This window comes from Phoenix dactylifera, chromosome 8 (genome assembly GCF_009389715.1).
Source record: "Phoenix dactylifera cultivar Barhee BC4 chromosome 8, palm_55x_up_171113_PBpolish2nd_filt_p, whole genome shotgun sequence".
NCBI lineage: Eukaryota > Viridiplantae > Streptophyta > Magnoliopsida > Arecales > Arecaceae > Phoenix > Phoenix dactylifera.
In genome coordinates, this window is record NC_052399.1 from 3,149,055 (window position 1) to 3,216,042 (window position 66,988).

At 46.3% G+C, this 66,988-nt stretch overlaps 4 protein-coding genes and 2 long non-coding RNA genes across 6 annotated transcripts in view; all 6 read left to right on the top strand.

The window, feature by feature from the left end:
• LOC120111463 (ethylene-responsive transcription factor ERF107-like) overlaps positions 1 to 5,687 on the top strand; it is an 8,737-nt gene extending 3,050 nt beyond the window's left edge. The window contains exon 2 of the mRNA XM_039128511.1: positions 5,679 to 5,687. Within this exon, the coding sequence (XP_038984439.1) occupies positions 5,679 to 5,687 (9 nt within the window). The remainder of the gene's footprint in view (positions 1 to 5,678) is intronic.
• A 1,869-nt stretch (positions 5,688 to 7,556) lies between these two features.
• On the top strand, positions 7,557 to 8,555 carry LOC103709736. The gene is made up of 3 exons (XR_001879614.3): positions 7,557 to 8,157; positions 8,295 to 8,356; positions 8,496 to 8,555. It is a non-coding gene; the product is annotated as an uncharacterized LOC103709736 (long non-coding RNA).
• Positions 8,556 to 12,859: 4,304 nt separating this feature from the next.
• On the top strand, positions 12,860 to 17,328 carry LOC108511404. The gene is made up of 2 exons (XR_005512685.1): positions 12,860 to 14,051; positions 16,001 to 17,328. It is a non-coding gene; the product is annotated as an uncharacterized LOC108511404 (long non-coding RNA).
• A 20,614-nt stretch (positions 17,329 to 37,942) lies between these two features.
• Positions 37,943 to 40,986, top strand: LOC103709787 (leucine-rich repeat extensin-like protein 4). Its single transcript, XM_039128664.1, is given in 11 exon segments — positions 37,943 to 38,840; positions 38,843 to 38,944; positions 38,947 to 39,032; positions 39,034 to 39,057; positions 39,059 to 39,187; positions 39,189 to 39,251; positions 39,253 to 39,469; positions 39,472 to 39,998; positions 40,001 to 40,075; positions 40,077 to 40,178; positions 40,180 to 40,986. Coding segments are annotated over 11 exon segments (2,550 nt in total). The 5' UTR covers positions 37,943 to 38,248; the 3' UTR covers positions 40,813 to 40,986.
• Positions 40,987 to 51,647: 10,661 nt separating this feature from the next.
• On the top strand, positions 51,648 to 53,331 carry LOC103709734 (nuclear pore complex protein NUP50A). Its single transcript, XM_039128666.1, is given in 4 exon segments — positions 51,648 to 51,712; positions 51,714 to 51,789; positions 51,792 to 51,857; positions 51,860 to 53,331. Coding segments are annotated over 4 exon segments (375 nt in total). The 5' UTR covers positions 51,648 to 51,655; the 3' UTR covers positions 52,036 to 53,331.
• Positions 52,202 to 53,337, top strand: LOC120111515 (nuclear pore complex protein NUP50A-like). The gene is given in 5 exon segments (XM_039128665.1): positions 52,202 to 52,359; positions 52,362 to 52,504; positions 52,507 to 52,819; positions 52,822 to 52,907; positions 52,909 to 53,337. Coding segments are annotated over 5 exon segments (825 nt in total). The 5' UTR covers positions 52,202 to 52,229; the 3' UTR covers positions 53,062 to 53,337.
• The last annotated feature ends 13,651 nt before the right edge of the window (positions 53,338 to 66,988 follow it).

The following is a 66,988-nucleotide window of genomic DNA, read 5'->3' on the forward strand; positions in this document are numbered from 1 at the left end:
GGGTAACGGTCCTAGTCCTCATAAGCTTTGATTGTCAAAAAAAAACAGTCCATAGAAAAATGTATTTTTAGCTTTGATCTTTGAAATATAGCCGATAGAAAAATAAATTTTTCAAAGAAAGCATGAGAGACCTATGCATATTTTAATTTTTCTAGACCTAATTTCTAAGGATGTACCATTCAAAAATAGAACCTAAAATTGGCAAATTGACGGGGGTCAAACCTCAATTCACATGGTCGCCACAAAGTCAAAATTATTAACATAAAGTATTTTACCCTAGATAAATTATTATACATATTTATTGGTGAACAAAAATGTCCGGAAACAATTCTATAAGTCTTGCAATGCTTTCCCTATTCAAATATGAAATATTAAGTGTAGAACTACAATGATATCTAAAGCTATCACATGGAGCCATAACAACCTCATGTAGAGCGTGTGCCCAGGCAAGTTTTTACAACAATAACTGAAGAAGTTTGTGCCCAACCTCTTATTTGGTTCGCATGAAACATTTTTTCTCATAGAAATATAATTTCTCAAAAGTAGATTCTTGAAAAGAGGATATCTGGAAAAACACTTTTGGCATATTTGGTTGACCATGAAAAAGTGACAAATTTTCAGAGTACTTATGTTTGGTTGACCATCCACTTTTCTAGAAAAGTTATGTGTAATTCCTATACTATCCTTAATAAAATTAGGTCTTTAATGCTTTGGATTAAATAAGGATCCTTTGATGCTAAAAGGTTTTTTTGGGAAAAAAATAAAATGTTTCTATTTTCGGATCACGGAAAAATAATTTTTCTATATTTCTCATGAAAAAGACTTTTTCATGAAACATGAGAATCATATTTTTATTGGAATACAATTTTTTTATTTTTTTTTTCTTTGAAACTCCAACCAGCATCTCTTTACTTTTTTTTATTGATCATACTTTTTTTTTTTTTTTCACGAACCAAATGGCCCAACGAGCCTAAATGCATTAAGCTCAAATTATAAGCCCGCTCAGGAGAACGTCCATCGGCTCCATTCCACGGAACGCCAATCAGAAAAGATACCGTCAACGTTTCCTTTTAGTTTACGCCCAGACGCAAATGACAAGTAGCGGAACAAAAGGATCGAGAAAAAGAGGAAGCGAATAAACGGAGCAAAAGAAAGAGGATAAAAAGGAAAGAAAAAAAATGAGAGGAGAGGCAGGAGAAGAGGACGGGAAGAAACCGGATTCTTTGGTACGCGGCGAGTGGCGAGCGCCGACAGACGCATCGATATGTTTGAGGGGTGCTTGGAATCTCTCAATGGCAGCCGTTGGTCCAGCCATCAGCTGCTGCAATCATTGCAATTATTCCGGGAACCGGACCCGGTGGTCCACCGCCATTCATTCCATAGGATGGTTCTCCTTATCCTGGGCCCACCACCGCCTCACCACAGCCATCGGATCGGAATCTTCCACACGTGATTGGTGTCAGGGCTTGGACTCACCGGGAACGTTTCAGGAGTCGTCAGATTGCAAGATTTCCACCCATCAGAATTCATGGTCCATGGAGATCGCGTAATTCTTCCATCGTCGAGGAGAGTTAATTAGGTGCTGAAAGATTAATTCGAACATTTTATCATACAGTGATAGTGCGTTCTGATTTGGATCGGACTACGCGGAGAGGTTGACACTGGTCCAAGAAAGGTCTCGAGGAGGACGTCAGAGATGGTCGTGGAGATCTTCCCTGCAACAAAAGATGACAGATCGATCTAATTGAGGCTGTCATTGGGACATAGGTTAGGTTATGTTGTTAATACTTTATAAGACATGGCTGGTCTTGCTTTCAGAAAATTGAATCCAGGTTGGTTAGATTGGTAAGTTAGATATGCCCCCCCTCCCCCCTTTTTTTTTGGACGGCTGGAAAAAGGGTACCATTTCTAACCGTCCACATGGGCTTCGCGAGTCAAAGCACATGCTACTGAGAAAGATGGAATCACTAACAATAAAGAAACATATGGTTACTATATACCAGTAAAAATTTGAAAGGGGGGATAAGTGAAAGAGATTAAAGCAGAGGTCGAACATCGAACCTGGAGAAGATGAAAGTGAGAGAGGCAAGTTCTCCCAAACAAAAGATCCATTCTTGCCTTAAAAAAAGAAAAAGGAAAAGAAAAAGTTCTCTAAAGTCAAAAAATGCAAGGTCTTGTTCAACAAGTTTTGCCGAGCTTTGGATCATTTTCTCTTCTTCTTGAGCAAACCAAAAGAAGGTCCAGCCCAATCAGATCTTATTGGATGGTCTAACCAGCAGGATGAGGGTGAGTGAGGTCATCAGAGTTGTGAAAACGGCAATTTATATAGCTCTAATTTAAGTACATTTTGCCAAATCAAGAAAAAGCAACAAAAATAGGAGTTGGAGAATGTCCCCTATCAATAAACATAAAAACTCTCTGAAATATTGGGCAACGAAGGAAGCGACCCAATCAGCTGCATTGTTCGTCTTTCTGGACACGTGTGCTACCTGAATGAACTTCACTCAACTCCTCACCAATCCCACTTTCTTTCACTTGAAAATAAGAGTAAAGTCATAATGACCGGATTTCAGAGGCAAAATTCTCACCCTGGTCCTCCTTCAAGACCGGATTCCATGCCGGTTCTTGACCATTGGGGGAAACGGCGTGGGGAGCATATCGTTCTCGGTTTTTGAGGTTGGCAAGTCCGGCCTGGTCTTGTTTTAATTGAGCGCACAGATGGGTCCGGAAACAACCCCATTCTTCTTTCGTAGCTTGTCAATCATCACAATCCCGAAGGCAGAAGCCGGTGCCGGCGGATATTCCCTTGGATATCCGCGCTAATGGGGCGTTGCACCTTCGCCTTTTCGCTGCAATTTCTCGCGCTGCCATCATACGGCAATTGAGTCAACTTTAGGTGAAGCTTCAGAGATTTTTGGGCACCCTTGAGCCTATCGATTGTAAGCCGATAGCATTTTCAGCTCATGTGGTCTTTTCGTTAGTGGCCATAGCACTTGGCAAGTGCTTCGCTTACTGAAATGCAAGAGAGCCGGGGCATGTGTTTTACGGGCCCACCAACAAGGATATTCACCAAGCCACTTTTGGGCCCACTAGATCCTGATCCCAGGAAAACATGCACGCTCGGGGGCAGTCACGGTTCCCATGTAACCATGGGAAACGCAGTAGAATTGTTCAAAAAAATCATCCTAAATCCTGGCGAGTGTAGCAGTGCAAGCAAACGGAGTTGGCCATTAAAAGCTCGGGCTTGGCCCGTTATCAGCTTGGTTGAGTTTGAGAGCTTGGCTTGCAAACAAGCTTTGTTCAAAATTAGTTGAAAAGCTAGGCTCGATTCAACTAAAACTTGGATCAGAGCTTAGTCAAACCAAGTTCAAACAAGTTATATTAAGCTCAACCCGAGTTCGAGCTAAGCTCCAACAACTTGTTTATAAGACAAGTCGAACCTGAGTAGCCTACTACTTTGCTCAGCTTGGCTCATTTATATCTTTAAACTTGTGTAAAAGATACGTGCAGCGGATAATATAAATTTGGACCTAGTCAGGCCGAGTCAAATAGCAAGAGACCAGGTGACACTTATTTTTTGTGTACCGTGCTCCTGTGTCAAACCGAGTACTATCCTGAACAAAAATGACATGCCAACATGTCCTCCCGTGCTAACATAAAGCGCATGTAACCATTGAGACCACCTGTTCCACTTGCTTGTTCGTTTATTTTTCGTTTCTTTGGGTAATTCACTCTAGCTTTTTTTTTTTGTGGTGAAAATTCCCTTTTGCTCTTCAACGTTTGTTTCAATTGCATTGGGAGCTAGCCTCACAACGTGCAATCATGGAAGAGGGTAGGCGTTGATGGGACTGAATTTGGGTACTGAAAGGAATACCTGTGTTGACTTAGGCACCATATGAGAGACGTACAAAGGTGACAGATAGAACGAAGAGAGCGCTGTTGTTATCTCTTTTTTAAGTTGGAAGAGATCGAATCTATTGGTATCTCTTGACAGGCACCGGCTTCCTCTTTGTGTTTATCTTCTCATCCCTCCAGGGCCGACCTTCTTCAGTGGGAGAACTTCTCGGCCTCATAATTTTGATGGGAGTGAGAAGGAAAGCTTATCTCCACTCCTGGCCTTTCTTCGTGCTGCACTTTTTGGAAAGATGACTTAATTATTATCACTTCCGGAGCTTTCAAAAGAAAGAAATGATTGGGGTGATGTCTGATAAGTGGTAACCAACCAAAACTCACTGTCTAATGCAGGCAAGTGGCCTACAAATATATATATATATATATATATATATATATATATATATATATATATATATATATATATATATATATATATATATATATTACAGCCGCACCTTAGAAAAAAAATGTTATTTTATTCTTTTTATGATGTAAATGGAGGTGTTACCATCAGGTATTTAACCATCAGTTATAAAGTATGTCATATGTACATAGGAAAATTACATACAGATTGTACAGTTTCATGGGGTGTGGTTGGACCATTCATTTGGTCTTTCCAGCCCCCTCGAATGTCGGAATCTCTGTCTCAGTGGCCTGGTTCTTTTCTCACCGGCATGTATTGCTCCGATCTCGACGACTCGTACGTGTTCTTTTCTTTTATCGGATCGAGTCTGCATGCAGTAGATCGTCAGTTCTCCCTGTTATTTCTTCCTTTCTCCGAGGTTCTTCTTTCCCTGGTTTCCTGTCTTTCTGGTTTAAAGAGCTCCACTAAATCGGTAGTGTTGGTTAATTTGGACTTTGGTTCCAGCATGCGAAGTCCACCAGGTGAGCTGCAAGGAGCAGCATGCATTCATGTTTCCAGAATTTTGAGCGGCGAGTTTCTTTTTCTTTTTTTTTTGCTAAAGAGTTTCCTTCATAGTGGAAGATCCTGCCGTTTGTTTCGAAGGACAGTGCTCCAAAGGACAGTGCTAACCAGGCAGTCCCATGCCAACTTTGAGAGTACGTCCAGCTTTTGCGTGATGTGTCGCAGGATAATCCGGAAGCAGGAGGCAGCACTAAATTTTCTTTCATTATTCTCTAATCTGTTCCAGTTTTAACTTAAAAAAATATAATTTTAAAGAAATAAATATACCAGCTTTATTCTTGAAATTTTAGATATTTTAAAAACATTAAAACTCTCATCTTCTCCAGACGCTTCACTCAGAAGAGCCAGATATGCCGCACCATATCAATTTTTCTGATAGAGCCTATAAATAGACTCCTCCGGAGTAATCAAATTGAATTTAATCTCTTTCCCGAGAATTTCTTTCACTTGCAAAGTTTTGTTATTTTTCAACTTTCTATTTTTTATATTTTTTATTTTCTAGACTCGATCCAAGACAATTTTTTTAATCTTCTAAATTTATTTTAATAAATTATTTTTATAATATTATTATATAATAACAATATAGTAATTTTTAGGTAATAGTTTCCCACACAATCAACCTGTGAGTCCTGTACTAAAGGATTTATCCGTCGATAGGAGCTGAGGCAGGGCCGCATTTCAATCAGATCACAAAATTTAGCGAAATGCCTTTGCCTCCAATTGTTGATGTGGTGTAATCATTATGCATCTTATCATAAAGGAAAATCATCCATTATTAGCTTTTGTAAAGGAAAATTAAAAAAAGGGGCAGTGGTGGCAAAATTGTATCTTATTTGTGAGCTGTTGTTTTAATTTTCAGTTTGAGTAGTGGTTCGACCAATAGGTCAATCAAAATCCATCGATGACAAAACAATAATATAATAAACATATTAAATGTTAATTATTTATGTAAAAAAAAATTAAAATACATATTTAAACTACTACGTACTACTACTCTCCAATCTCCATAATCACATGACATTACAACAAATTACTTAGTTAACCACACCAATCAAGCATAATTTATGTAGAAGATGATTATGAAGCAATTATACAATGAATCTAATAAGATTTGTAATTCAATTAATTGTATTTCGAAATCAAGAAGATTAGTACGTGTCTTGGAGCAAAAACTTATCTAGTATCCTACTCTTTTAAGATCAACTTCACTCTCCAAAACTAAGTAAAATCTGTAGCACGAGAAAATCTATTAAGTATTAAATTTTTATTACCAAATTATCACGAATCATCTTGTACTAAATAGTATTCACCCAAATTCCACCACGCTGCCCAACTTATGATCTCTTTCAACTTACTAAGCGTTTTTGAGTGTTTGATGTTGGTGAACCAATCAAGACATCATGCCCTTATGCATGTTTATGGTGCCGGTAGAATAATACATTTTCTTACATTTTATAAATTTGCCATGAGAGGCATCTCCGTTCTTGACCTTCTACTTCCTTCTCTTTTCTGCCCCTTATAATATGACGGGGCAAAGCGAGGAGGCCAGGCAAAACAACGGAAGGCATGCATTCTGTGATGCTGAAACCGAGTTGTTTGCCCTATTACCGACGAGAGCCACCACCAAATCCTATTAAAGATTCTACGTGTATTATTATTCCAACTATCTTAAAAACCTCCAGGGATGCAGTGGATCCATACTTCAGAACCAAAGTCACCCTACGCAAGGAGTCAATTTCCGTGCTAATTCCTGTTCCAATTATCACCTTCTTTGTTTTCTTGATTTGGGTTTCCTTAAAGGGCATTTGGCATGGGCGGGGTGACAACACCAAGAAGGCTAATATAGATTATATGGATGGAGGCGACAAAATTATCATATTTGGTTGCATCGTGATAATCTTACAGGATCATGATCCTAAATTACCTCTCTTTCTCCAATTATCACTCAAGCTGGTGATGAGAAATTCATCTTTGAGGACGGATATTCAAGATTACCTTAACAATGAACTTGGACTAAAATTTAGGGATAAAAATATTTCTCATTCTAACAAAAAAAAATTAGTGTACCAATATACCTTTAATATATTATGTCAATATATTTATTATATTAATTTTACATATAGAGTATTGATGATATATATTATGGATTATAATATTATTAATCATTTTATTATCATATTATCTAAATTTATAATAAAATATATTATTATACTTTATATTTATATTATGAAATTACTTAATATATTACTTTTATTTGTCATATTTTTTAATCAAAATAAATATTAATACCGAAATAATAATTATTACAAGTATAAATTAAAATATTAATTCTATAATAATAACTAATATATTTTTATAGGATTAATAATTTATAAAATCAATAAATATATTTTTATTGGATGTATCAAGAATAGTTTTAGTATTATATGGTTAGTGATTTTGAATTCCAATTGAATGCTAAACAAGTTGATGGTGGGTACTTACATATGTCTAATCATTGAAATATAGTATACTAAGTATAGTGATTTTAGATCATTGAGGATCGAATTACTCTAAAACAAAATCTTTTCCGTTTTAAGAAACACCAGGGCCGTTGCAACTCAAATAGTTGACATTGGGGTAATTTCTCCGATGTTAAGATAGATTCTATATTTGTTTCATTCTTTATTACCATTATATATATTATTATGTTGAGGTAAATTTTATTTTATTTCGCTTCTCGAGTCACTTCCAAAGTTTGAAAAATTATAATGTATGGTCGATCATTCAGATGAGCACGAACGAACGGAAGCAAGCAATAATTTCTTTCGAAACCCCCCGCCTCCCCGCCACGCAGCATTATTACTCGTACCTCATCGTTGTCGTCGGGATTCTTTGGAGGGAAGGATCATCGGATCGGGGCTCGTCTCCCGTCATCGCCGTGCTCGGCCCTCCCAAACCCTATATTTCTAGGGTTTCGGCTTCTTGATCTGCGGGTTTCTCCACTGCCAAGTTTTCAAGCGCCGCCAGGCGGTTTCAAACGGAAACATGGCAGGCTTTGCCGATCTTTCTCTGTTCATTCGCTGTTCTCAGTCGTGGTGGCGGCAGATCTGGCGCAAGGTTTCTTTGATTCGAAATTAGCAGCTCCGTAGATGCTTTTCTTTCATCGAATCCCCCGTGATCACACCAAGATTTGTTGCATTCTTGATGCGCGATTCGATTGATGAGTTTTAGTCCGTAGGATTTTGAATTTTCTCGAGAATTGTTTTTTTTTCCGGGGCAGCTGACGGAATTTTCTTTCTTTTTTCTTATCTTTGTGTTTGCGGCGATACTTGCAGCCTCTTAGACTAGAAATCAAGGTACTCCTCTCTGATGCTAGTTAAAATTTCGTTGGCTATTGCTTGGATATTATGTTTTCTTTGTTCTTTGCGTTCAAATATCTCTAATTCTTTAATTCTTTTTATGTCCAATTTGCTTCCAATGATCTCTGGATCAGAGTAAACTTGCGCGAATGTCAGAAAGAGTAAAATCCGTAGATCTACATCCAACAGAGCCATGGTAATCCGATTATTGATTTGATCTTTTAAATATATTTCAAACCTACCTTCATTTGTCTTTGCTAACATTCAAGGACCGAGATTCTGCATGTCTTCAATGTATGTGGATATATAATCGTGCATTGATCTTCTTGCTGCAGGATTTTGATGAATCTTTATTCTGGAAGTGTCTGCATCTGGAACTACCAATCACAGGCACGCAACTGATGCTCAATAAGTTCTCTAAAACCATGACATTCTGAACTATGTTTTACTTTAGAAAGAACATCCTTTCAACTTTTGAATAAACATATGTTTGATACTGAAAGTAATTTCTGGAATAAATATGTTACAGGAAAAGTGAGATACTCTTTGACATATCGCTAATTGAACCTTACATTTTCGTACCTGTGAAAAAACAATCACTGTCATCATTATGATGGAAATCCATGCTAATTGCCTAAATAAATTGTTTTAATTAGATAAAATGCCATAGTAGTTAGGTATAAGTTGTTTTTTTCATTTGTATCACAGAAAAAGAATTGCTTTTGGTGATAGTCAACTTGATGTCTCTCATCATAAACCATCTTTGAACGGTCAAGAAATTGGATTCATCTCAGTTATTGAGCAAGAGTAGTGCATAAGATTTCAACTCACTTCTTGATCAGGGTTGCAGGGGTATGAGATTTGCAAATCTCTTGCATGATGCTAAGACTAAGTTGGACACGGGAGGTTTGGCAATCTATAACTAATGTAGAAGAATGATTGCAGCTTTATGTATATGTAGGATTGCCTCTTTGAACTCATCTTTCAATAAGATCGAAGTGATCTCACTAGGCGTGTTTTATGTGCATATGTTTTGTTAAAGATCCTGAAAACAAGTCAGTCTTTTTAGAGTTCAAAGGACATGTCCGACATTTCTAGTGGAGAGAGTACTTGTATTTATGAGAATAAGAAATCGAGCCTGAAAAGCCTGGCCACATGCTTTGACATGGTCAAGTAACGTTGGTTGGCACAAGTGTAAGAGGACATAGAAACTTATAGCATATACCAAGCTTGCTGGTGCTAGCTCCCCATGTTCTATCTTGGGAGGATTCAAGTTTCTTTTCACAAGCTTGTTGCGCAAACTAAATCTATGGTTCTTCCTGTGATGATAGATTTGCAACTCCTGTCATGGGAGTCCATATGGACATCCATTCTTCTGTAATCTAGTTAATAATTGGGAAGGGACTAAGCATTTTGATGGATGATTCTATAGCTATTGGAGATTGGTTATGGGTTGCATGGTGGCTAGGTAGAATAGAGTGGAGTGGTTGGGAAGATTGAAAACATTAGTAACAAATATCTCCCCCCAAGATCTCCACACTTATTTTCAAATCTTGTCCGTCTAAATCTTGTTAGTAACAAATATCTCCACACTTACTTGCATGGTGGCAATATGATATTTTTGTATCTCACAGATCCTTTCAGTAGCAGTGACAGTTAAAGTGTGGCATCTTCTGTCTGCAATAGATAGTGGTTATGTCTCGAGCAACTTCTGATTTTGGCTTATGAGTCTTGTAGCTATGGAACTGATCATCTAGTTGGTATATTAATGCCCTCTTGGAGGTCTATAAGGCAAGCTTGAGTTTTTTATTTCCAGCATTGCACCTTGCTCCCATTTACTTCATTTTGGTGGAATCTCTTAGATTCGGGATAATCTCCAGCACTCAGGAGAGTCTCAGATAGATAGGGAACGACGTGCTCGAGTCCCATGCAAGAGGGAGCTTGATGTGCCGAGTCCCATGCATGTCAAGCCTTCGCCTTCCCGAGCGAATAACGTGCCGAGTCCCACGCACGACGAGTGGGAGGAAGCTTGACATGCCGAGTCCCATGCATGACAAGCCTTCGCCTTCCCGAGCCATACACGGGTTCGGTTGCGAGGACGTGGGATGCAGGGAGCCATGACAAGCGGGAGGAAGAAAAACTCCTCTCGAATCATCCTGAATCATGCACGGCTTTCGTTGTGAGGACGTGGGACGTGGGGAATGGCCTGAGTCTCACATTATTCAGTTATGATGGAAAGCCGAATAAAAGCCGGAGTCTGGAGGAGAAAGGGGAAAGGGAGCTTTGAAGTTTAGATGAGAGTGTTAGCCTCGGTGGCAAAGGAATAGTTTCTTTAAACAGGGAGAGTCCTTCAGATTTTCGAGAAGTTCTTCCCACTAAATCCCATTGATCTTCAATCTTCTCTCTCTTATTCCACGATCAAGACGAAGGCTACGCGACTCTACCTCCCTCGTTCGGATCAAGTTTTGGTATCAAAGCGAAGTTTTCCACCTGTGCATGGTGCTAACCAAATCCAGTTACCAGGCAATCGGTGAACCTTTCTCCGTTTTGCAAGTTCATCGTCGGCTAACAAGGAAGGCCGAATCTTCATTGTCAATGTCCGCCGACAACGATCAGGTACCGAACCAGCTCGATTTTACCACAAAAGTTGATTGGCTGGCCAGCCAGCTAGAGTCCGTCATCATGTGGATCTAAACACGGACATCTCCTTTGCCACCGGCGGAGGCAAAAGAGAATGATGGTGACTCTCCTCCACCTAGGGTGCGTGTAACACCCGTCAAAAGAAAGACTGAGGGCACCTCGGTCTTGAAGGAGGACGACGACTATGATCATGAAGATGCAAGTATCGTGTCGCTTGCAGAAGAGAGGTCCCGACCTTTTAAAGTCGAGGCTAGAGTCGACATCCTGACGTTCGGCTACACCATCGACACGGAGAAGTTGGACTCCTGGATAGACCAACTGGATACCTACTTCACTCTTTACAGATTTAGTAGCAATGCGAAAGTCGCGTTCACGTAGCTTAAGCTATCAAGCCATGCATTGGCTTGGTGGAATTCCTGCATGAAGATCCATGGCGACAAGGAGGTGACCTAGGGGAGTTTTGTCGTCTTCTCCGCCAAGAATTCTACCCGATGGGGTACTCGCAAGACTGATGGCTACGCTGGCACAACTTAAAGCAGCACCAGAATCAGACGGTGCAAGAGTACACCACTAAGTTCCGACGCCTAGCGGTAACGCTGGGAATTTTCTTCGACAATGAAGACGTCTTCACCAAGTACGTTGCTGGCTTACATCGACAAATCCAGAACAAGCTACGCCTATACAAGGCGACCAACGTCTCTAGTACCAGTGGCATTGCCATGGCAATCGAGCTAAAGAACAAACTCGAGGGCCAGAGGACCCCTGAAGGCGTCCAAAAGGAAACTTCTAGCCATTACCATAATAAGAAAAATACCAAAAAAGGTAACTCCTCGTCAAATTCTGACAAGTTCTGCAAACATTGTAGAATCACAGGACACGAGAAGGGGGAGTGCCGGATGCTTCATCCAGATCTTCTTCCAAAGAAGTGGAAGAAGGATAACAAGGGCAAACGCACGACAGCAACAACAATCTCCACCGACACTATCGAACTCGGGCAGGTCGAAGGTGTGGACAAGAGTCTGTCTCTGATGGTTATGTCGAAGGAGACAGCCACGAGCTTGCCGACCATACCCGACGTAAAGAAGGAGTTATTAACCCTACGGGTCTCGGTGAAACAAGAAGTGATTAAGGCCATTGTCAACACTGGAAGTCAGAAGAACCTAATCTCGGCAAGTTTGGTTCAAATACTAGGCTTGGAAATGACACCGCATCCACGACCGTACCCGCTTGGTTGGATCCAGAAGGATGTAGAGCTTAAAATCAACCGTTAGTGCAGGTTTCGTTTCACCATAACCAACCAGTACATCGACGAAGTAACGTGCGAGGTGGTTCCCCACGACATTTGCCAAGTGATCTTCGGCAGCCCCTACCTATGGGAGCGTGACGCCATCTACTATCGATGCGCCCAGAAGTATAATTGAAAATATAAGCAAGATTTTAGGTTGTTTGTAATGAAATAAAAGGTAAATCTAGGTTGTGATTGTGGAGGACTTTTAAGTTGTTACAACTCTCCTTTTTCATGCTTCCATTCTCATCTTCTGCTCACTCTTCCAACTTTCACTTCTTTTTGTTGCCTCCAACTATTGCCTATGATGGTCTCCATGCATTCCACTCCACATGTACTTAGATGTTTGAGTTGCTAGCTAGTGGAGCTAGATTTGAGCCGAGTTGGACTGGGTTTCGCGACATTGTTTGGGCGTGGCCTGAAAAATTTTTTACGCTTCAAACCAAGCCTAGACTTGAAAGTTTTTTCTACGCCCGGGCTTAAATCTGACCCAAGCCCAAATGGGCCTATCCAAATAAGCTTGACTACTCCTGAGGGCAACAAGGCAACGAAGGCACCAGCCATAGTGGAGGTTGAGGTTGCAGGGAGTGGTGGACAACTTGAACAGAACATATGAGAGGCGGTCGAGGGTGTGCAGATGGAAAGGGGGGCAGTGGAGTAGTGGAATTCGGAGGCTGGCAGCAGGGCTGGTGGTAGGGGAGAGGTCAAGGGTGTAGTGGAGGAGGGGCCAAGGTGAAGGCATTGGAAAATGGGGGGGGGGGGGGGTGGAGAGAGGGTTAGATTTGGGGATCTTGGGGACCAAGGTTGTTGTCAATAGTAGATTTGGGGCTCAGTGTGGTAGGGGAGGTTGGAGTTGTCGGGCGAGGCTCATTGGACCTTAGAGCTTGGCCAGGCCGAGAAGGGGGGAGAGAGATGAGCAGATTAAGACTCGCACTACCACATCGATAAGAGGCCTTAGGCTTTTCCTTCTGCCGCTACACCATGGAGGCTGAGCGGGTTAGGGATTAAGGGGATTAGGGCATGCTCCTTTTTTTTCTTTTTTTTTTTTGAGAGGAAGTAGGCATGCATCATTGAATTAGTAGGATAGGATGCATGAATTGTCAGGGCATGGGTTATGGGTTGAGTTAATCATAAAACGGATGAGCTAAGTATAGGGGTTAATTTGTTTGAGGGGCTTAATCATTAGTGTTAGTGGGTTTTAGTTGCTCTAGGTTATAGGATAAGCATTAAGGGGTCCAATCCTCTGGTTGGGCTGAGTTTTGTGTCCCGAATCAGGCTCGGGCTTCCGGACCGGCCTAGCATTGAGCTGAGCCTGGCTCAAAATTTATTCTTGCCATGTTTTGAGTCCCAAAGCTGACTCAAATGTCTTGGGCTGGGCTCAAAGTTTACCAGAAGCGGAGGCCTACCAACTAAGCACTCACTTTCTAAAACAATTATAGTTTACCTTAGATAGTTCAATTGGAAATGCTATTCTAATAGGAGATTTGATAAATAGAGTGTAAAGTCTTTATTTAGTTATGTTACTTCTTCCTTTGATATTCTTCTTTCTCATCATAAATTTTGGTTTCTCTATTTAATCAATTAACTTAAAATGAATTTGATTGTATTAGAGGAACCAATGAAGACCAGCATCAAAGATATTTAGAAGGTTTTCTTTTATGCAAAGCTAATTATTTCTTTGCACTTCAATGACATAACTTATATTAATAACTGGCTGTAATAGTTATGATTAGTTTGTAAGGTAAACTGTTACATGTTTCCTGTCTTTTTCACAGTACTTTAAATTAATCTCATTATGCTTGTGCTTTTGTATTATTTCAATTTGTGTTATACGACAGTTGGATTTATGTCGTAGATGCCATGATTTGAGCTATTACGCATCTTTTGCCTGGCTTTCTTGGGCTTCATTCACACAAGAAATGCTAATTGGCGTTTATGAAGGTGCAAGAAGACAAGACAATTCATGGTGATGTCTTTACTGCAGCTTTTGTTCTAAAAGTTTGAACAACAGAAGGCTGTTTTCCAAGCCTTTTTGTTTGATACCTAGATGAATTTTTTATCTTTTGTTGGCAACAGGAATCAGGGATTTAGATGTTCAAATAAACTTTTTTCTGTGGACTGTGCTAAGTCTATGTCTTCTGTGTGCGTTTTATATGCTTTCAATTCAGCACAGGATTTGTGTTGTTCTTTCACCTTCTTTGGGCATCTTATTTGAATGAAAAGGAAAGGATTTTTGAGAAATAGGAATAAAAAAGAATAGGGTAATATGTGAACATTAGTAATCGAAATAATGAATTCAGTCAACTTTTCTGAAACCACAGAAGACATAGACTAATTGCTAAATTATGTTGAAACCTGCGAACATGCAGAGTAAATAGCATACAGTATACCTTTAGAACATTAACAACCTATTTTGTCGAAGGAAAAAGAATAGAGAAATATATGAATCTTAGAAATTGAAAGAAGGAAATAAGGTAACTTATCTTAGACCGCAGAAGACACAGGCTAATTTCCAAATTATGTTGAAACCTGTGAACATGCAAAAACAAATAGCATACAGTATACCTTTAGAACATTAACAGCCTATTTTGTCAAAAAAAGTGACTGATGCCCTCTATCCTGACTTCTTAAAATTCAATAACTGATTATCAGAAGCATCATTCTGTATGCAACTTCTACAGATTCAAATAAATGGCATATCTAATTCTAATAATATTTTAGCAACAATTAATGAGTGAGGCTTTCAGAAGTCCCTGAAAGAATATTTTTGGCACAACTTTGAAGTGTTGAAAGTTTCAAGTGGACATAAATATATCGGAACTCTTTTTCTTTGGGACAGTTTAAGCCTAAACTGCCTTTTTGGCTGTAATTCTAATTTCTAGTGCTACCTGGAACAGATCAAATAGATCTAAATACCTTTATAAAGATTGGAATATTGCTGTTTTTAAAAAAACCTAACTGTAGGTATCTTTATAATCTTCACTCTAGCCATGCTAGCCAAAGTTCCTTGTATGTTGGGAAAAAAGTAAATTAGGAGCCATTATTTATTTATGTCAAACACGTGTATAGCAATATCAATCTAAACTAGCACATCCAGTTAGTGTTTCAAAAGGTGGCTATCTATGCAATCAGCAAGGGGACTGGTAGCATTTTGGTGGGAGGCAATTTACTGATTTTTTTACTATTGAACTTCATGGAATCCTTCCTTTCATGATCAGAATCACATATGAAATTTGAGAAACATATTATGAGGATTCATGAGTTCAAATCTTCTTGTATATGATTAGTTTGTTGGGAAACAAAGTTTAGACCATAAATTATAACCTTTAGGCACATTAGTGATTTTCTTTTGATTATTTGAGTTGATTAAATTCTTCCCCCAATGATTGGAATCAAATATGAAATTTGAGAAACATATATAAGGATTCATGAGTTCAATCTTCTTGCATATGACTACTTTGTTTTGGAAACAAAAATTAGACCATAAATTTTAACTTTTGCAAGATTGACCCCACCAATTTGGATACTTCTGTTTATGAACATTAATTAGTTTTGAACAGTGTTGTAGTAAGTTGCTTAAAACTTGATCTGTGGTTATAAATATTCATTAAAACAGGGATAATTATCCTTCTGCTGCGGAATACTTAAGCTATTCTGAGAAGTCAAATATTAATCTTGTGGAAGCTTTCAAAAGCATGAAAGTTGATGAAGATGATCTACCACCTGAAAATGAAAATCAGATCATGAGATAGGCTGTGCTAGCAGATGGTGTATTGGTTTTGTATTTTCTCTATTCTCAGACATGTCATCATTTTTCCTTGTTTGTTCTGTTGGTTTCTTTAAATCTGGCTTTTCCCCTCACTGAATCGTACACCTTGCTGCTTTAGATTGTCTAATAACACCAATTGTTTGCAGGTTATTTAAGAGAATGGAGTAGTGGATGGTCATGAAAAAGCCGTTGAAGTTGAAGCTGATGACTCTACAGTTGGTGCAATCCTTGTTAATGGAAATGAGGGTGAGGAAGAGTGGTGTATGAAAAATGAAGGAACCCATCAGCCTAACAGCCATCTGGTTACTTGTTTTCCCCCATTCACCACCCCCCTCCCCTCCTCTCCCCTTCTAAAAAACTCCTACGTGTTTAGGATTACTAATTGTATAAGTGCAACTTGTTAGTGAGTAGCATGTCTATGCCCTCTTTACAGAAAATGAAACAAGGCCATCCTTTCAACCCATTCCTAGGAAAGAATTTTGGAGGCTGTTTGTAGCATGGAGTACACCAGCCACTAGTTTGCTCATGAATATCAGTAGCTGTGGAAAATGTGCTATGGTGTAGAATTCTTATCAAGATTCATCGTACCAGTGTGTACCATCCTATACTAGGCATATTGATTATGTTCATCACATCAAAAGAATTTTGCAATTTTGATATGATAATATTATTTTCCACACTAGATTCTGTACATAACCATAGTTTCAAGGTTCTCTCTCGCCATTTCAATATTTGTAATTTGATTTTTGACAGTTTGATGCAGTTACAACTTTTTCTCTATTTACTCGTCTTTCCCTGCTATTTAAGTTTTGCAACTCATAAGCCTTTGGTATACATTTTCTATATTGTTTTCCATATTCGTGTATGCTCACCCACCTTCTCTAACGCTGTTGTTCATTGATCTTGCAGTGCTAACTCCACATCAATAGGGAGTAGGGACCTAACAGAACAAGTTTCAGAGATCTATCTCCTCTTCTTAAGGTGACGAGTTATCCTCATGGGGAAGATAAAATGAGATCCATTATTTACTTTTTTGCTGAGATAGTGATCCCATTATCTTTTTTTGGTGCCTGATTGAGTATCCTATGCCTTATAGCTTTAGAATATTAAGAGTCCTCATCCAACACAAATACTCCAGGATATGAATATATCTGGGCTGGCATATTCTCGGTTGATTTCATCTGTTTAAAAAGAAATATAAAGCAGGGCCACAGGACTCGCGTTGAGTTGGTGGGACATCGAAGGCTCTTGTCCTTAATAGTTGTTTGTTATCACAAGGTTAACTTGCTTGCCTTTCCTTTGTAGTGGTAACCGCTAAGCTTCATCAAGCACCAAAATGAGACAACTGTCATGATCCTTTTGCCCCCCTGCTGAAAGGTCTGCCTTATTTTTCTGAAAAAATAAATAAACCTGAACAGATTTATAGATGTTGCAAAACTTTGGCATAATGGAATTCCGTGTACGTTTAATCATACGAAATAAGCTTGGCTTGCTCATGTTTGCATTTTGATTCTTGTACCGTTGGATCCCTAGAAATAAAGGGAGAGTTGTAGATGTCTGGCTGTCCTAGCCATCCTTTTTCATCCATCCATCTAGCAGACAGCTATCTCAAGCTTTTATTGTCCAATTTGTCATTCATAGAGGTGTATATATATATATATATATATATATATATATTATTGTCATTTGACTGCATATTATCGAATGTGATATGTTATATATTCATTGACTTGACTTTGGTAGTGATCAAGGTACCTGATCTTGGTATTGTTCAAAGTGCTCAGACTTGAGGTTAGCGGAAGTGCCATTCTAGTTAAACCAATTAGAAGAGGAGTCATGTCTACAACTCAAGCCTGATTAATGATAGTGTTGCTGGAAATTGGACCCGGGGGCAATCTTCGGTCGAGGGAGAGGGAGCTGCGGGATCACCACGGCGGGGCGGCGACCAGTCGGCGGGCGGCGTCCTCCGTCTGGGGTGGCTGGAGAGAGGGAAGCAGGAGGTCCTCACAGCGGGGCAGCGATCCGTCAGCGGGCGGCGTCCTCCGTCTGGGTGCCTGCAGACAAACCGATGGCCGGGTTTTCCGGCGCCGGCCCTCCGACGCTCAAGTCAGGGAGGGGGCAGATAGTGTAAGGAGGAGATGAACAGTGCTTGTAAGGCGCGGAATTTTCCAACCCCCTCCTGAGAAGCTAAGGCTCCCTTTTATAGGTGGGGGTCGGTTTACCTGTGATGTAACAGGGCGAGGCCATAGTACGGCTCGGCATGTGGCTCAGGTCGGCGCACGGTCAGGCGAATCATTGTGCTGATGTCGGCGGTGAGGGCGTCGTACGACCCGAACCAGTACGCTACCAGGCGAATCATTGCATTGGTGTCGGAGGTATGGCCGAGATCAGAGACTTATCATGGTTGACCAGACTCTGCTGGGCTAACTTGCCGTGGAGAGCCGAGGATCCGTAGATGTCAGGAGCCATGCGCATTAATTGTGGAGTAAGCCGGAGATCCGCATTAATGGTGGAGTAAGCCGGAGATCCACATTAATTGTAGAGTGAACCGGAGGATTACAGCGGCCATGCGCAATAAATGCTGAAGCAGTGGCAGGGTATGGTCCTCAGTTGGACCTCGGAGGAGTACGGCCGTAGTAGGTGGCTGACAAGGGTAGACCTTGAGCGTCAGGATTTTCCTAGGTCGGAGGTTTCGAGGTCGGATGTCTTGAGGTCGGGCGTTCCGAGGTCGGACGCCGACTTCGGCTGTTCAGGGTCGGCGATTGTGCGGCTTCTTGGAGGCATTTGTGTCACTTGGGGGGAAAAATCTTATTCCCCCAACACTACCCCTCGACTTCCGAGTTCGAGCGGCTTGCGGGCTCGGACGTGGGAAGTAAAGTCTATCATTAAAGTTGGGGGGCGAATCTCGTCTGCGCCCTCGTGTTTCTCGGAGTGTTTATGGCGAGACCCGCGCCCTTGGGCGTTTCGAGGTTGCTTTATTCAGCGAACTTATGGTGGAGCTCGTGTCTTTACGTTTCTCGGAGCGGGTGTAACGGGGGTGGCGTCTCTTGGATCGCCAAGATCGCTTCGTGCGGCGGACTCATGATGAGGGTCCTTGGGCTCGACGAGGCGACGCCTCGATCCCGTAATCGGAATTCTCCGCTCATCAATGAGCGTGCCGTTACGGGGTTCAAAACGGACACGCGGCATGACCTAGGATCGGACGTTTCCGATCTCGTATTACTGGATCATGGATCCGGCGAGGTGAAGGCTACGTCGGGGCTCCACGTGCCCCAGGGCCTTATTAAATGAGGGGAGCGGAAGTGCCGTCCGTTCGTTCTTCAAGGCGATTCGATTCTGCGGACCCATAATGAGGCCCCGAGATCCGATGGGACAGGGCTTCGATTTCGTACCCGATTTATTGATCCAGAGTGAATACGGTGCCTCGGTCTCCGAGGTCAACACGTGGCGCAATCCGATCGGGGGATGGGAACCGACCCTGCCGATCTGGACCGCCGAGGGGGTCTATATAAACCCCTCGAGTTTGCCCTAAGGGTTTTACTTGGCTGCTTCTTATTTTTGTTGTCTTTCTCCCTCGCTTCCTTCCTCAACCGTCGCCGTCGGTGCCCGGAGCGATTTCCGGCGATGTCTAGTAGGTTCCTACCCTGCAACTGCTAGGGTTCCCCTTCCTTTTCCTTCCCCAGTTTTCATTCTCTGCTTTCGATTTCACTTCGCTCCTGTAAAATGGGTCTTGGTCCGGAGGAGGTAGGGTCCAGCCTGTCAGGGGAGGAGTTGGAGTTAATCCGCTCCCGGTTTTTCTTCCAGCCCGGGTTTCGTCTCGAAACTGCGGGGCCGGAAGACAGGGTGACGCGGCCGCCCCCAGGTCGGATCGCGATTCACCGCGAGACCCTCTGGGCCGGCCTGCGGTTCCCTGTCCACAGGTTTGTGAACGACTTGCTGGTCGAGTACCAACTTGTCCCAGCACAGCTCGCTCCGAACTCGTGGAGAACCATCATCGGGTTCCTGTCTCTGTGCCTTGGGCATGGGGTCCCGATTTCAGTGAGTATTTTCCGCCGGTGTTTTCTGTTGAAGAAGAACCCGGCGGACGCGGAGTGGCTATACTTTGCCTTCCGAGGCGGTATGTCGCTCTTCCGCGGGGCCCCTTCCTCTATACACGAGTGGAAGGGGAAATTTTTCTTTCTGGCGTCTGAGGCGCCGTGGGGGTTTAATCCGAGGTGGGGACACCCTCGGTTGAAGGCCCTTAACAAGCTCTCCGAGCCCTCGGGGAGGGAGCAGAGGACCCTGGATTCTCTCCGAGCCCTCGGGAAGGGCTACGACCTGACCGAGCTCCTACGGGAGGACGCCCTGGCGAGCGTGGGTCTGAGCTCGGCGCGCCCCGAGGGTAAGGGTAGTTACATTACCCCTTTTTTTTTGTCCTTTGTTCTTACTGCTAATGGTCTAACACTTGATGATATTTTTGATTTCAGATATTCCCCATATGCCGACCAGCAACACGTCGCTTTTTTCTCGCCTGAGGAGGCGGGAGGCCGAGGCCGGGGGAGCTATACCCCGGCCTCGGAAGAAGGCGAGGCTGGCCGGTGCTTCTACGTCGGCCGAGACGAGCGGCCCCGAGGCGGGGGCCTTCTCAGCCGACCCGAGGCGGGCGCGGGTCGTCGACGACGCGGGCCCGTCGGCCCCTCCTTGCCCTGCCCCCGTTTCCCAGCGGGAGGGCCCGGCTTCGGGTTCCTCACTGCGTCCGGGGCCCGAGCCGACCAGGGGCCCTGAGGCAAGCGGCCCCAGAGTCCCGAGGCCGGACGCGCCGAGCTCCTCAAGATACTTCGAAGAGGAGTCGGATGAGCCGGACTCCCCTATCCCTGTGGGGAGTTCGGCTATTCATGATGTTGAGGTCGCACGCGTCGTGTTTCGGCGTGCGATGCTTCCGGCGGACCGGGCCGAGTTCCGGAACATTCCGTTGGAGGACATTGTTGACAGTGCCTACTGCAACACTGCCCGGGTAAGTCCTTTTCTTGATTTCCTTAAAGTTATTAGCGAGTCCAGATGTTTTTAACTCACGATCATTTTGTCTCTTTCTTTACAGCATATTCACGAGCTCGATTCCCTGGTGTTCATCGCCCGGGGATGTCAGGAAGAGACCCGGCGGGTCAGCCGGCAATTGGAGCCGGCTAAGAAAAGGATCGCCGAGCTGGAGGCGGCGTTGGCCGAGGCCGAGGCTCGGAGGGCGGCCACCGAGGCTGAGCGCCTCGCTATGGCGGAGGGGCTCAAGGAGGAGAAGGCTGCTCACGCCCTAACCAGGTCGGCCTTGCGCGCCTCAGAGGCGCGCCTGGGGGAGGTCCAATCCGAGGTTGCGGGCCTCAAGTATGAGGACGGGGTTTCCCGCCTCCGAATCGAGCAGCTCGAGGCCCGAGAGAGGAGGGCACTCGAGCGAGTTGATCATGCCGTGGAGCTCTTCAAGGGGTCGCAGGAGTTCCGCGACATGTTAGAGGAGGAGACGGTCGACGGGTTTCTCCGGGGTTTCGAGAACTTCCGGCTGCAGGTGATCCGGTACTGCCCCCAGTACGACTTTTCGACGGTCCGTCCGAGGATGGACGCGGGCTACGGGTCCGACACGGAAGACCTTCCTGCCATTTTGACATCCGAGGCAGGATTGTACGAACAAGACCCCGCCGAGCCTTCGACGAGGGCGGCCGAGACGGAGGGTGTCCCGGAGGCGGCACCGGCGGCCGAGACGGACGACGTCCCGGAGGCGGCACCCGAGGCCCCTGCCCCCGACCCCGAGCCTGTGCCGGCTGAAGATCCCGAGGTCATCACAGTGCCAGACGATCCCCCGGATGCAGCTGCCGCCGCTTAAGGCTTGGCGCATTTTTTCATGTCAGCGGGCGAGATTGTGGAGGCACAGGCGGAGAAGATGGATCCTTCCCTGATAGAGATGCTAAAGAAGCGTGGGCAAGACAAGTCAGGGAGAAAGAAAGGTGCTGACTTGAAACGGGAAGGGGGATGGCATGATCTGGGAAGTGCTAAGCCAGTTGGAGAAGACCCCGAGCCTGTGCCGGCTGAAGGTCCTGAGGCCATCGCCACGGACGACCCCGCGGATGTTACTGCTGCCGCTTAAGACTTGGCGTATTTTTTCTTTTTCATTGTATCCGAGGTCGGCTCTTGAATGGCCGACCTCCAATTTTGTAATTGGCCTTCCGGCCCTTTGTCAATGAAAAATACTTTTGTCATTTTGTGCTCGTCTTTCCCTTTCTTGTCGTGAATGAGGCTAGAGTCTTAGCTAACCGCCTCGACGACCTCTAACTCTGTATTTTAGTTCTCGGGCCACTTAACGAAGTTGCTCTTTTCCTGAGTTATACCTTAGCCTTCTCGGATCTTAGTCATTCCGAGCAAAGGGAGCTCCGAGCTTAGGTTTCCAGAAAATTTTCCTAAGTCCTATAACTCGGACCTTAGAATCGCGAAAGTCGTCACGTTCGGCCTTTAGGGAAATCCCAAGGCATTGAGGTCGGGCCTTAGCCCTTCGAGTAGGACCGGGCTAGGTCTGTTCGTGCCGCTACTCGGGGGAGTCTAGTCGGTTTTCCGAACTTGACTTCCGGGTCCTTTGTAGGGAGCGCGGGCTAATAGTCAAATTATCGCCGAAGGTTTTCATAGTTATTGTTCTCGGACTCTGCCGAGATTTCAGTGAGTAAGGCTGGAATCTCTGAAGATCGCCTTAGTGTCTGTGTTCGGCTGGTGCACTCGCGGCCGGGACCGCTTTCTCAGCTAGACATCGGAGTCTATGTATGGGGGCCGAGTTGGGCCCTAACTTACGAAGACTTTGTTCAAGTTGAGATTTGACGAGTGGAGACTTGTCCAACGGAGCATGCATAATGTAGTTAGGAGATCGGTCTTAAGCCGACCCATTGGAGTAGCCCGACTTTGGGGCGGGATAGGACTCCAACGTTAGATGATTAGCGGTATGTAGATAAAATTTGACAAGGAGGGCATCGAGTTAGATGTACCTCCTCTTCTTACTATTAGATAAAATTCTCAATGATAAAATTTTACCAGTATAGATTTTCACCTCTGAAAGTTGTTAGAAACAATGGTAATAATCCAGCTGTCTTTCGAAAAGACTAATCAGCTACCCACGAACACTCACTGCCAACGCGAGGTCGGGAATCAGCCGCCTTTTTAAGATAGATAGCCGCCACGGGAAAGAGCTCGTCTTTATCAAACTGACAGACCCGTAAAAAGTGGTCCCAACCCTTGAGGATACGGTTTGATGGACTATTGGAAGATGCACAATTGCAGACGGCATCGCGCATCTCAGGCTAACCTGCTTACCTCAAGGGAGAGGTGCATATTCAGAGAATGAAACTAAAACTCGGAGTTGTGTTCCACATGGCGGAGTAGGTTGCTTCCCTTCCTCGTCGTCCTCCGGAGTCATTTTGACTTGTAAGGGGGCTCGGGCTTCTCACGGACCCGACGACACCCACCGAAGTTGAGAGGATCTGGAGAGGCTTTATTGATCTACAGTTCTTTTCGAGGTCGAGGGAGCTTGGTCGGACCCCGGGGCGCCTCAACCTTAGTCGAGGAGTCTTGTGTCAGGTCGGCGGGCCTGTGGGCGCTCTACCGAAGTAGGGTGCGCGCTAGTTCAATGGCAGAGCTCTGCTTCAGAAAGTATTGTCCGCTTCGGGGATCGGGGATCGTCGACCGCTCCCGGGGGTCCACTTTGTGGTGCCCCGGGTGGAACCACCCTTTCCACCCCTCACGGCTTCGTCCCGAGGTCGAGGGAGTTTGAGACTCTACGGTCGACCCTCGGGGCATCCCGACCTTAGTCGAGGGATCGTTCGTCAGGGGATCGGGGATCGTCGACCGCTCCCGGGGGTCCACTTTGTGGCGCCCCGGGTGGAACCACCCTTTCCACCCCTCACGGCTTCGTCCCGAGGTCGAGGGAGTTTGGGACTCTACGGTCGACCCTCGGGGCATCCCGATCTTAGTCGAGGGATCGTTCGTCAGGTCGGTGGGTTTGGGCACGCTCTACCGACCTGCGACGCTTTCCGAGGTCGAGGGAGTCTGGTTCTCTATGGTCGACACTCGGGGCATCCCGACCTTAGTCGAGGAATCGTTCGTCAGGGGATCGGGGATCGTCGACCGCTCCCAGGGGTCCACTTTGTGGCGCCCCGGGTGGAACCACCCTTTCCACCCCTCACGGCTTCGTCCCGAGGTCGAGGGAGTTTGGGACTCTACGGTCGACCCTCGGGGCATCCCGACCTTAGTCGAGGGATCGTTCGTCAGGTCGGTGGGTCTGGGCACGCTCTACCGACCTGCGACGCTTCCCGAGGTCGAGGGAGTCTGGTTCTCTACGGTCGACACTCGGGGCATCCCGACCTTAGTCGAGGAATCGTTCGTCAGGGGATCGGGGATCGTCGACCGCTCCCGGGGGTCCACTTTGTGGCGCCTCGGGTGGAACCACCCTTTCCACCCCTCACGGCTTCTTCCCGAGGTCGAGGGAGTTTGAGACTCTACGGTCGACCCTCGGGGCATCCCGACCTTAGTCGAGGGATCGTTCGTCAGGTCGGTGGGTCTGGGCACGCTCTACCGACCTGCGACGCTTCCCGAGGTCGAGGGAGTCTGGTTCTATACGGTCGAGCCTCGGGGCATCCCGATTTTTGGCCGGGGAATCTGAGGATCACAGACGACCCAACATTAGAAGAGAATTACAGTCATCAAAATGAGAGAATTATTCGCAAAAAGGAAGCTGAGTCCATTGTTCTGATTGTTCTGAACCCCTAGGGGTTTCATTGGTGGTACATTCGTAGATTCTCGGAGTTCCTGCTTCGCGGGATCGGAGTCCCCTCCAGGGACTTCAATTTGTATGCCCCTGGTCGTTGTACCCGGGCGATTTGATACGGCCCTTCCCAATTCGGGGCGAGCTTTCCTTGCTCGGTCGGTTGAGAAGCCTCGGCTCTCCTGAGAACGAGGTTCCCTACTTTGAAGAGCTTGGGCTTGACTCTGGAGTTGTAGTATTGGGCCGTTCGCTGTTGGTATCTTGCCATGCAGACCCGGGCGACCTCTCGTGTCTCTTCGACGAGGTCCAAGTTGCTCCTGAGCTGGGAGGAATTGGTGTCGGGGTCATAATGCTCCACCCTTGGAGAAGGCAGGCCGATCTCCAACGGGATGACGGCCTCAGTGCCGTATGCTAGGTTGAAGGGGGTCTCTCCTGTGGGCAGTCGGAACGTGGTCCGGTACGCCCAAAGGACATTGTACAAGTCCTCGACCCACTGTCCTTTGGACCGATCAAGCCTAGCCTTGAGTCCCTGCAAAATAGTGCGGTTAGTTACCTCAGTTTTTCCGTTTGTCTGGGGGTGAGCAACCGAGGTGAAGCGGTGATCAATGCCGAGCTCGGAGCAAAATTCCCTGAAATGGACATTGTCAAATTGTCGACCATTGTCGGATATAAGGATACGGGGTAGTCCGAATCTGCAGATTATGGACTTCCACACGAAGTCCCGCATCTTTTGCTCGGTGATCCGGGCGACGGGTTCGGCCTCGACCCATTTGGTGAAGTAGTCGATGGAGACGACCAGGAACTTTCTTTGTCCGGAGGCTTGGGGAAAGGGCCCCAGGATGTCGATCCCCCATTGGGCAAATGGCCAGGGGGCGATGATAGAAGTCAGCAGGGCCGAAGGTCGGCGCTGGATATTGGCGTTTCGCTGGCACCGATCGCATTTCCGGACGAAATCCGTCGCATCCTTCTGGAGTGTGGGCCAGTAATATCCTTGCCGCAGGATCTTGTGGGCCAGTGCCTGACTCCCCATGTGATTTCCGCAGATCCCTTCATGGACCTCTTGGAGGGCATAGTCCGCCTCGGAGGGGCGGAGGCATCTGAGAAGGGGAGAAGTGAATGATCGACGATAAAGTCTATTCTCGTACAGGACATACCGGGGGGCTTGGCGCTTGATTCGGCGAGCCTCCGTCTCGTCATGAGGTAAGGTCCCGTCTTGGAGGTAGCGGACGAGCCCATCGATCCAGCTTGGCTCGGAGTCGATGCACATGGTGGGCTCGGGTTCCTCCGTGCTGGGGATCTGGAGATACTCGAGCGTTGTTCCCTTGGGAAGCTCGCTCATGCGGGAGGTTGCCAATTTGGACAGCTGGTCTGCCCTGAAGTTTTCCGCCCTGGGAATGTACTGAATATTGAAAGAATTCAGGGCAGACGTAAGTTCCCGCACCTTTTGGAGATACTTTTGCATGGATGGCTCTTTAGCTTCAAAGTCTCCTTGGATCTGGTTCACTACCAGCTGGGAGTCGCTGAAGGCCGTCAGGTCTTCCACTTTCAGTTCTTTCGCCAGCTTGAGCCCGGCGATGAGAGCCTCATACTCGGCCTCATTGTTCGAGGCCGGGAATTCGAGGCGCAAGGCTTGCTCGGCCACTACTCCGTCTGGACTGGTGAGGATGAGTCCGGCTCCGCTACCCCCCGAGGTTGAAGACCCGTCCGAGTGCAGGACCCATGGCTGCCTCGGGGCTTCCTCCGCGGATACGGGTGGCAACTCGGGGTCGTCCGGCAGAGTACACTCCACGATGAAGTCGGCGAGTATTTGGGCCTTGATAGCCGGCCTGGGCCGATACTCGAGGTCAAATTCCCCGAGCTCAACTGCCCATTTGGCGATCCTCCCCGCACGATCCGACCTTTGCAATATTTGCTTCATAGGCTGGTCGGTCAATATAGCTATTGTGTGGGCTTGGAAGTAAGGCCTGAGTCTCCGAGCCGAGATGATGAGAGCGAAGATGGTCTTCTCAAGTTTAGAATATCGGGTCTCAGCATCCCTGAGAACCCGGCTGGTGTAATAGACCGGCTTTTGGAGCTTGTCCTCTTCCCGGACGAGGACTGAGCTCACTGCGGCCGGGGAGACGGCCAGGTATAGATAAAGAACCTCGCCCTTCTGGGGCTTGGTGAGCAGCGGGGGAGAGGCCAGAAGGCTCCGGAGCTCTTCAAAGGCTCGCTGGCATTCTTCTGACCACCGGAAGTCTTTCGGCCGTTTGAGGCTTTTGAAGAAAGGGAGGCAGCGCTCGGCTGACCGAGAGACGAACCTTCCCAAGGCGGCAACTCGCCCTGCGAGCCGCTGCACCTCCTTAACTGTCTTCGGAGGCGACATCTCTTGCAGTGCCCGGATTTTCTCCGGGTTAGCTTCAATTCCGCGCTGGGTCACTATGAAACCCAGGAACTTGCCCGAGGTGACCCCGAACGCACATTTCGCCGGGTTGAGCTTCATTTTGTATCTTCTGAGCTTGGCGAATGTCTCGTCGAGATCGGCTATGTGGTGTTCCGCCGCTCGGCTTTTCACCAGCATGTCGTCCACGTAGACTTCCATATTTCGGCCGATCTGGTCTTTGAAAATTTGGCTAACCAGTCTCTGATAGGTGGCCCCAGCATTTTTCAGTCCAAAGGGCATCACCTTGTAGCAGTAGGTGCCCTTGTCGGTGATGAAGGCCGTCTTCTCCTCGTCTTCTGGCGCCATTCGGATTTGATTGTACCCTGAAAAGGCGTCCATAAAAGTTAGCAGTTGGTGCCCTGAAGTAGAGTCGACGAGCTGGTCGATGCTTGGAAGGGGAAAGCTGTCTTTCGGGCAGGCCTTGTTCAGGTCGGTGTAGTCCACGCACATACGCCATTTTCCGTTGGCCTTCTTTACGAGGACTACGTTGGCGAGCCAGTCCGGGTAGGAGACCTCCCGGATGAAGCCAGCTCCGAGGAGTTTGTCCACCTCCTCGGCCGCAGCACGTTGCCGTTCCGGGGCGGAGCCCCTTTTCTTCTGCTTTACAGGCCTGCTGGTTGGCCTCACCTGGAGTCGGTGAACCATGACCTCAGGGTCAATTCCCGGCACGTCCGCAGGCGACCAGGCGAAGACGTCAGCATTGTCCCGCAGGAAGCTGACGAGGCGATCCCTCTCGCGGGCGCCGAGGCCGGAGCCGACCTGCACGGTTAGCTCGGAAAAATTTTCTTTTAGTGGAACTTGAACAAGAAGCTCACCGGGCTCTACTTGCTTCTTCCAGAGGGTGTCCCTCGCATCGAGGGTTTCTATGGGCAATGAAGGGCCCGTTGGCTGAATTGTCGCCTCGGTCGGTTGCTTTACTCCGTGGGCCGCCGTGTAGCATTGCTTGGCGACCAGCTGGTCTCCTCGAACCTCGCCTACTCCTTGGCCGGTGGGGAACCGCATGAGCAGATGGTGGGTTGAAACTACGGCTCGAAGGGCATTCAGCCCTGGCCGCCCAAGGATGGCGTTGTAGACCGAGGGCAGCCGGACCACCAGGAAGTCCGTCCTCACAGTGCTCTCCCGGGGGGCGAGGCCAACTGTGACAAGGAAGCTGGTCTCATCTTCGACCGGGACCGAATCTCCGGTGAACCCGACTAGCGGGGCGTTGATCCTCCGGAGATGTCCTTCTGTCAACCCCATTTTTTGGTAGGCATGATAATACAAAATGTTGGCTGAGCTTCCATTGTCAACTAGGACACGCTTTACATCAAACTTATTTACAATCATTGAGATGACCACAGCGTCATCGTGAGGGGTCTCGACCCCTTCTAAGTCCTCGTCCGAGAACGAGATGACTTCATCAGTGCGTGGGCGTTTCGGGGGTGCTCCCGGGGCGGCTGCTCCTGCTGAGGCCCTTCCAATCATGTTGATGGTGCCGGCAATGGGCCTGTTGTCGTCTGGATTTTCGGTTGGTACGACATCCTCCGCCGGCCTCCTTTCCTTGCGCCGGTTTCTCACGAACCGGTTGAGTACTCCTCGACGGATGAGTGCTTCTATCTCGTCCCGGAGCTGGAAGCAGTCCTCCGTGTCGTGCCCACGGTCTCGGTGGAAGTGACAGTACTTCCTGGGATTACGGGGAAATCCCGTGTCTCGCATAGGCGGCGGGGGTCGGAAGAAGTCCCGACCCTCGATTTCCATCAGGATCTCGGCCCGGGGGGCGTTGACGGGTGTATAGTTCTCGTACCTCCCCGGGTACGTCCGAGGCCGTGGTGGGGACCTCGATCGAGGAGGGGTCCTCTGCTGAGGTCGCCCCTGCTGACGGGGCGGGCTCCTCAGTCTGGGGAGATTCTTCTTTCGACGGGGGGATCGGCTCCTTTGTCGGTTGCGCTCCTCGCGGCGCTTCTTCTGCTTCTTAGAGGCGGGCTCAATTGCTCCCCGCCTAGAGGCGACTGCCTCCTCGGCCTTGGCATACTTCCGGGCCCGGGCCAACATTTCGGTGAAGTCGGCCGGGAAGCTCTTCTCGATGGAGAAGAGGAATCGGTAGGAGCGAACCCCAGTCTTCAGAGCCGACATGGCTATTGACTGGTCTAGCTCGCGAACCTCCCATGTGGCGGCGGTGAAGCGGTCCAGGTATTCCTTGAGGGACTCCCCCTCTTTCTGTTTGATGTCGAGGAGGGAGTCTGACGTCCGTCGCTGGCGCCGGCTGGCAGCAAAGTTGGTGGCGAACTGCCTGCCGAGTTGCTCAAAAGAGGACACCGTGTTCGGCTTCAGTCCAGAAAACCAAAGCCGAGCGGTCCCTCGGAGGGTTGCTGGGAAGGCCTTGCAAAGTATGGCCTCCGAGGACCCTTGTAGGGCCATGAGGGCCCGATAGCTCTCCAAGTGGTCGAGAGGGTCGGTGATTCCGCTGTAGGGCTCCACCTGAGGCATTTTGAACCTTGCGGGAACCGGCTCATCCTCGATCCGGCAGGAGAAGGGGGACTTGGTAGTGAACTCAAAGTCTCCCTCCTGCCTCGCCTTCTTACTGTGGAGCGCTGCAATTTGGCGCTCCAAGTGCTCAACCTTTCTGTCGAGCTCCCTCACTCGCAGGATTGTCGCCGCGGTTTGCGCCGGCTCACGGCGGTCCGGGGCTGACTCAGCCTCAGAAGGCTGGAGTCTTCTGTTGAGATCCTCCCCCGGTAGCTCTCTCTGGGGGGAAGTCCGTTCTTCGTTATTGGCTCTGGAGGAGCCATGTAGATTCTGGCCGGGGAGGACCGGGCCGTTGGGAAGAAATTCCGGCGGGACCTGGGCCCGCGGGGGAAGCGTTGGTAAAGCTTCCTTGCGTCGCAGGCCCTGAACGGCGGCAGCCAGGGCCTGGATTTGCTGTACTAGGGCATTGAACTGTTCCGGCTGGACCTGAGGAACTGGGTCAGCCGGAGTTGGAGAATTCTGGACGGAGCGTCCAGGACTTTGCGGGGGACGCCGGGAGACGTTGGAGGCTCCCTTACTTCTCAACTTCATGATTGCTACTCGGGCCCTTCCTCTAGCGCCAACTGTTGCTGGAAATTGGACCCGGGGGCAATCTTTGGTCGAGGGAGAGGGAGCTGCGGGTCACCACGGTGGGGCGGCGACCAGTCGGCGGGCGGCGTCCTCCATCTGGGGTGGCTGGAGAGAGGGAGCAGGAGGTCCTCACAGCGGGGCAGCGATCCGTCAGCGGGCGGCGTCCTCCATCTGGGTGCCTGCAGACAAACCGGTGGCCGGGTTTTCCGGCGCCGGCCCTCCGACGCTCAAGTCAGGGAGGGGGCAGATAGTGTAAGGAGGAGATGAACAGTGCTTGTAAGGCGCGGAATTTCCCAACCCCCTCCTGAGAAGCTAAGGCTCCCTTTTATAGGTGGGGGTCGGTTTACCTGTGATGTAACAGGGCGAGGCCATAGTACGGCTCGGCATGTGGCTCAGGTCGGCGCACGGTCAGGCGAATCATTGTGCTGATGTCGGCGGTGAGAGCGTCGTACGACCCGAACCAGTACGCTACCAGGCGAATCATTGCATTGGTGTCGGAGGTATGGCCGAGATCAGAGACTTATCATGGTTGACCAGACTCTGCTGGGCTAACTTGCCGTGGAGAGCCGAGGATCCGTAGATGTCAGGAGCCATGCGCATTAATTGTGGAGTAAGCCAGAGATCCGCATTAATGGTGGAGTAAGCCGGAGATCCACATTAATTGTGGAGTGAACCGGAGGGTTACAACGGCCATGCGCAATAAATGCTGAAGCAGTGGCAGGGTATGGTCCTCAGTTGGACCTCGGAGGAGTACGGCCGTAGTAGGTGGCTGACAAGGGTAGACCTTGAGCGTCAGGATTTTCCTAGGTCGGAGGTCTCGAGGTCGGATGTCTTGAGGTCGGGCGTTCCGAGGTCGGACGCCGACTTCGGCTGTTCAGGGTCGGCGATTGTGCGGCTTCTTGGGGGCATTTGTGTCACTTGGGGGGAAAAATCTTATTCCCCCAACAGATAGTTAATGCACAATAAAGATGTGATCATGATCCAGCTCATTTGCGACCTATTATGGCTAGCTGCTTGTTATCACATGATTGTTGAATGGTTAAGCATGTCTCAGCAATCTCAATAATGGACATCGGCCAAGATGGTTAATCTTATCAAGTCCATTTACCATCAGCTGCTTCCATAAACTCTCTAGTGCAGCCTCCAAGCTTAGAGCTTCGACATCAATTTTGATTTTTCACCTCGGTTGTTGATTGACCTCAAATCCATAGTTTGATTTCTAGTGCCAACGGAATGCAATATATCACCATTGAGTTTTTCAATCTAAAAGAGACCAATCATTTTGAGTTGCAGGTGACATTTAGTAGGCCGATAGCTTCATCTTAAAGTAGGCACATGTATCATTTGGGTTACATGATGAAAAGTAGCGGGTGAGGTTGTGGGAGTAGGTTCAGTTGCGTTACAGCTGGCATACGCGTGTTTGGGCTAAGGTGGACGGGCCGCTCCGGCGCAGTGATTGAAGGTGGGATCTATCCAAGAGTTTAATGTTTTTTCTTTCTTTTTTTTTTTTTCTTTTTTGTTGAATAGGCTGCTCATACTTCTTTAACAGCACAACCAGCTACATCAGAAGCAAAAAGACTATGCAAAGTAGAAAGAAATGAAGACTGCTGAGTCTAGATAAATTCTTCCGAAGGTGAGCAGCAAACGAGGCGATCCAATTAGCAGCTTGGCTCGTCTCTCGAAGGACATGCCCAATTTGGATAGCCCGACACTTCCACCTCCTCCTGAAAATGCACGATCAACGAGGCTGAGTCTATAGTAGTTTATTATTCTCTATGCACATTGCCTCTATCTACTAATAGGAGCATGTGTCACTCCGTGAATAAAGTAGTTCATTTACTCAAATTATAGACTGCGCACTTTTTAAAAGGAATTTGAATGTAGATTGTTATATCTTAAAGAAAAAAAAGGTCTGAACTTTTTTTTTTCTTTTCTTTTTGGGTATACGAACTTTTTTCTTGAAGGCATCTGTTTGGCTGGAGGCAATCTTATCGTATTAGCCCGTTCCGAGTCAAAATTGGCAACGCTAGATGATGCGATGGGCAATGTGATTGCATGGGAAGGACGATGTTGAACGAGGTTACCGGCGACGTCAATTGATAGTTGCAATCGGATCAATGTGTCCGACGCTCGCGGACCGATTTTTTATTTTTATTATTAATTTTTGGTAGAAATAGCATATTATACGCAGTCTACTATTAGGGACTGTTTGACCTGCTGCCGATCAAACTGCACTGCAAATCCAGTTACAAGACGAGCTAGTCCGCATATTGGTTGCCTGTGGTTGAACCCTTAGGCTGCATGTTAAGCTGCAAGGCCCTTGTCGCCAATTTGTGGCATGCTGACTTACAAGAAAATTGGCTACATGCAACTTGTAGGATGACTTTCTTCATTAGCCCAGAGGTCACAAGTTGCAATCCTACCTTCGCAATATATTAATAATTTTATGACAATATAATAATATAATAATATTATACTAAACATAATTATATAATATAGTTGCTATCATAAAATAATATTATTGCAACTAGAATTTGAACTGAGGACGGTTGGTACTGAGGTGAAAAATAGGTCGGCGCAAAGCCAAAAAAAGAAAGCTGGTCGACACCTCTTCGGAAGGCGAGCTCGACCTAAAAAGAAGTCCACTTACTGAAAGATTTTCGATTGGAGATTTTGTGAAGCTTAAGTCAGCAAAATTTTAGAACAACAGTGAGGAACAGAAAATAAAGTTGATAGAGGGTTCAATAGTGCTTGCCTGAGGGTCCCTTGGTTACTCCTATATATAGGATGGAGCAGGATTTCGTTGTCTTAATCATTAGAAGGCGCAATAACTGCGTAATATCGGGTGACACCGTGTGTTGATTGCATGGTAACGTTTTCTTGTAATGTGCATCGTGGCGATAATTGTGTTAATCCAGTATTTATGGCTGAGCTGGTGTTATTGTTATCGACACTAATAAGTGGCAATTTGTAATTATATTATTACAGTATTATATTTACTTAATACTATTATGTTATTATATTGGAAAATATTATATAAGGCTAAGACATAATTTTTATGAAAAAAAAAGTTCATTGGGGTCTTTGAGTAACAATAAAGTGAAGTAAGGTTAGGAACGATGAATGCTTTTGTGATAAACAAAGTCCTTTTATAATTACTCGCTAGAATAAAAAAAAAATGCTTCCGAATTGATTTCATTGTTATAATAATTTTTTATTTAGTAATATTTTAATTTTTCAATCAATATATATATATATATAATTAGACACGGGTAAGAAGTTATTATATTTTCGTATTATATATACTATTTGTTATATTTTTAGATTAAGATATCAAAATAAATAATTTATAAATTAAAGATATTTTATAAATCAAATAGTATAAATACCTTCTTTCTCTTCATTTTATTTTTTAGGTCTCATTTCTCTTTTTTCCAGATCTCTCTTAATTTACAATGCAACTTGGTTACAGCTTAATTTCAACTATAGGACTCGAAACGGCCGAGACATAGTCGGCCGGCAACCGAACCCTTCCTATCCGAATCTTCATTCTCCCCTCTGTCTCGTGAACTCCGGTCATCTTTTTCCGCGATTCCTGCTCCGACCCTCTTAGTTAGTCATCTAATCTTTGACCCTCACTTATCCGATAAAAAAAAACTGCCAATACTTCAAACGGCCTGCTCTGCACGGCTAAATTAGCATGGGAAGGGGAGCACAACCTACTCTTCAGCGAGCAAGTCCAAAACCGTCTCTATATACTTCCGAAGACTTTAGCGGCAGTAGGATGCATTTAAAAATAGAAGAACGGAATGGACGGTCGGATATGATAACAGAAGGAGGAGGAAGAAGAGGAGGTGGAGGTGGTTGTTGGTATGGATAAATCTGTTTGGAATAATAATGGAATGGAACTGCTCCCTGGCGTACTCCACCGCGAGGGGGGGTTTGATGGAGAAGCACATGATCGACGTCCACGTGGAACCCGGAGAGGCAACCACCAGCCGCCCTCGAACGGCTCGGCACGTTCTACGGTCAACTGGGTGCGGGGCCGCGTTCGCTTTGAGCCGGTCGTCGTGGGGATCGGGCGGGGGGGACCATCGCTCGCTCGCTCGCTCGCTCTGGGTGCCGTCTCGTTGCGGATAGCGTAGCGTCTGGAAGTCGTTTTGATACGCCGCGCAACGCGGAGAGGGGAGGAGGGGAAGAAGGAGAGGAGTCCAGTTATTATTTGCCTGCTGGCATTTGGCGCGTTCTGCTTGAATCGGGGCACGGCGCCGTATAGTTTTCAGTTGGGCGCCGCTCTTTGGCGATGCACTCAGCCACTTTTGGCACAGGCTGGAACGATGTTGGTGCCCTTCAGCCATGTTGAGATAAGTCCGATGAGGGGGCGATTGGATCAGGTGTACGTGTGAGACCCCTCGATTAATGCTCAAGGCAGATGGCCAATTGGCAGCTAGCAGAGTTGGGATCAAAAAGAATGGAATCCAATCCTTGGACTCCATTCTTTCTGACAAATTGTACAATTACCAACAAGAATTAGCAACTTGTATAATTTGTACAGCTGATAGAAAGAAAAATTAACAAGAAGAATGTGTGTGTGTGTGTTGGGTTGGGGGGGGGGGGGGGGGGGGGGGGAGATGAATTGTCCTACACAGAACAAGGGATCATCCTATTCCAGCCGGTCAGACCTCAGCACCGACTAGGCCAGACCACGGTCCTGCTAAGAGCTAGCAGACTTCGTCGAAAGCTCAATTGACCTCGGTCGGATCTCTTCGCTGCTACAACATACAATAACCTCTTCTAATGCTTATAACGACGTCCCGAGCCCGACCTTGGAGCGCCCTACCACATCGGCCGCGAGCCAAAGAGATTCTTTGACCGCAGGACTATACGATGGCGTGCCCCGACCAAAATCGGGGCGCCTTTATATTCGCCGACACGCCCAGGCCAAAGCCAGGGCGCCTTTATATTTGCCGACACGCTTCGACCCGAGTTCAGGGTGCCCTTATACTAGACAGCGCGCTCCGATCGAGCTCGGGGCGCCCTATTCGACAACGTGCCTCAACCCTTGAGTTCGGAGCACCCTACTGAGCAAACCTCGGAACCAGGAAGGTTAGGCCAACCTTAGCACCCGCCAAGATGACCTCACTAAACATATGTCGCGGCCTCTGAACGAGCCCGACCTCAACACCCATTAAGCCAACCTCACCGAGTATATGATGTGACATCTCATCAAGCTCGACCTCGCCCACGACTGCCTCCACATACGTGCCCATGTCCGCATACGTGGCGTACATTATAACTTCACTGCGCCATGCTTTGCTTGCTGGCCAACGACAACCAAGAACGATATCATGCTACTCTAGCCATATCCTGCCACACCTATTAACACCTTACCGTTCACAAGAATGGCCTGCGTCGTGCGCCTCAAGCATGTTCTAGCTACATGCCATCTTGCTAAAAGCCATCTCCTCCCATGATGAGAATGGGCTATGTCTCCGCCACCTAGGCGCCTCTATAGGAACTATAAAATAGCTCCATTAGGTAATGCCTAAGGGACTTTTGGACCAACTGAAATCCACTCTAACTTGAGCGTCGGAAGGCTCTCACTGGAATCACCGGTGAAACTTTGTGCATGTACGCTGTCACACGGAAGGTGGCCTTCCTTTTTCCGCTCTGGTCGACTGCCTTCCTTGACTTTCCCAGCATGGTCAACCTCGGGCCAAATTTGAACCACAACAGATGTTGATAGGCATAGTAATCAGAACTTGTATTATGTAACTTGAAGAAAATTTCCAAGTAGAGGTTTTAAAGTTAAAAAAAGAAAATCTTTTTCAAAATTGTAAAATTAAGTTTAGAGGGCTGTCTTGTAGAAAGTAAATAATTTTTTTTATGCTAGTTATCTGTCTATCATCTGCATTAGTTCACTTTTAGAGTGCCATAATTTACTTGGAATTCTTAAAAATATGGTGCATGGTGTTGCTATCATTTTAGCTATACTGAATAACGTTTTTTTTATGGATATACTGCATAATAATTGAAATATATAGAATTACTATCTATTAGTCTTGTAAAAAAAAAATATGTACATCTTTCTTTAACAATTAAAAAGCTTTTTACCAATGGTAATTGGCAAAAAATAGGGAGAGACAAATTGAGCCATGCATCATTCTATTCAAGCTAATTCTTAGTGGTTTTATTCTCTTGTTGCGAGTCAGCGCTTCGATCATTCTTTGTCACGATCTACAGCATCTTCTAGTTTCGAGAATATAAGCTGTGCAGCACTAAGTGGAACCTTCATTTTTTCAACCACAATTTGATGGAAATTTTTAGATGAATCATTTTGTTTAGTTATCTTATTTATTCGTAAATATAGTTTATTAAAGATTGAAGTTACATGCATGCCCCCGTGAGTACAGACGGATAGAGGGGTCCACAGCATTTAGTAGGCTGGTTGGTTGGATGCGTAGACCTTTAGGTTGCTTTAAAAAAAAAGAAAAAAGATCCGGGTTATCAGATTCGGACACATCAATTTACCTAGGATTCTGCAACGAGAAGTAATAACTAATCAATTCTAATTAGACAACATCCTATTGAAGAATTAAGACTCTCGGAACGCCAATGATTCGATTAGCTTCGGGGATCAAGTGGCTCTGTAAAGCCAATCAAGAAAGTCTAGTTTGGAATAACAGACTCTGGAACAAATAGCCAAGGAATTGATGGCGAGCAACTGACACGATCGGCACAGGAGAAAGCTCCCGAATTTTGAAACGGACGCGTGGGATTTGATCATAAGCACGGATGATCCAACCGTCCGATTTGATCGGTGAGGGGATGACATGTAGCTTTCACGGGGACGCGGTGTGCAAGCGGGCCTCGGCGCCGACGATCCAGCCGTGCAGGACGTGACGCGTGGGTCCCACTCACATGCTGCATGCTCCCACCTCCGCGTTGCCCTCCGCGGGGCCCACGCCTCTCCGCTTCTACTCTCATCGATACCCTATAAATAAACAAAGAGAATCCAATTCTTTTCCTTAAAAAAAAAAAACCATCTAAACATGGCCATCACCATCATCATCCACTACCAATCCGAATAACGAAATGGCCCCGACTTTCTTTTTATTTCAAACAAGATCAATGCTGACCGCTTGATGTCACCAAACTTATATAATATATCCAGATATTTCTAATTTAATTTCTTTAAACGCCTCCCTTCTCATTCCGCGGTCCGGTCCCCAACCCGTGTCTTTCAAATGTTTAAGCAGTTAATTTAAATTAAAGAAAGGCACCGCCAGGCAAAGCTAAAAGTCACCGGGAGAGGTTCGGTAAGGCGGCCTCGAGGTTTGCTCGCGTCCGGTTTCTCTACTGCCAATCTGTTATGCAGTTCCTTGCATTATAAATTTTATTATTATTATTATTATTATTTATTTTAGTCTCCTCTTGTTGTTCCAATCTATCTATCTATCAGGTCAGGAGTTCAAACGCGCACAACGGTAGCATTTCTAATCTTGCTCTTGCCGAGTGCAAGATGTGCATAAGGTTAAAAATGGTAGAATAATAAAGCATCTTCATTCGTGTCCACCCGTGGCAGACTTTATATTCTAAATAAAAAGCATTCCCCCCAGCCAACTTTCCAAACTCCCAGGTCACTTCGAAGTTCGAACAACGGAACAAGGTTACTTTTTTTTTGGTTGAATGACAAATTCGTGGATCTTAAATTCTCACCGCGAGTGCTTGTATCTCGAAACCGTCTTTAAAATCAAATAAAAGACGAACATGAATTAATAATAATAAATTCAGAATGTCAGTACCCATAAATCATGAGAAGGCGAGGCCAGGGACGGAACGAAACACAGAGAGAGCGGGAGAGAGAGCGGAGAGAGAGACGTGAGATCAGAGGACCGAGCGTAGCCATCCCTCTCTCTCCCTCCTAGGCTGGGTGGGGTTTGAGCTGGGATTTAGCTGTCCTTGATGTTTTAGTCCCTCCGGAGGGGATTCCATCTCTCGTCGCTCCCCCCGAAGAAATAGCCACGGCGAAAAAAGGGGAAAAGGCCACCCGCCCGCAGCAACCCCATCATTCTCCGTTCTTTTCTCCCGTTCAACATCCGAAACCACAGCACACAGGAAGAAGAGGATGAGATGAAGAAAGGCAGTAGATCGCAACATCTCCATCTCTTGGTCTTGTGTGTCCTCTCTTTCACGGGCTCGGCTCTTGGGTTTTCGAGCCATGGGCTGACGGACGCGGAGGCCGGGTTCATCCGGCAGCGGCAGCTCCTCTACTACCGGGATGAGTTCGGGGACCGGGGGGAGAACGGGACGGTGGACCCGTCGCTCAGCTTCTCCAACTCCCATCTCCGGGACGCCTACATTGCCCTCCAGGCCTGGAAGCTGGCCATCATCTCCGACCCCCTCAACCTCACCTCCAACTGGGTCGGATCCAACGTCTGCAACTACACCGGCGTTTACTGCGCCCCGCTCCCCTCCGACCCCCACATCACCGTCGTCGCCGGCATCGACCTCAACCACGGCGACATCGCCGGCTACCTCCCTGAGGAGCTCGGCCTCCTCACCGACCTCGCCCTCTTCCACATCAACTCCAACCGCTTCTGCGGCACCGTCCCCCACAAGTTCGACCGCCTCCGCCTACTATTCGAGCTCGATCTAAGCAACAACCGCTTCGCCGGCAAGTTCCCGGACGTCGTCCTCCGCCTCCCGTCGCTCAAGTACCTCGACTCCGCTTCAACGAGTTCGAGGGAGGCGTCCCCAGTCCCTCTTCGACAAGGGATCTCGACGCCATCTTCATCAACCACAACCGCTTCGCCTTTGACATCCCGGACACCTCGGCAACTCCCCCGTCTCCGTTATCGTCCTCGCCAACAACCGCTTCCGGGGATGCGTCCCGGCCAGCCTCGGCAACATGTCCAGGGACCCTCAACGAGATCATCCTCGCTCAACAACGGACTCCGATCTTGCCTCCCTCCCGAGATCGGCCTCCTTAAGGAGCTCACCGTCCTCGATGTCAGCTTCAACCAGCTCGTCGGCCCCCTGCCGGACTCCATCGGATGGATGCTCAGCCTCGGAGCAGCTGGATGTCGCCCACAACCTCCTCTCCGGCAAGATCCCGACCTCGATCTGCACTTTGGCCCCACCTTCAGAACTTCACCTTCTCTTATAACTTCTTCACCGGAGAGCCGCCGGTGTGCCTCAAGGTGCCGTCCTTCGACGACCGGAGGAACTGCCTGCCCGGCCGGCCGGTGCAGAGATCCGCGGCGCAATGCAAGTCCTTCTTGTCCCACCCTGTGGATTGCAACTCCTTCCGGTGCGCCCCCTTCGTGCCGGCGCTCCCTCCCCCGCCGCCTCCTCGCCGCCTCCACCTCCAGTTTACTCTCGTCCGCCGCCATCTCCGCCGCCGCCATCTCCATCTCCACCTCCACCGCCGCCTTCCCCGCCGCCACCGTCTCCATCTCCTCCACCGCCTTCCCCGCCGCCATCCGTCTCCATCTCCTCCACCGCCTTCCCCGCCGCCACCGTCTCCATCTCCTCCACCGCCTTCCCCGCCACCACCGTCTCCGTCCCCGCCCGCCGCCTTCTCCGCCTTCCACCATCTCCGTCTCCGCCACCACCTTCTCCACCCCCTCCATCCCCTTCTCCGCCGCCTCCTTCTCCGCCTCCGCCTTCGCCACCTCCGCCCGTCTACTGTGTTCGGTCTCCACCACCTCCGCCGCCCAACTCGCCGCCGCCTCCGGTCTATTTCCGCCTCCCCCCACCACCCAGCCCACATTATTCTCCGCCGCCTCCTTACCCCATTCCACCACCACCACCTCAACCTTCGCCGCCTCCACCACCTCATTCACCACCTCCCGCCACTAATTCACCGCCACCACCTACATATCACTATCCATCACCTCCCCACCTCCACTGTACTCGCCGCCTCCACCACCTAATTCACCTCCTCCTCCACCTCCGTGTATTTGAGCCTCCACCGCCACCATCACCACCTCCATGCATAGAACCTCCACCGCCACCATCACCACCTCCGTGCATAGAACCTCCACCGCCACCACCGGTATATTACATGGCCGCCACCTCCCTCACCACCGCCGCCGTCACCATCTCCACCACCACCAGTCCACTATAAGCCTCCGCCATCACCTTCCACCTCCACCACCTTCGCCGCCTTACCATTATGCATCACCACCACCCCCCTCTCCCGCCACCTTCGCCGCCTTACCAGTATCAGTCACCGCACCCCACCTATGCCTTCATCTCCACCGCCCCCCAAACCTGTGAAACTCCGCCGCCACCACGACACCTTCTTCCCCAGCACCCTCCCCTCTATACCAAGGCCCATTGCGCCCTGTTATTGGAATCTCATACGCATCGCCACCGCCTCCTCCGTTCTATTAATTCTTTTGAGAATTGTCCACCTCACTCTCCTCTTCCCTCCATTAATAGAGAAGCAAGAAAGTATTTCATTCATTTTGGATTCTTGTCATGCTTTGTGGTCCATTGAATTCTCCATTGTCTGGTTCCTCTCGCTCCCTTTGGTGTGTACTACCCTCCAATTGAAGGAAAAAGAAAAAGGCGACAAGTCACGTAAGACGAAGCATTCATCCATGGTGATGAAGAATAGATGGAGAGAACATGAAAAAGGGGAGGAACAGGGGAGTTTGGGGAATCTCTCAAAATTAATTTGGGTGTGAATAAATGGTTGAGAGAGACCAGAGTAAGAGAACATGAGAATAGATGCAGGGATAATGAATGTATAGAGAGTATGGGATTCAAGAACAAGTAGATCAAATTGTGGTATTGTCGCCTTTATTATACTTTCTTCTTCATTTATATATTTGTTGATCATTACTTACGAATTCTTTCAAGCTCTGTCTTTGCTATCATCCAATCTCCTCTTTATCTTCCCTTGCTCTGCTTTGATTTGCCTTATTATTCTGTATACAGCTGCTTGATTTTTCTTCTTATACAACGAGATAGTTGCTTTTTGTTAAACTCTTATGTTTGAATTTTCCTGCTGTTATTTGCTCTGCCATTGCTCTGTTATTCTGTATCTGTTTGCTTACTTTGTGTTTTATGTATCTCTGCCCATAACAACTTGCTGATGAATTTATTAATCTAATTGGAACAAAAGGTCAGTGGGTCACTTCTATTAGGCATGGCCGCATAGGTTGCTGTTCTAGATTCCAAGTCTCGGCCCCCGCTTTTACGCCGTGATCTCCGGTGATGCCTCTGATTTGTTTTCAGACCTGGGTCAGGTTATTAGCGGTCTCAGCCTCTCAGGAGGAGCATGTGGGTTAGGATACGGGATTCATTCCTTGCTCGCTGTTAGCCATCGAGATTAGCTGTCATACCGGATCGCGCTTCCGTTCGCAATCCCATCATTCAGTTTTATCTTTTCAAATCTTTTCCTATCGTTGCTTGGAAATTAACCATCTTTACCTATTGATTTAAGGCATGGTTCGTCGCACAAAAAATCTCTCGTGAGAGGTCATCAGAGGATATCATTTGAGGTGTCCTGTCGTAGGATTTTAGAGCCCCAACTGCTCTCTTCGCCTGGTTGCAGGTATTCCCAGTTAGCGGGGACTGAATCAAAAATTCGAAAAATAGTGTTAAAAAGAAGAGTATCTTATTTATCTTTCCGTTTTGAATTCTCTCTAGGCTCTCCTTATGAGAAATTATTTCTTGCATTGCATGCTCATGCTGTCTGCATGCCATCAATTCACAACCACTCATTTTACAGCGATACATTAGATGTCTATTTAATGTGTGACTTAATAAATAAATGGCTGTGATTGGTGTCATCCATGGCTGTGTAGTGTACATGTAGTGTAGGAAATAATCTCTCCTTTCTTGCCCTCTCTTCAACTACAAGCATTCTAGTGTTGGTAGCATCCCTCTTTTCTATCTTTGATTATTTTCATCCACCGCATCTTGTGATGTTAAAGGCTTTTCATCATCCGAGAAATCTAATAACTTTGTGGAACCCGGCTGGAGCATCAACATACTTTAATACAAACTTTTTGGTATGTAGATGTACATACCCAATAGTTGATTGATGCACACTACCTCATTTAAAAAGTGAGGTAATACATCGTCTAGATCGTTATCTTACTAATATATGGTATATGTACAGGTAATACACAAATGAACCTCTTTGGCATGGATACATATTTAATAGTTATTGATAGACACTCATTGTCTTTCCAATATACACTTGTGTGTCAATGAACACATCAAATTGAAGCACCTACATAGTCTAGTTCTGGTACTATCACAACTAAGTAATATATACTCGAATAACATCGAGATCTCATCAATGCTAGTTTGATCTTAGATATCTCCTTGAGGCCTCAAAAAAACAAGTTCAACCTGTTGGTTATGGTTACCATCCTTGGTTGGATGAAGATGCGTGGTGAAAGAAAAAGGTGACAAAAAGAAACATCCAATGAAATTTGCCGAGCTAGATGGGAGAATAGAAATGCGAGATCAGAATGAAGAAGCAACCAAAATTAATAGGTTTCGATGCATAAAAGAATTAATTGATCTGGATCAAAATCGTATACATATTTTAAAGCATTCTGAACTTATTTATGCATCTGTCTGCATGAGATCTCGAAATGATCATTGCTAATCCAATAGTGGATTTGCAAGGGGAATCCTTCTTTCTGCAAAGATACTACCCAGATTCCCTTCTTTCTTGCGACAGATACGAGCCCAGTCCTTAGCCCGCTCTCTCTCTCTCTCTGGTGGACTCTATATGTTTATGAAATGCGCTAGCTTTACAGAGAGCTCCCATATGGCGAGAGGACTGTTGCCGATGGTTGGCCCTTCGTCCACTTTTCAATGCCGTCCCAGCTCCACCACTCGGCGCATGTTCTCGTGGGCCCCATGACTTTTGAACGTTTCGCTCCTTCATCGCTAGCCGAGCACATGCTGCAACCGTGTCTCTCTTTCTACCATTTAATAATTAGAAGAATATTAAAAAGTAATGGGGGGTTGAGGGGAAGCACTAAAGAAACGTTGGTGATGTTTTTGATAAGATCATGGGTCTTTGCTGCTATCGCTCCTTTGTTGCGTTCCACTCACGGGTATTTGGAGGCCAGCTTAATTAAGGTCACCATCTTCTGGGTGTCTCGCCAATTGGATTTCTTAAATGTGCAACTAAATTGGGGTAGTCTGATTAGATGTGCGTTGGCTTGGGATTTTAGCTTTAGCTGTGACTTGCCGAATTTGTTTGCAAATTGAATTAGAGAGTACCCACTTAATCATGCTACGAGGCCAAACTATGGTGTAAAAACAAGTAATAGCCTTGTGAACGATGGGATTCGATGTGGCTCACAGGGTTGGGCAAACCCCGTGCAGTCTGGTACAAAGCATCAAATAACCACCCCACTTTTACAAGGCAAAGCCACGCAGTAGATTCAGATCACGAGCGACCACCGCACATACCCGGTTCCTCATGGGGCATGGAATCGACTGACATTAGATTTAAATTTTCTGACCAATATGAAAATTTAAAGCAGTAAGACTGTTGATGAAGGGTTTGCAAAAAGGGAGTGGATTAAGATTAGATTTGCCTTTTTCCGGTACCAATTTAGTTTGCCTTCAATGTCTATTTGTTAATCATTGATTATAATTATGCAATTAGTGTCTACAACTTCAACTTGATAATTTATGAATTTTTCCTCTGTTCTTGTTCATCCTTCTAATTTGGTTTCCAATTGAAAAACTAGTGGGCCCTTAGCTTGCTGAGTAGGTGGATTGTGTGCCAGTCATGGTCTGTGGTTACCTAAGAATTGCAAGTAAGGGTTTGTTTGGCGTTTCATTGGAAAAAAAAAACAATTCATGGCCTTTAATATGAATAAATTATTTCTAAAAAATAAATTCTTAATGATATTATTGAAAATAATTCTGAAAAGGCACAATCCGAAAATAGTTTTATAAATTAGAAAAATAAGGGCCATTTGTATTGCTTCCATTTTAAGAAGTTGTTTTCAAAATTTAGGAAGAAAAATATATTAGACCGAACCCTGTATGGCGAAATTCTTTTATTTTTCAAATGGTTTTGAAAATTTTAGAGCTTTGAAAGCAAAGATTCATTGCTTTCAAAAACAAGTGGAGATAAAAAAAAAAAGAAGAATATGAAGTCTGTGCTCGCTTGTTTTCACATCAATCTCCCCATAGTATTTCAGTATTTATAGAAAACAAAAACTTGAAAATAGCGCAATGCCAAACAGACCCTAGGTTTTGCTTCTACTACCCGTAAATTTGCTTGTTATCTTCCAAATAGGTTCCAGCACAGGCAATCCTGAGGTTTTGTTTTTGAATACACACACACATACATGTATGTATGTATATGTTCTTTCATTATTTTCAAGTTAAACAAAAAGGTATGCTCCTCGTTTACCAAACAGAAGAAAAAAAAAAAGTGTGCTCAAATATGGAGCTGTTGGATAGCGATCACCAACGTAATCATGCATGTACATATTCTAAACTTCCCTCAGCACCAAATGGAAAATTATAATGAGGTCGAAAGCCTGCTATTGAGTTCTAACACGCAATCAAATCACTGGAGCAGAGTTATGCTTGAGTTATTCAGAGCCAAAGGCTTCACACGATCGCATTTGGAGGATTCAGGTCCATGTCACCGTCAAAAAGGTTTCTCAAATTCGTTCGACCTTTATCCTCAATCTAGGCCCATATGAAGTCGACCCAACGATGCTTGGTCCAAGCCCAGGGCTAAATTGAAAGAATTTGGGCCAGTCTAATTCATCTGGGCCCCAGCTCCAGATTTGAGCCCCACTTGGATTTTCCGTGCCTCCAATCTTCCCGACTAATGTTAGAGCCAAGGCCCTGATATATTTGAGTCCCAAATCTGACCCTAGAAGGCGCTCGTTGTAACAGTGCTTCATTTAATATGGAGCCTAGAGAGACGAACAGCCTCTGATCTTCTTGAAGAATATAAGATGCATTCATTTGCTACTAAGCTTAAAGATTCTAGCATCGGGGCTGCCATATACTTTAGGAGTTTGCGGATATTTCTTCACAATTACTGTTTCCTGGAAGCACCCCAACCAGGCTATCTCAAAGGAATTTCGATACTTCTGTTTGGCCGCATTCTGCAGGCGTCGGATTTGTTACTCGAAATCCAATGGGCCGAGATGTCCACATCTATGCCAATCACGACCGCGTCTTTTCTATGGCTGAATTAGTGGCTGCCTGGTATAGGCTTAAAACAGCTTTGTCTATGTTTAGAATAATAGAATCATCTTGGATAATTACAAAAAGAAATCCTCGCATCATCCGCCATTGAGAAATATCAATGCTTAAGAAAAAGAAAAGGGCATGTAGCTTAAACTTTGCTTGCTTTACAGTTACATGGAGTGGGAGATTTGGCAGTGAGTATTTTAAGCCACCTGAGATTAAGATATTGGCTTTTAGTGCGGTCTTTGACAAGTTTTGGGTCCGTCGAAGGCAAACTAGTTCACTTCTTTCATGGAATCAGTAACCAATTCAAGAGTGAGAAGTGATATGAGACCTTCTCCTTATTGATATGGCCATCGGACTTGGATATTGCATGGAGATTCAAAGACTCCTTTGAGATTTGAAGTAATTTGATCTCGATCTGATGGTCGAGAAGTACTGTTTGAATCCATTTTCTTGTTTACATGCGCATGCAGACGATCAGGCTCAACTGGGCACAACTTCTTTAAAAATGGTGTGAGGCTGAATCTTGGTCTCCGGTCAAAATCTTGACTGAATTTCCCAACACCCGAACCATCACTCTTTTTGCTCTTGAATAGCTTAGCAATAAGGAGATATAACACTCCAATCGAGCGTGATCTAGTGCCAATGGCTTTCGTTTATCTTGTTTAGTATGATGTTGGATGAATCGAATGACGACGATGCATGTTGTACTTGTTGCTAAAAAGCAATTTATGGTCTTGTCTTACTATTTTAGTCTTGGAGAAAATATTGCCTACACTCCATTGCACCATTGGCCGTGCATGCAACCAATCAGAGCCATTGGTTTTTATAATCTCTATTTATCAAACACGCATCTTGGCTGCGTCGCTATAGGATCGGGCAATAATTCTCATTTATGAGAGTGATCTTCCTAATAAATCTAGATCATGGAAGATGATGTGCAATGATGTAGGAATATATTCTCTGGCAAAAGGATCCACTCATTTTATGTAGCGATGAGCGAATCGGCATATGTTTGAAAATGTAAATGGAATGAAGGGAAAGCAGGTTACAAATGCCTGTCCTTGGTGGTCTAGATAGAATGAGTGTAATTTAACAGCACAGGCTACTTTAATGTATGATGCTAATATAAACTACGCCATACATCAATTTGCTGCAATGTCAACTAAAAAGAAGCCACATACTAGTGATCCTAAGTGATAGGTTAAATTGGGATCCCAATTTGTTGCATAGATCATCATCTCATGTGTAGTATCATCGAAGCTGATCCAATTTGGTTAAGAAAGGTAAAAATGACATTAGAATAACTGAAATAAGTAAAAATATAAAAAGAATCCAACTTAACACTTAGGATATAGAGTGTCAGTTTGAAAAATATATGATGGCCTTTAATATAGACATCTGACAATGAGCATTTATAATGAAGCTCAAATATATAGACTAGATCTAATTATATATATCTACATTATGTAAGCGCAATTCTGTTATGTATGTTACCAAAAATCATTCAGGCACATGGATGTGCAAGACTCAAAGTTCATACTTTTCAAGATGCACATTTAGAACTAGGCATATTTTTGGCACATTCTTTCATAATTAAAATGCTATTAAATTAGTAACAGAAATATTATCTAGATGCACAAAGTGGAGATTCTGAGTAGTCAAAATGAAAACTGATTTGTTAGTATAATTATGATTCAATTACAATAATTAGGTAGTTATTGAATTTTGAAACATACACGATATCTTTTTGTTAGGTGATGAAAAATATGAGTTAGTTTTTAAACCCAAACAATGCCACTTCTCAGGAAAATTACCATTATCATTTTCAAAAAAAATCTAGACCTTATATCTAGTGGTGGTGGTATTTGGAGCATTTTTAAGCTAGGAGGAGGTGAACTAGGACTTGCCCTAATGGCGATACATCATGTCTACCAACATAAGATTCTAAATTCGAAGTCTTGGATGGTGCATTCTGAGTACTTGGACTTGAACAGAAGGAGGTGAATTGGGACTTGCTAACTCATGGCCATCCACCTATCAACTAAATATCCAGAATTTAATTTTGGATTGTGTATCTCAGTACTTGAACTTGAATAATAATGATGACGATGATGAGGAAGAGGAGGTGGTGGTGGAAAAAAAGTTATGGTTCTCCTCTCAAAATGATCATTTTAACACTTCCATCTAAGTATCTAAACTCATTAGCCATGATTAGTGTTTAATATATAATAATTCATTAAATGTTGCATATAATCCTATCCACTTTATCGTGGATATTGAATACTTAAACCACTTTAGCAACCCAAATTGCTCAACCATTGACAATCATTTCATGCAATTGAACTTGCAAGAATGTATTGTATAGCTTTGGTGGCTATACAAATATAAACAACATTATCACCTAGTCTTTGGTGCACTCGATCTTTTTGGGACAAATATGGAAGGTTGGTTTTCCATAACATGATAACATTTGCTTCTCTCTATTGAGATACTAGTTTTCTACGCTTGCTCTTCCATTTTCATGCAAACAAATAATAATTTAAACTTCATAAATAAAAAATAAAATAACAGAATTTTTTTATTTTTATTTTAAGATAGAGATATTTTTTTTGGGGGCCAAGACAGACTATTTATATCATTTTAGTACGAATTTATGCAAAACGGGAACATCTTGATCTCATCGGAGGCAACTAATAATCTGACGTCTCTATTTAAACGGCATGAAACTGGAACGGCCGAGATAAGCTACGCCTGGGATAGGGCAAGATGGAGATTATTCGGTCCCCACTCCCCATTTCTTTAATCTTTTTAATAAATAAAAATAGGGGTTTTAAATTCGCCAATATATATAAGAAGGATCCGCAGCATCAATCCCCGTCGCTTCAACGCCCGGATTTTTTTTCTTCTCTTCATCGCTCCCTCTCTCAGCTGCGGAGGGTGGAAGGAAGAGGAAAGACAAAATCATAACATACGCCTCTGTGCTTTCGAAATTTCTCCCTCCTGTCTCCCGTCTCCATAGATTCGAGGCAAGTCTTTCCGTTCGTCTTTCGCCCCTTCAATTTTTTCCCCGATAAAACTTGGATTTTTTTATCTTTTTTTTGGTAGTTTGTTCTGCAATTTCTTGTAGCGATCTCATTGGCTGTCAAAGATTCCTCAACCGCAGAGAATCGACTTATGTTTTCTCATTTCTGGATGATCTGCGCAAACCTGTTTCTTGATTTGTTGCCAGTGAGCTCAAGAATTGAGTAGAAACCATCAAGTTTTGGAAACCCTAATCGTTCGCATCACTTTCTTTATTTGAGATATATTACTTCTTGATGCTATTATAATAAAATATGCTATGTTTTCAGCTTGCAGTACGGGAAACGACTTATTTGGGGTGAATCCCTATCTTGATTGATAGGTCAGGCAGTCAAGAAGCAAAATAGTTTCCTAGTTTTATTAGAAAAGTTTTTTTTAAATAATCGTTCATTCGAATTTTCTTGTTCATCCTCAGATGGCTTTTCTTCTATGTGTCAGATATGATGAGAAAAGATCATGGTCTGGTCATTTCTTGATCTAAATTTTCTGTTCGTCATCCGTGAATGCTCTAAGTTTCAATGGACATAATTAGTTAACGTTTTGCGTATTGGGTAACTTCCGCCATGTTGAGTGATGCTATTTTGATATATGTACCACTTCATTCTGTATTGTTCTTTTGAGTCCGTCTAGCATTTCCATCAAAATACTATTTCTTTTCCAGATACATGGTGCTGTATTATCTTGGAATCTGATTTTATGCCTTATGCAATGCACATCTACCGGTCAACATGGCATGAAGACGTGAATCTAATTACCTTGTTTCTCAAAAAAAACAAAAAAATTGAAGTGACTCAATTATATCTTAATTAGCATATGCAGCTAATCATTTATCCATGTAGAACTTTTTTGGTTGGTCACTGTAACTCCTTATGTTTTTTCTTCTTTGCCCTTACTTTCCCATATTTCATTGCTATCCCACATGCTTTTATTTTTTTTTCTTGAATTGAAAAATAATTTGCGTTGTTCATGTGCTTTGATCTGTTGTATGCATATGTTTATTTAGGTTTCAATTAGGAAACTAATATGAGGAATTTGGACATAGAGAGTTCATTGTATTACATCATAACAAAAACTATTGCATTGCGAAGTACTGGGTTTCTGTAATTCAAATTACTATGTAGGTCTTCATTTAGCAAGGTACTTTAGGGTTATAGCTTACAATTTGTATACCAACAAGCTTGCAAGCTATGTAATAATGCCATTGACCCTCTCCTTTTCCCTGAATGCATTATTTAAGCTCTTGAAATAAATGGGGCTTTCTCATGTTGTATCATGCTTACTCTCTTGCAATCGGTTGTTCCTGCATTTTTTAGTAGTCTACTCTCTCTCTCTCGTCTCTCTCTCTCTCTGTCTATAGAAATATGTTTTCTAGCAATAAACAGTGATTGCCTTATTTATTCATCAAATATATGTTACTCATTGTCTTCAAGAAGAATAGATGGAAATTCATGTGATATAAAAACAGCCTTAATAGAAACTTTGTTTGTTCAAGAAAGACCTCTGCTTCTTTATTAGTTTGTGAAATGTCAATATATATATCCGCATTTCCTCATGCTTATCATACCCTACTCATGCGTGTCACGTGTTTTGCTTTGCTAGATGTTTTAAAATTTGGGTTCCCCAAGTACGGGTGGCTTATATCTTGCATAGTTACTTAATTTTTGGCTTATTAATTGTTGTGACATACGGAGTTGAGTATTCCTTCTTTTGTGATTCTTGAGATGTAACATCCATATTTTCTGATTGTTTTTCTTGCTGTCAGTTCTTTAAAAGGCAGAAAGCAAATATGTTGTTCATGGCACTGTAGCTATAATTTGTAAATCCGGATAGCAGTTTTTCCTATGAAAATTGATCATGTGCCAGAAATAGGCCAAGTGGCAATCCAAGCTGTACGTGATCCTTCCATTGCACACCCTGATTGGCTGCAAAGGATGAAAGTCGCCTGTTGTAGGTTATGATACATGCAGTTTTATATTTATTCCATCCGGCTGAATTACAGAGTCTGCTTGTTCTTCACGAGCGTCATTTCTAGCTTCCGACCAGAGACTTATTAGTATTTGATTGCCTGTTAGGTTATGAGTTTGCATTTGGTGCAGTATATAGTCTCTGTATGGCTGGTGGGATTCTGGTTCAGATGAAGCTATATGAGATAATCATTGTGGCTGTACGGACTGTGAGTTCTAGTGCTTATATTGGTTGGTGAAGGCCAACTCTTCTTCCTGCAGTTGGACCGATTTCTGAGGTGAAGACAGTTATCTCGGAACTAGTAGCTATTGGAACTGCTGGTCTTGTCCATAGAAGTAGTTAGTCAAGGAAACAGATGCTAGTTTCAATTATTTGTGCTTTTTTGGAGTGCTCCTTTTAGATATAGTGATTTCCAGTAAGAGTCATTTCTAGCTACTTAAATTTATTGCCTGTGAAAATGTGAAATTATGTCTGGGGATCAAAGTTTTGCTACAGTTCCATGAATAAGTTAAGGGCTCATAGTCTGCTAGATATCGGGTATGCTACTACTAGTAGGAAATCACAGGGATTGACCAGTCAAAAGGTCGTCCTTCTTTCTATCAATCTTTTATTCTGTTGCGTTGCCATCAATTTTACACCGCTTAATATTAGATGCATCTGTTTTTATTATCTTTCCAGTGTCTAGAGATAGTGTATCTTGCTGTATTAAGCTACCCTTTGTTATACATGCCCATATTGCATGTATTGAATTTATTTCTAGTTTCATACCATATTTTGCTTTATTGGAAGATTTATGTTTTTCCTGTCTTTATTAGTCCTTTATGGGAAATTGTCTTACTCTTTGATTGCTATTTTCTGAATAATAGTTCTTCTGTCTTTGTACTTGCTTGAAAATCCAGTTTCTATTATCGTTCATCAAAATAAAAGGACAAACACAAAAATGTTGATGAAACTGCTACCAGTCCTTTTTCCTTTATGGAAACTTACACCTAGCTGTATAGTTCTTTAACCATGTATATCAGTTCATTTTGATGCACCAAGCGCTTGCCTTTTCTTTTCTTCTTGTGTCAATTGCTTTATGCCCTTTGAAAGGGAAAAAATGGAAAACTTGGATTTTGATAGTTTTCTTCTTGGTTTGTTTAATACTTTAATTTTGCATTTATATCAGAGGAGGCGATTTATGATGGTCTGTATATTGCAGGAGATATCTTCTACTATCGCTACCATAAGCATTCACATTTCTTTTGGCTAGTTATTGTCAACATCAACTTTACCTAAATGGGGGATGCAGAAAGTGCCCTTCCTTCATCCAAGAAGAGAGTAGCTGGTAGACAAGCTCTCTAAGGATGATCCTGATCCAGATGATGATGCTCCTGAGCCAGAGATGGGGACTTTTCAAAGAGCCACCGAGGAGTGATGGCAACCAGAAAAATTGTCAAGGTCCGGCGCCATCAACCTGCATCATCTGCTGGTTCCAATCCTTTGCTGTTATTCGCTTGGTTCCTCCAACCAGTTCTGGTGCACAAACAACTAGCCCTGCCGATCAGCCTCAAATGGGTGCTGATTACAACAGTCTCAGAAGATCAAAAACAGTAATAATGAAAAGATTGAAAAATCTGGTGATGAAGATAAGGAAACTGAAAGTGGAGCTGCAGTGAATGAATAGAGGGGACAGCAGAGAATAACAGGAAGTCAGCAGAAGACATTAATGAAGTGTCGGCAGCTAAGAGTTGATGAAACAGGAGAGAATCACCAGGAAGTCAGCAGAAGACATTACTGATATGTCAGCAGCTAAGAGTGATGAAAAGGTTCAAAACTGATACAGTGGAAGAGGGTCAATCAGCCACTGGAAATGGGTAAGGAAGTGCAAAATGGAGGAAAAGAAGCCAAAAGGGAATCCCGAGAAGTAGCAGGTGAGGAAGATGGGGAAGAAACTGAGAAGAAAGCTGGAAGTGAAATGGATAAGGCGGTTGGAGATGAGACTGAGAAGAAAAGCAGGAAAATGACCATAAAGATGCAACTATGCCAGCTGGATCTTTTAGCTCATTTCAACAGTTGTCTAGTAGCCAAAATGCATTTACAGGGCTTGCAGGAACTGGCTTTTCGAACTCTTCATTTTCTTTTGGGTTCAATTGCTTAAAACAGGATCTGCATTTGGTGCAAGTTCTGGATCTCTCTTTGGGCTTACAAACAATGGGAGTTCTTCCTCATCATTGCCTGGTACGCACCAGATGCTTCTAAAAAGCGGCAGACTTTCCATGCAGGAGGTGCCTGTTGAAACAGGTGAAGAGAATGAGAAGGCACTGTTCACTGGTGATGCTATATTATATGAGTATTTAGATGGAGGGTGGAAGGAAAGGGGAAAGGGAGAGCTTAAAGTGAACATCTCTATTGCTGATGGTGAAAAGGCAAGGCTTATTATGAGGGCTAGGGGGAACTACAGACTATCCTGAATGCAAGCCTTTACCCAGATATGTCGCTTACTAATATGGATAAAAGAGGCATAACTTTTGCTTGTGTCAATAGTGTTGGGAGAAGGAAAGAATGCACTCACCACATTTGCTCTGAAATTCAAGGACAGTAGTATTGTGGAAGAGTTTCGAGGAGTGGTCACAGCACACAAAGGAAACAAGACCCCTGTACTGAAGACACCTGAGATTCCCCCAAGGCAATCTGATGAGTGAAATGATAGATGCCTCTTCAAAAAAGCTAATTTCCTGGAATTTCCTTCTTGAATTTTGTTATGTCTTGGTTAAGATGTCCCCATTATGTGATCAAGCTTTAAAATGTAGGGCCAAAAACTTGTTTAGTTAAAGTACAGTCCTTTGACAGAATGGTTCATCTTTTTATGTAATTCTAGAAGAGGACCTCAAGTCATGGTTCCTGTTGTTGTGTAGTTGCATTATCATCGACTTTTTATCTTGCCATAAGCTCATAATATCTGCTATTTTAAATTTCAATTTCTACCAAAAGTAACACCAGGTATGGTTTCTTCTGATAAACTGCATCCATATGCAAAATTAGGAATTATACTTCTTTACCCTTAATCATGCTTGGGTTGTTAACCCTTGGAATTAGTGTATGATGGCCTGGGATGAATAACTCAGCAGGATAAGTGGTTCTTGCTTTAGTTCCCACAAGGAAGCATATGCTTATGCTAAAGAAACATTTTTTGGACTTGTTTCATTTTAAATGCTAAATGGGTATCTGCTGAGGAAGCAATACTTATAAATTGCTGTATTTGCTGGCATACTCATATGCCTCGATTGATTTAAAACCATCCAAATCCAAATATAATGGCATATCCTGGTCAATCTGGTTTTGTAATTTTGAAGTGGTCCTTAGAGTGAATCGGGTTTTTAAAAGGGTAGATTAACGTAATTTAATTTTAGGTTCCATGCATTTTTAATATTGGATTGTGTTTCAGTTTGATTCTTTGTCAGTCGTTTTTTTACGTCACGGATGAATACAGTTCCTGAAATTAAACCTTGTCATCTTCTTCCAGGCTTTTTTCAAAGTTTGGTGGAATTCCATGGCTTTTATTCTTGGTTGCTGACCTTAAAATTATCATTATTAGTGTAGGCCTCTTTAACTGAGAACTTAGTCTCTAGGTTTTTAGTTTAGTTCATGGTCATCTTGGCTGGAAATTGATATCAATACTTAGAGAGTTGGCATTAGGACGGCTCGAGACATTATCTTCTTCTCAATCCTTTTATGCTGTGTTTACCTTGATAATCAGAGCGCGATTTATTGAAAAAAAAGCTTCGATAGTGATGATGATGAATTGAGTTTTTCGTATGCATTAGTATCCTGAAACAAGAGAGTAGGATGTTGAATAGGCAATTGATACATGCTGATTAATCATTTTTTTTTGCCCTTTTTTTTCATTTCTAGTTCCTTAAATGGTCATAGCCTTGTATTCGTTTGTAAATGTGATCAATTGATGATTGTAAATGTGATTTGGTTCTATGTTGAATTCGACCTTGTTGTTATCAGAGCTTTACTCCAAGAAAAGGTGGAGAGTTTTACTTGTTAAGCTATCATAGATGAAATACTATGAAGATTGTTCCATTATTTTAGTAATCCGGATCAGAAAATTCAGAAGGATGAAATATTCAACCCATTTGGGATGATTACAACTACAGAATTTAGTAAATGCAGAAGTCAGAGTGCTTATTATGTTGAAATTCCATGTCTAAATATGTAGTTCTTCTTATTTTTTTTTAATTATAAAAATTCAACGTGTTGAAAGAAGTGATGGTCTACTTTGGGACTGAGCTTGCACCTTGTTGCAGTGATCTATAATACTCACCAGCTTGCACATCTAGCAGGTTGATGCCTTTTGTCTGATCTGTGATTGTTATTCTAACTATAGTTTAAATTATTCATACCTGGTTTTGTAGAAGTAAAGTTCAGGGGCAAAAACTGCACAGTCTGCACTTCCTTGGTAAACCTTGGAAGTGGATGAGACCAAGAAAAAGGCTGCTGTATCTGATTTTTATGGCTGTGTCTTGTAGTGTAGTTAGATTATGACATGGCTGGATGAGCCCAAAGAGGATTATGTTTATTTGTTTGTCAGGGACTTCCATTTTTAAACATTTGGTGACTGAGTTGATCTTACTGAAGGTTGGTTTTCACCTTCTAGTATGACATGTAAAAACCAAGGGATGTTTCTTAAACCTTCGGTGGGTCTTGGTTTCCATAACTTGATAACTCTCTCTCCATGTAAAAACCATTAGGCTGTTCTGTTTTGTATGGTTTTTAATCTTTTTAATTGTACTTTTGTGCCTACTTCAAATTAAAATAGAGGCACAGTTAAATATTAAGACGGTGATGCAGGTTTGATTCATGTTTATGTTTTTCTTTTTCTCCCCCTTTTTAGGTGGGGATCGTGGAGAGGGAATTGATGCTGTTCATGCCAGTGCATCAAAAATGCAAGCCTATTTTTTATGTCAACAACATGTGTGCAGGGACTAAATATATAACTGTTTTCCTGAGGGGTGACTCTAGTCTCAAACGCATGCAAGGCTGGGTTGGCATTGACTTGTATGAAAATTTCTGAAACATTTCATGACATGCCCACGGCTTAGGTTGGCACCAGGCCCCGCTTGTAGGGCAACTAGTAGATGGAATCTGTTGCCTGAGAGAACCTGAAACCCTGGAAACATGTAAAGCCTGAAGGCATTTTTATTCTTGGGAGAGGCCTGAACAAGGAGCCTAAATGAATAGCAGATCTTGAAGCACCTGTATTCCTGGGCATTGCATGTAAGCATATGGTTGTTTTGAGGCCTGATGTAAGCATCTGTGGAAAGCTTAAAATCCGGCAGCATCTTGACAGGACATGAACTTGTGACTTCAAACAACACTAACTAACTGGTCGAGAACAGGAGCTGGTTGGAAGATGGGGATCGAAATACTATCATGCTTATTGGCATGCATGTAAAATAAAAAGAAGCCCAATTGACTAGGTGCTTTCTTTCAAGGTATGTATATCCATGCAGTATGCAGTCAATTATATGCCCACTTTTTAAGTGCATGGCTTATGCTGGTTTATTAAGTGGGTAGGTTTTTTGTAGACAGATCAAGCAACTTGACATCAAATCTAGCCTTTATAAGGAATATGAGAACAAGTTAGGTTATGTAGCCTATTGCGGTTTATCAAAAAGAAAAAGGGTCCATAAGCTTATTATACAGGCACCTATTAGTAGGGTTTTGCGAGAAGTACAGCAACCATTTAAAAATGTCCTGAAGTAAATATTGGAATTTAAACTTTATCTGCTTTCTATTAGGCACGTTGGCTACTTATGTTTACAAAGCTGGCAAATGGGAAATGCTTCAAGACACTGCTTATGCATAAATATGTTAAAAGATCATTCATCATTACCAGTTATAACATAGATGCCATTCCTATATGCAGTCATCTTAGTTATTAATATTTCTTCATGTGCTAAGTTCTTTTTGATAAATTTTAGTTATCTATAATGTTTTGCACTTTATGGCTAATTATAGAAGGATTGCCAATTGTTGATCTAAATTATATTAATACATCTCTTTTGGAATTCAAAGACAATCAAAAAAATATCTAATGTAAAATCATTCATGTATATCCTATTGAACATTGCTACCGCCAATGATTACAGAGCAAACAATTCTAAAATAAGTCTTAGGACTTCGCAAAATAAACTTTGGTGCCAGTTTTTCTTTTCTTTTCTTTTCTTTTTTTTCTTTTCTTGTGTACAAAGAGAAGGAAGAAAAGAAACAATAAAACCTAAACATTAAAAACAAAGTGAACAAAAACCAGCATCCATGTTCAACAGCGAAGATGGCTCCCCACGAATAGAAGAACCTAGGCGCAAATTAAGGAGTGAACCAAATCAAACCCTCAAGCCAATTGGGTAGTTTGGTTTGCTTTCCTATAAACATGTTGCACAGAAAAATAATCCAAAGAAGAGATCATACGATGAATATGTTGTGCCAGCTTTTCTTTTTAATTCACTTTGATTTATGTTTAACGTCCCATCACATGCAAAGCCTTGGTCTTAACCTTCTTTTCGACCAACTCTCTGGAATCTTTATAAATCTTTGAGTCTCAGAACCTAATTAGCTTAACCCAGACCCGGCCCCCTCGTTTGGGGTCTGGCTCTGAACAGAGGGTCCCTTGGAATGAAGTTTCACTCAGTTCACCAGATACCCAACAGGGCCGGGACAGGGCCGAGAGACGACTCACCTACTTTATTGAGGTCGGCCAGCCACATAACGTCGTGCGTGACCGCGAAAACCGCCACGTCGCTTATTGTTGCGGTCTCAGGTTTCTCGATCCTCTTCGTCTTTCCGTTCTTTGGGACGTTTGTAATTGGGAACTGGTCGCAGTTTACGTAAGAGGTTGCGGATTGCTGAGCATGGCTTTCGAGGGACGAGGGAGCATCTGATGACGATATGATCCATCAAATCGGACGGTCATGATGGCGTCAAAAAAGACAATATGATGTCGTGATTGCTTGAAGTTAGGCAAGTGAGAACTGTGGGGTCAAGGGGTCTCCCGGCTATCCAAAGAAAAAGAAACCATCGGGTCCAAAAAAGTGTTTGCCTCCACGTATGGGTCTTCCGGTAATCCTCCTCAGAGATACGACGATCCTAAACTTCTTCTTTGGTACGTCTCGGAAGAAGTCAAATCGAATCCGATCGAACTTGCAGATCCAGTGAAGAACGAAATAAAAAAAATAAAATAAATTGAATATAATTGTAAAAATAAAAATCAGAAGTGGCTAAGAGGAAGAACTTTTCTTCAGAATTTTTTGATATTTTTTTCTAATTTTTCGTGTCCCGAATAGGATGAAATCAAGGAATATGTATAGAGGGTTTAGAGGGGCTTTTTGGTCTTTTTGCGGACGCATCTGCGCCTTCCGCGGACGCGCCTACAGTGATTTTGCGAATGCCACAACAGGCGTTTCGCGAAATTCAAATGCGCATGCGGCTGAATCTCGGGCCGCGTGTGCATTTAAATTTTACCAATAATCCTCCACAAAAATTTAAATAATTTTAAAATCAAAATAAAATGTTGGATATCTTATATTATGCAATAGGTGTAGGTACCTTTCGGTTTAAACCTTCACTTAGTAACAATTGATTACATCTGTGGAGCCAAGGTAGTCTTAACATTGAACCTCGGTCCATGACTCAGAATAAATCAACAACACACATAATATAGCCTGATCTGGGTTCTAAGCGGGTTACACTAATATGGCCATGCGTAGGTATCTTTTATGTGCTTTTTAGGGAATCACCCATTTTTCATAATCGCGGCCTTACGACTGCACATATAAATTAGTCCTAATAAGGAAGTTGCAAGGAAGCTCCTGTCTTTTGGGTCTCGGACTCATTAAGAGTTATATAAACAAACTCATCCTACCGCTTGCTTTTATGAGCACTAACGTCACAGGAATGAGGAAAACATCAAACAGTGCTCCTCTTAGTCACATTCCGGTTTGTTTCTACCCATTGAACCTTTTAAGGTTTGGTTTCCACCGTAGTGATCTATCTTTATGGGCTAAGCCCCATCCCCCTCGATAACTCTAGAATTACTGTTCTAGACAAACCTTTTGTAAGCTGATCAGCCAAATTATTTTCTAATTTTACACAATTTAAAGCAATAACGTTATTTTTTAATTTATATCTTAATAATTTATGACGCACTTTTAAGTGCATGTTCATTTTTACATTGGCATTTTTTTGGTTGTACTTATCTATTGCAGATTTACAGTCATAATGTAAGGAGGCAGGTGGTAAATGTGACTCATCTATAGGAAGGTCTATTAGTAGATATCTGAGCTACTCAGCCTCAGTGCTAGTGGCGTCTAAAGCTATCAGTTTAGACTCTATGGTACTCCTAGATATCAAGATTTGTTTGGTGGATTTCTAAGACACAACAGCATCTCTTAGAAGAAAAACATATCCTGTGGTGGATTTAACATCTAAGGTATCGCTGATTCAGTTGGCATCACTATAGCATTCTAGAACAGTAGGAAACCTACTAAAGTGCAAACTATAGGACTTGGTACCCTTAAGATACCTAAGGATTCTCTCGAATGCTGTCTAGTGATCTCTATTTGGATTAACAGTATATCTGCTAAGTCTATTCACAGCATATGCCATGTCTAGCATGGTGTAGTTTGCTAGGAATCCTAGTGAGCGTATAATTTGAGCATATAGGCCTTGAAGGATAGGAGTTCCTAAGTTCTTCTTAAGGTGTGTAGAGGGATCAAAAAGAGTAGAGACAGTCCGACAATCGGTATTGTTACGGGGGAACTTAGCCACCATGCCCCACGTGACCGGCACGCGCGCCCAGGAAGACTACGGCAGCCCCTTGATCCAGCAATCCGAGCCCGAGTCGGACATCTTCGGCTCCGCAGCCCGACCCCGAGTCGGCTGCCCCTTGATCCAGCAATCCGACCCCGAGTCGGACATCTTCGGCTCCGCAGCCCGACCCCGAGTCGGCAGCCCCTTGATCCAGCAATCCGACCCCGAGTCGGACATCTTCGTCTCCGCAGCCCGACCCCGAGTCGGACATCTCTCGACAACGACAGGCTATTCCCCAGAGGCACGCCGCGGCCCTCTACTCCACTACACCCAGCAACGGTCGTATCCGGCGCTGCTCCACGATCCCCTGTAACAGCCGTACAAAGCGGAGCTCCACTACGCCCTGTCATGGCCGTACCCAGCGCTGCCCCACGACGCCCTGTAACGGCCATGTCAGTGGCAGCTCCATCGTGCTACACGATGACCAACCCCCCAAAAGGACCCCCCAGCCTGGTATATATGCGGCTGGGGGGAGAAGGGGGGAGGTAAGCAAGAACTTCCAGAGCATTCTCTTACTTGCTACTATTATCTCTCCTTCTCCCCCAATCTCCTCTGACTTGATCGTCGGAGGGCCCCCACTACCCCAGTGGTGGTGCGAGGCTTGCTTGCAGGTTTCCCGGTGGAAGGTGGAGCGCAATCAACACCAACCAAGGCAACTCAAACGGGACCCCGTTCACACCGCTGTGCCAATCGTTCTCGGTTTGGACCACCAGCAACAGTTGGCGCTAGAAGAAGGGTCACCGAATCTCAGAGCGATCGTAATGGCACGGCGAGGTGGTCGTGGAGCTTCCAATGCCTCCGGTCGCGGGGCCTCTCGCGCCTCCGGCCGGGAGGCCGCTGCGTCTCCAACACATTCTCAGCAACACTCCACCGCTCCACCTCCCATTCAGATGGTCGAAGCCGCTCAGTTCGACCAGTTAGCCCAGCAGGTTCGCACCCTCGTGGAGGCAGTGCAGAACCTGCAGGGTGTGATGTCTCGGGCGCCGCAGCGGGCCCAGGAGCCGCTGCTCCCTGAGCGCTCACCTGTCCTCCTCAACCCGCGCTCCTTCCTCTCCCATGGGGAGGAGCGCCGGCGCGAGGAAGATTCTCGAGCACGGTCCATTCTGCCGGGACCTTCCCATCGGAGCTGCGCGGGGTACGAGAGGCGGGCCCGGGCGCGTTCCCAGACCCCCCAGTCCTCAAGGAACCCGCGCTCCAGTCGGTCCCCCTCTCGGTGCTCCTTGTCTCCCACCCATCGGTCGCGCTCCCTGGACCGGCGGGTGGACGATCTCCACCGACAACTCCAGGTCCTGAAGGGCCACTCCAAAGATCCCTTCGCCGACTTGGAGATCTCCTCCCAGCCGGCGCTGGCCTCGAGGATCCTGCGGACCCCGAATCCGCCGGGGTTCAAGATGCCGGCGATCGAGCCCTATGACGGGGCAGCGGACCCGCGGGATCACGTCGAGAGTTTCAGGACCCTTATGCTCCTCCACGGAGCATCAGATCCTCTCCTCTGCAAGGCTTTCCCAGCAACCCTCCGTGGCCCGGCAAGGGCGTGGTTCGCCGGCCTGGAGGCTAACTCAATCCAGTCCTTCGACCAGTTCACTCGCCTCTTCATCACTCATTTCGCCGTCAGTAGCCGGCGGCGACTGGTCTCCGACTCCCTCTTTGATGTTCGGCAAAACGAGGGAGAAAGCCTGCGGGATTATCTCACCCGCTTCAACAAGGCTACGCTGGAGGTCCGGAACCTGAGCTAGGAGGTAGCTCTTTCAGCCCTGAAGCGCGGCTTCCGGAAGGGCAGACTCACCTTCTCCCTGGACAAACGCCTGCCGAGGAGCTTTCCGGAGCTGTTGTCCCGGGCGAACCAGTATGCGGACGCCGAGGAGGCGGCCGCCCACCGGAGCAAGGAGGCCGCCGAGATCTATCCAAAGCTCGGGAAGAAAAGGCGAAAAGAGGCACGCCAGAGGAGGAGCCCGACGCCCCAGCGTCGGCGCAGAAGCCCGTCGCCGGCGAGGAACCACGGCGCCCCACGCCCACGTTCTCCGCCCCGACGTTTCAGCCGGTGCACTCCTCTCCTGACTCCCCGGGCCCAGATCCTCATGGAAATCAAGGGGCGGGAGGACCTCCCGGTCCCGAGACAGATGAAGAAGATTCCTGGGAGGAGGCCCTCTCGGGCGTACTGTGAGTACCACCGGGACCACGGCCACGACACCGAAGACTGCTTCCAGCTTCGGGACGAGATCGAGGCTCTCATCCGCCGGAGGCGTCTCGGACGATATGTGAACGACCGACGTCCCCCCGCGGACCCGCGTCCAGCCGACCCGGCTCCTCCGGAGCCTCGGGAGCAGAATCGACCCGTTGCGGGCGTGATCCACACTATCACTGGGGGCTGCTCACGGCCCGTGAGGAACGCAGGGGGCTAGGTCCTTGGCGCACAAGATCATGAGGCAAGGCTATTGTTGGCCTACCTTGTTGGAGGACTCAAAGGATCATGTACGGAAATGCGACGCCTGCCAGCGCCACGCCAACGTCCAGAGAGTCCCTTCTGTCCCCTTGGCATCAATCATTGCACCCTGGCCCTTCGCCCAGTGGGGAATGGATATCCTCGGACCATTCTCCGTCGCTTCAGCTCAGCGGAAATTTTTGATTGTTGCAATCGACTACTTCACCAAGTGGGTGGAGGCAGAGCCGCTGGCCACTATCACGGAGGCGCAAGTCCGGAAGTTCGTGAAGAAGAACATCATTGTCCGATTTGGGGTACCTCGGGTCCTCATCTCGGATAATGGTCGACAGTTCGACAACAAGCATTTCCGTGACTTCTGCGAGGAGTTCGGGATCGAGCATCGGTTCACATCTGTGTCGCATCCCCAAACCAACGGTGAGGCCGAGGTCACAAATCGAACGATCCTCCAAGGAATTAAGGCGCGAATCGGTCGGACAGGGCAAGCTTGGGTCGAAGAACTCGAGAATGTCCTATTGGGCGTATCGGACCACGCATCGGACCCCTACCGGGGAGACGCCATTCAGCCTAACCTATGGCACGGAAGCGGTCGTCCCCGTGGAGCTCGGACTCCCCTCACCTCGGGTCGCCGCGCACCGACCCGAGGTCAATTCGGAGCAGCTCCGAGGGAACCTGGACCTCTTGGAAGAAGCAAGGGAAATGGCGCAGGTTCGGATGGCGATGTATCAGCGGAGGGTGGCCCGATATTACAACTCCAAGGTCCGACTGAAGCTTTTCAGAATCGGAGATCTGGTGCTAAGGCGAGCTAAAGCATCTCAACCTGCGGAAGGTGGGAAGCTAGCGCCAAATTGGGAAGGCCCGTATAGGGTTCGCTGGGTAAACCGACCTGGCTCCTACCAGTTGGAGGCCCTAGATGGTCGAGAAATTCCAAGGAGCTGGAATTCCGCTAACCTGCGCATGTATTACCAGTAGAACAACAATGCCAGAAAGACAGTTCAAAAATGTATAACACTTTTCATTTCAATAATTTCTGGTTACAATGGCGTGCTCGTGTGATTACAAAGAATTCCCAGAGGGGAATTAGGGTGTAAAGAAAGTAAAGAAGAAGTGGAGACTCCGAGGAGCTGAAGATCTGGGATCCCGAAACCTCCATCCGAAGCGGCTGCAATCCCACCGGAAGTGGGTGCTTCCAACCGGAGGCGCCATCGACGTCTCACGAAAAAGACGAAGAGCCGGCGCGGATGAAGAAGAAGTGGACGAAGGAGAAGTCCACACTGCTCCTACCCAGAGGCGCCATCCACGCCTCACGAAAAAGACGAGGAGCCGCCGCAGAAGAAGCTCCCGCTGCCTCCAGGGGAATGCCACCTCCAAGGGATATTCCGGTCCTCCCTAGTGTTAGGGGAGAGAAGGGATACAAGGGAGAAGAGCATATGGAGGCGCGGTCCCGGATCAAGCGTCTGGTGCGGAGCTCAATCGGGAGGTTGAACTTCAAGAAGGGGAGACGTGATCCCGGATGAAACGCCTAGAGCGGAGTTCCGCCGGGGAGAACCTCCTTGTTGATCCCAGATGAAACGGCTAGTTGGCGGAAGTCGCGAAGGGCGCGCCTCCCGTTCCTTCGGTAGGGGTCTCTCAACCATGCGCCGGAGAGGAGGCCCACGATCCATGGCAACCTGAACAGCTCCGGCTTGGCAGGCTCCATCGCACCTGCACCTATATTTATAGCCAAACTGTGGCCCTCCGGTCGTTCCGATGCGGGTGGCTCCAATAAATGCGGGCGCATTGAATCCGGAGCCGATCCGGCTCTCGAGGCGTATCTTCCCGCGATTTCCTAAGCGTTATTCTCCTTAATCGCATTCTTTGTGCAGGACACTCCGGGTGGCCTGTACCCCTAGGTCCACATATCTCCGCTCGCGCCCAGGCCGCATCCGCCTCGAAGAACGCGCGTATCGCGGCCGCTTAACTGACACTCCTCGCAAGCAGCAACTGGCGATCCGATTTCCCAGGTAACCCCTCAATTAGCATTTAATGCCCATCTGGTGTTCCCCAGGCGACGCTTGGAGAGGAGGAGAAACACGATCGCAGCTGGCCACGGAGAAATCCCGTCGGGCGGCAAGCGACAGGCGCACGACCAGCGAGCGGAATTTCCCGAGGCTCGGCCCTCGGATGCCAGGCTAACCCGATGATCATCCCGGGAGCAGACTAGCCTGAAGCCCCGACCGGTCGCCTCGGCTTGCGCCAGCCTTGGCCGACCAACGAGCGGAATTTTCCGAGGCTCGGCCCTCGGATGCCAGGCTAACCCGATGATCATTCCGGGAGCAGACTAGCCTGAAGCCCCGACCGGTCGCCTCGGCTTGCGCCAGCCTTGGCCGACCAACGAGCGGAATTTCCCGAGGCTCGGCCCTCGGATGCCAGGCTAACCCGATGATCATCCCGGAAGCAGACTAGCCTGAAGCCCCGACCGGTCGCCTCGGCTTGTGCCAGCCTTGGCCGACCAACGAGCGGAATCTCCCGAGGCTCGGCCCTCGGATGCCAGGCTAACCCGATGATCATCCCGGGAGCAGACTAGCCTGAAGCCCCGACCGGTCGCCTCGGCTTGCGCCAGCCTTGGCCGACCAACGAGCGGAATCTCCCGAGGCTTGGCCCTCGGATGCCAGGCTAACCCGATGATCATCCCGGGAGCAAACTAGCCTGAAGCCCCGACCGGTCGCCTCGGCTTGCGCCAGCCTTGGCCGACCAACGAGCGGAATTTCCTGAGGCCTAACCCTCGGATGCCTGGCTTAGCGCCGGAAGAAGTTCCTGAGGCCTAACCCTCGGATGCCTGGCCTAGCGCCGGAAGAATTTCCTGAGGCCTAACCCTCGGATGCCTGGCTTAGTGCCGGAAGAATTTCCTGAGGCCTAACCCTCGGATGCCTGGCCTAGTGCCGGAAGAATTTCCTGAGGCCTAACCCTCGGATGCTTGGCCTAGTGCCGGAAGAATTTCCTGAGGCCCAACCCTCGGATGCCTGGCTTAGCGCCGGAAGAATTTCCTGAGGCCTAACCCTCGGATGCTTGGCTTAGTGCCGGAAGAATTTCCTGAGGCCTAACCCTCGGATGCCTGGCCTAGTGCCGGAAGAATTTCCTGAGGCCTAACCCTCGGATGCCTGGCCTAGTGCCGGAAGAATTTCCTGAGGCCCAACCCTCGGATGCCTGGCTTAGCGCCGGAAGAATTTCCCGAGGCCTAACCCTCGGATGCCTGGCTTAGTGCCGGAAGAATTTCCTGAGGCCTAACCCTCGGATGCCCGGCTTAGCGCCGGAAGAAGTTCCTGAGGCCTAACCCTCGGATGCCTGGCTTAGAGCCGGAAGAATTCCCTGAGGCCTAACCCTCAGATACCTGGCCTAGCGCCAGAAGAATTTCAAGAGTCGGAAGTCAGCGAGACGCTACCAAGAGTTAAAAAGAAGAAGGACGAAAGTGAAATGAAGAAACTCTATTTGCATTAACTTTCATTGTTTCAGGGCCGAGACCCATACAACTTGGCAAAACGCCAACACACAAAGAAAAGAACAAAAATACAGAAGGTCAGCTTGGAGGAACCCCCGGGTCGGGAACGCCGGGCACGTCCGCAGGGGGTAGGGAGGCGGTTGGAGAATCAGCAGGCAATGGCGCCGGAGAGGAGTCTAGAAGAGAGATCCCACTCAGGTCAATTTCGGGGTACTTAGCCGACACCCTTGTCAGGCCTTCCTCGAAGCCTAAGATAAAGGAGTCGGACCCCGCGTCCGACATGTCACGGACGAACTCGTCAGACTGACGATAGGCCTGTACCGCCTCCGATATATCACGGGTGAACTCGGCGGACTGACGATAAGCCTGTACCGCCTGACGCCCGATTTCCGCACTCTTCTCGGCCAGCGCCGCCTCTGCCCGCTCCATAATCTGAGCTTTCGCCTCCAAGACCTTCGCCACAATCCGGTCGTCCGCCTCGGAGGAGATCCTCAGCAGATCAGCCTGAGCCTCCTTGTGCTTCGCCTCGGCAGCAATGCGAGCAGCCTTAGCCTCCTCCAGGCGCGACTGAAGCTCCTGGTCGCTCGCGCGGGACTTCTCCAAGGCCGACTCCAATTCGCCCAGCTTGGCTTCAAGAGACCGGGTTCGGTTGCGGGCGTTGTCGGCTGACCGCTGGGCCTTCTCCCACCTCTCCCGGTAGTCGGCAGCCTTCCGGGACTGCTTCTCGGCCCGCTCCTCCGCCTTCTTGATCTCGCCCTCGAGACCCGAGGCAACCTTGAGTTGCTCCTGAGCCTCCAACAGTTGCTTCTCGAGGGTGACGAAGCCGAGTGCCCGCTCTTCGGCCACCTGGAGCCTCATCTCGAGGTCCCTGGTCGTCCTCCCCGCCGCAGCCTGACCTCCCTCCTCTACTGCCTTCAGTTGGCTCTCGGCCCTCGCCAGAAGCCTCGCCTGTTCCTCGTAGCACTCCTCCAGGCGGATCATGTACTGGGCGAGCTAAGAGATAGGAAAAACGAGGGCGTCAGGCGGGGATCAACAGAGCTTATAAATGATGAAAGCGACCAAAAGAACACTCACCGACATGAGACAGACGCAGCTGGCAGCCCCAATGTCAGGGACCCTCATCTCCCGGACCTGCCTGCGGTCCTTCTCCAGCAGCACCGTCTCGATGAGGTTTCGGGCGCCGGCGAAAGTGAAGGCCGACCCCGACTTCTCCCCGGAGTCGGACGGTGGTTCTGCAGCCTTACCCTTACCCATCGCTTGGGGAAGAGTCATGCTGACCATGCTCAGGGCGGGGACCGCCCCTGGAATTGACAGGGTCCCGCTCGGCCGAAGCCTCGGCGCGTCCCTCCTCGTATCATCCGGAGCCGACCGAGTCGAAGGCTGGGCTGGGGACCGATCACGTCCGACCCGTCCATCTCGGGCGCGCCCGGGTGATGCCTCCGGAGAAACGGTAGTCTCGGCATCGGAGGGCTGATACAACGTCAACTGCCGGTCCGCGCCCGCGGCGTCCCCCTGATCGGTGGGTCCGGACCCGTCTGTCGGCGTCGGAGTCGCCTGCCGGCGGGACTTCTTCGCCGGTGGGGCCCCGCTCGGAGGAGCTCGTTTCTTCCTCCGAACTGCTTCCAGTAGGGACGTCCTACCAACAGCCGTTGCCTTGTCCGACCGCATGACGTCGTCGATCTCTGCAAAAAGGACGAGGTGGTCGGAGGTTGAGAAACTGAAGGAAAGAACGAGACGAAAGAGGAGAAAAGAACTAAAAAAGAAATGGTGGCGGGCTCATGGTCAGCGGGGACCGAGCTCAGACCTACGTTCACCAAGGTATCCTCGGAAATAAGGC